General features: G+C 36.1%; 2 protein-coding genes and 1 non-coding gene across 3 annotated transcripts; 1 reads left to right on the forward strand and 2 right to left on the reverse strand.

Annotated features, from left to right (window-relative positions):
- Positions 1 to 5801: 5801 nt before the first annotated feature.
- On the forward strand, positions 5802 to 21765 carry LOC100807663 (uncharacterized). The gene is made up of 15 exons (XM_026124078.2): positions 5802 to 6390; positions 6877 to 7303; positions 7434 to 7527; positions 10608 to 10794; positions 10885 to 11144; positions 17090 to 17301; positions 17402 to 17488; positions 17580 to 17714; positions 18120 to 18233; positions 18344 to 18591; positions 18725 to 18805; positions 19077 to 19308; positions 20033 to 20131; positions 20275 to 20460; positions 21139 to 21765. The coding sequence occupies exons 2-15, from the start codon at positions 6950 to 6952 to the stop codon at positions 21235 to 21237; spliced, it is 2388 nt and encodes a 795-aa protein (XP_025979863.1). The 5' UTR covers positions 5802 to 6390; positions 6877 to 6949; the 3' UTR covers positions 21238 to 21765.
- A 9049-nt stretch (positions 21766 to 30814) lies between these two features.
- Positions 30815 to 32268, reverse strand: LOC100808719 (dehydration-responsive element-binding protein 2F). The gene has a single exon (XM_003535116.5). It carries the CDS (start codon positions 32227 to 32229, stop codon positions 31147 to 31149), a length of 1083 nt encoding a protein of 360 aa, XP_003535164.2. The 5' UTR covers positions 32230 to 32268; the 3' UTR covers positions 30815 to 31146.
- Positions 32269 to 54782: 22514 nt separating this feature from the next.
- LOC112998203 (small nucleolar RNA R71) lies at positions 54783 to 54889 on the reverse strand. Its single transcript, XR_003263243.1, has one exon. It is a non-coding gene; the product is annotated as a small nucleolar RNA R71 (small nucleolar RNA).
- Positions 54890 to 72089: the final 17200 nt, after the last annotated feature.

The following is a 72089-nucleotide window of genomic DNA, read 5'->3' on the forward strand; positions in this document are numbered from 1 at the left end:
TAATTTAAAAATTTAATATCATAATTGAAATTGACCAAAGTGTTCATATAATTATTTAGAATTTGTGCATTGAAAGCTTACTTTGTAATTTGTGATTCAATATGATGTATGCTAGCTTATATATATATATAGAGGTAGTTATTTATATTAATAATTTATGTAAATAATATTGTAGAGTGTTATAGTATGATTCCAAAAATTATTAAGTGTTGGAGTTTGAGAATATTATGGTTAAATTTGATGAACATGTGTATGTTGTACCTTATGAATATCATTAGGAATGTTATGAGATGGTTGATGTGATGTTATGAGATGTTAAAGTGTGGACATGATATTCGATTGTAAATAAGTGAATGTGTTTAACACTTGATGTTACATTAATTATATCGTGAGCTATGAATTATATAATAACCCGATCAGTGTTTATGCATAGTGTTAAAGAGAAAGTGTAGGTTCCTAGTTAGGAACCAGTGTTAAATTGTAGCGCAATTGTGTTAAACATGTTTGAAAAATGAGTGTGAGGTCGTGGTATTGTATAATTCATGAGCAGTGCTTATAAATGAAATATGTGATGAATTGTGGAATGATATGTTGCCTTAAGATTATAATATTGTTATTGAGATTGAGTAAAAGTGTAAAGTAGAACAGGTGTCGAATTGTGAGATATGTGAAAACATGTGATGGTGGATTGTGACATTATGAGATGTGAAATTGTGAATGAGTTTTGGTTGTGAATAAGTGTGTGATTAACTCTTGATGTGACATTATTTGTGTTGTAAGCTGTGAATTGTACAATAACCCGACCAGTGTTATCTTGAGAAAAGTGTAAATGCGCAGTGTTAAAGAGAAAGTGTAGGTTTCCTATTTAGGAACCAGTGTTAAAGAGAAAGTGTAGGTTCCTATTTAGGAACCAGTGTTAAATTGTAGCGCAATATGTTGTACGTGCTTAAGACACGAGTGTGAGGTCGTGGGTATTGTATAATTCACTAGCAGTGTCTGTGTTAAAATGATTTTAGGGGTTGGACCTGAATCAGGAGGGAGAGGCCCTGACGGACTCTTCGGAGTGTAGGCCTTGGGGGTCACCGGGTTTGAGTGCTCTTTAAGCCTATGCTGATCCCATATGGTTGAAGCATTCTCGCAAAACATCGTGACCCTGACTGGTCTCCCTATGATCTTACTTAGTGAGAGTGACCTGGCAAACCCATTGTGTGGTGTCTTGTTATGTACTCCTAAGCGCCCCAGGGTGGTTTTTCACTGACATGGTACCACATTGCATATAGGCTTGAGTCTTAGCATAACTGTCTCATGCGCTTGCTAATTGTTTATTATGAAATTGATATGTTATTATATCTTGATCAGAGAATGTGATTTTTGTGTAATGTGATTGATGATTGAAAAGTGTGATTGATGGATGAAAAGTGAACTTTGAATGACAAAGTGGTGGAATTACGTGAATTACGTGTAAGTAAATTTTATTTAGTTTATATGATACGTATATCTAGTTGTCTTGTTTCTCTATTAGTTAGGAATGTGATAACTCACTCCCCGTGTGTTGTTTGTGTTTGGATCCTGTGATGATCTTGAACTTTGTGTTCGGGGGAGCAGGCGACTAGGTGAATTGCTTTAAGGAACATTATGCTGAAGGACGTCGAGACACAACGCTCTGATAGAATGTGACAGTGAGACATAAGTTTTTATATTAGTTGCATGATGTTAGTCTATCTTATTTTATTTCACTGATTTAATAAAATATCTATGTAAATTTTGATGGCCTTATTTTGAGCCAAATATGTTTTAATAAGTTTTAATTGATAATAGTGAAGTGAATGTGAACCTTTTACCTGTGTGAATTTGGTTACCAATATTTTTATATATTTTGTTTATTTATATATATGTCGGGGTAGAGGGTGTCACATCTCCCATTGTTCTTCTTAACATCCCAGATATCATTAATACGCACTGCACTGCTATCTTCCATGTCCCTTTCTTCGTATGCAATTCATATATCAGATTTTCCTTTCGAGACATGACTACAATTACATGCCAATGTTGTTGTCACAAATACATTGTTACAAATAGATAACATTAATTGTTAAAACATAACAATATAGAATGCAAACAATAATACAAATAGTAGGTAAACAAAATTAATCAGAGACAAATATGTGAAACACGTTACACAATTCACATACAAATTTAAAACAGAAAGAAGCGAATATGAAAAGGACTCAGGGTATACGAATATGAGAACACCATAAATTAAAGAAACCAATCCACACACAAAAAGATTTCAGCATAAATTTTTGGTCAATGCATATAAATTCCAACAAAAATTCATGGAATGATATATATCTCAAGTGAAAAAAGGCCAAAGAAAAACGATTATGACAAATAAAAACTTGAAACATGGCGAACACATGAACAAAATGATAAACATCCTAAAGTAAACAAAGAAATCCACGACAACAAAAAATTTTCATCACAAAGGTGACACAAACGCATAAAATAAATAGAAAAATTTAGCCCATGATACAGATCTGAGGAGAATAAACAAAAAACAAAAATTGGACAATTATTACAAAAACTAACTTGACATTTTGTGAAAATTCGTAAATGATTGGAAAAAAGCCCTAATGTAAACAACGAAATCCAACACAACAAATAAGGTTACAAAAGGGCATAGAAAACGAACCTTGTTGTTCCGTCACCTTCGTTCGTATTCTGGCCACCTTCGTTCGTGTTCCGGCCAAAAAAAGAATAAGGTCTCGCAAACACATAAAAAAAATAAAAATAAATAAATAAAGAATGATGGGTATCATGCAGATGTGAGGTGAAAAAAGGGAACAAAAAATTAAACGAACGATTAACACCGTAAAGTATCCAAAACAATCGACAACAACAACAATATTTCAGCATAAACGTTTGGGACCGCATAAAATCCAACAAAAATTAAGTCAATGTTACAGATCTCAACTGAAAAAGATTTTTCAGCGCAAACGATTCGAAAATGCAACAAATAGAGAAAACATTAACGAAACCATACAAATGTCAATTGAGAAAAGGCCAGGAAAATAAAACAACATATAATAAGAGAAATTCCAGAGAATCATACTCGAATGAGGTAACAAAAGTGCATAAAATAAAAATCTCACCAAAAAAAGGGTATACAAAATGAACCTTCGAATGAGGTAACCAAAGGGCATAAAATAAAAATCGCACCCAAAAAAGGGTATAGAAAACGAACCTTCGAATGAGGTAACAAAAGGTTGTTCCAGTCACCTTCATTCTTCTTCCGGCCACCTTCCTTCGTGTTCTGGCCAAAAAAAAATAGAGGAGGGAAATGAAAATGGAATATGGAAAGGAGCGAAATGGAACTCAAACCCCACAACCCTTCAGTTACAGAAGCGCAAATGTTTTGGGAACACAAAAGCGCATTACAAAAGCAAATGTATTGGGAACAGAATAAATGCATCGGTAAGGGAAGCACATTAATTACAAAATGACAAAAATAATAATAGAGTTGACATTGACATTTTGGGGCGGGAATTGGAATGCACCATATGCCGACATGTATGCAAAAATGGTCCACGTCAGCCATGTCAAGGCCTTGTTTGTATAAGGATAGTTGATAAAACTCCTCACACGTGCATCAATTGTCTCACATATGCCTTCCGTAAGCCAAAAAGGTTTGATAGTATATGTTGGGATTGCTGCCTCAACTAGGGTAACGCAAAAACTATTTCGGTAAAAAAATCGAACTAAATTGGTTTCAAACTATTTTAATTGATTCAATTTTATATCCAAATAGTCAAACTGATTTAGAAATTGGTTTAAAATTCAAACTAGTTTTAAAAAATAGTTTTAAACTAAACTAATTTTTAATCAGTTTAAAATTGGTTCTAAAAGCCGAATTAATTTTGAACTATTTTTTTCAAATAAAAATATTTAAATGAAAACCAGTCCAACTAATCAAATTGATTTTGTAGAAATAATTCAATTAACTGAATTGGTTTTATAGAGTAGTGTACTTATTTTTTTTGAATTAATTCGGGAAAAAAACATACTAATTCAATTTAGGTTTAGTTATAATTCGATTATGTACGAATTGAATTTTTTCACACCCTTAGCCAGAGCTGACTAAGCCAAAGTTAACCTCCGTGCTTGATTAATTAACTTCGATTTCCAACCGTCCAGCTTGCTATTGATTTTGTCAACCACAAATGCAAAATCTTCTTTTTTTCCTCTCCCGGCCAACAAGGGAAAGCCTAGGTATCTTCCAATGGTAGTAGTGTGTTGGAACTCAAGAATAGAGTTGTACTTCTCAATTTTCCTTCTAGTGACATTTTTAGAAGCTAAAAATGAAGATTTTTTACTGTTAACCTACAAACCTGACACACGGCAGAATTGGTGCAGCACTTCTTTGACAATTCTTACTTGAGAGCAAGTCGCCTTCACAAACAATAAACAGTCGTTCGCGAAAACTAGATGGCAGATTGCTGGTCCATTCCTAGAGATTTTGACAGGCTCCCGAGAACCATCATTCACATTTTCTTGAATAAGAATTGCTAATTTCTCCATACACAGTATGAAAAGATAAGGAGATGAGAGAGGATCATCTTGACTTAGGCCTCTTTGAGGAGAGAAGCTTTCTAGTATTGGATTATTCCATTTCAACGAAAGATTAGTTGCCTTGGTGCAGTTCATAATCAACAAGATGACCTGGGAAGAAACCAAACTCCACTAGAGTAAGTAACCAACAATAGTATAAAATAAGAGTGTTTTGGCACACTTTTTTCTGTCCAAAAATAAGGTGATTTAATACAATTCCTTTTTAATTATTTTATTTATTTATTTAGTAAATAAATAGTGGGACATTTAATAGAAAGTATATTCTAAATGTGCATTTATTATTAGGCATTAAATGAATTTCAATGATATTTGAATTAGTACATTTAATAATTAATTGTTTTTATTTACTTCATTCGTTTTAAAATAAGTGTCGTTTTATTTTATATTAAAAATCTAATAGATAAATAAAAGATTTGAAAAATTAACATGATATTTATTTTGATAAATTTTTCTTTTAAATGCAGCACTTAATTTTTGAAAAGAGGAAAATATTATATTTATTAATTTGATATTTTTTATAGAAAAAACACCATATTTACAACAGCATAGAAATAACGGAGGTTATTAAAAAAAAAGAAAGTTAATTTGTAAAATTAACTAAAACTATTTATAACATAAAATTATTTTTCTTTGATGGAACACTACACCGTAGCTTGGTTAAAGAACCGTGCATATAATTAAACCAAAAACCAATAATTATTCCTATTAAAAAATTATGAAATTGACAATAGTGCCCAAAGGCTAGGGATGAAAATGAATAAGTCTAACCTAACTTTATTAGACTTGAGCTCGGTTTCAGTCGAATACACAAGGCTTGAGGTTGACTCATTATCTGTCATATACTCTTTTTTAATGGCTCGGCTTACATAAACTTTGACTTGTCCTACAAGCCTATTTAAAAGTCTGCTTAAAGATATTCTTAACCAATTAATTGTTTTAAAACCTAGTGAAATACCAACGTAATAACAGTTATTATTAATATCATTATTATTACTTAAACAAGTTCGGCTCAAGTTCGGCTTGTTAAGCTTAACAAGTTTTTTATAGTTTGGTTTTAGTCTTTTTATATAAAAAACTTTTTAAAAAACTTGAACTCGACCTTTGTAATAAAAAGCCAAATCGAACTAAGCCTTAAATTAGTTGAGCCAAAGACCTTAACAAACTGCTCGATTCATTCCCATATCTAGTCAAGGGGGTCTTCAACTGCAGAAATACAAAGGCATTGCACCAAAATAGCCTGTGTTAGTCTGTGCTCATTTGTTCCCGTTACGAAAATAAACTTTACTGCCAGAAGCGGAATATGCTCTTTTCACAACATTAACGTGAAAATCAGTTACATTGGGACCTGATTCATCTTCCGAGAAAGAGAACTTTGGCGGCTTCTGAGAAGAAAGTAAAAAACCCACAAGATTCCATTCCACCCCTTCAATCTTAATTATCAATTTCTTTACATGTGAAACCAAAACCGAGAATGTTACATTCGGAGGAACGAACCAACGAGTTAGTGGTCCCATGTTCATAATAGAAGTGTTGACAACGTGGGTTTAGATAGCTGCTGGAAAACAGAAAAAAAAAAGTACAAAAAATTAAAAACAAAGAATCAATTTTGGCATTCCCGTTGACCCTTTGGCGATTTGGGGTAGCTGGCCCTTTAAAGGAGCCACCTTGTCAATTCTATTGTTGAATTGGGCAACCTTGGTTCTTGCCCATGTTGAATCTCAGCATGGGGTTCTGTGTTTTGGAGATTCAGATCCGAGAAAGGTGAGTCAACGCTCTATTGATGTCAGAATACTAATGTAGGGTCATGTAATTGCTGCCTTTGTTTATTGAACTCACTTGGGATTCTTCAGATTTTGTTTTGAAAATTCAAATGGGTTTGAAGTTTTCATTAGGAATAGTAAATTGCAGCCACTGTTTTCTTCCCTTCACGTCATAAAGAAAAAAAGGCTTTCTTTGTTTTAGGCCTAATTGAGCTTTATAATGGTATGTTGTGATGGTAGCCTTTGTTTATTGATCTCACTTGTGATTCTCCAGTTTTTGTGTTGAAAATCCAAATGGGTTTGCATTAGCAGTAGTAAATTGCTGCCACTATTTTCTTCTCTTCATTTCATAAAGAGAAAAAAAAAAAAAGCTTTTTTAGTTTTAAGCCTAGTTGAGCTTTGTAATGGTATATGGCTATGTGTTTTTGATGTATGCAAATGGGATTTGTCATTGTGAGGAATAGTGATTTTATGGTTGCTATTTCAGGTTATGATGTCAAGGCAGCCTGGTGAATCGGAAGAGTTTGAGTTTGATTCGTAGTGTTGCATTGCAGTTTAGTATGGCGAGGGACTTGTTAGATTTGTTCTCCATGAACAAATGGAGGTGTTCTTGGTCTCTTGCGGCAACAATTGCTTCTGTTGTGGCATTGGTTTCTGTAGTCCATTTGTTCTTGTTCCCTTTGACACCCACTTTCAATTATTTTAAGATAGCCCAGGACTCGTGCTTCCCAACTAATGCATCGGCAGAATTTCCAAGCAACCATGACCAGGAAAGGCCTGCAGTTGATTTTAAGCATCAGTTTCCGGCTGACTTACATGGAGCATTTGTTTATCATGGTGTACCGTGGAAGGCTGAAATTGGCCAGTGGCTTGCTGGTTGTGATTCTGTTATTAAGGATGTAAACATCACTGAGGTGACAAGTGATACTCTAACTTTTATTTCTGTCTTTCTGTTTACATTATTGTCTTCTTTTTGAGTTGTTAATTAGGTTTCATCTTATGAAAAGTAACTTTTGCCCCTTAATAAATATTGTTGATTAGCAGATAATAGGTGGCATTAACTGCAAAAATGACTGCAGTGGCCAGGGGATTTGTAATCGACAATTGGGACAATGTCGATGTTTTCATGGTTATTCTGGTTAGTTTTCTTGCCTCCTTTTATTTTATTGACCTAATACATAAATACATAATGCTTAATGAGAATTGAGAAGCGACTATTGTAGGATTAACTCATTTTGACAATATTGTAGTTTTAGCTTTCTCATATAATTTATTATCTCTCTTAATATAGCTGTGATCAGACACTGATATTCACCCACATTCTTTGGTGACTGGTAAATCACACACAATCATTGCCTCAAGGACCTACTGAGTATTTTTTAACCTGAATGTTCCTGAAGTCATAATTCTCAAATGAAGAGGTGTTGTTACTAGTTAGATATAGAGGTTTATACAAAATGTTTTAGAGTTAGTTAAGCATATAAATCCAAGATATATCTCTGGGAACATTTATTTTACCAGCTAATGGCTGATGTGTTATATTTTTGTCAGGGGAATATACTAGCCTAGTATATATATGTAATTCCCTTGTACATTGTTACTCAGAAAAATAATATTCACCTTTACTAATATTTCAAGTTGTTATCAGAGCTCTTAAACTTGAGGGCTCTGCTTCCATGTCTAAACCCTAGCTGCTTTCATTGTGGCACCTTTCCCTTGCCCTCCTTCATTCTGGAGGACCTTTGGCTCCTTCATTGTTCCTCTGCTAGCTTGTTTGCTACCGTTCAGACTGACAAACCTGCCGTTGGGAGTGCCCACTTCTGGATGGCTAGATCCCAACAGCTCATTGGTGGAGGAGCATGTGTAGTTTATACACAGCCTTCCCAATGTCTTTTCGTGCTTCTGGTCACACTACTCTGCTTGTCGGCCTTACTCAGCCTCTTTTGGTGGGTGGTTTCCCTAGCTAATAGTTACCAGGTATGCAATTCTTTCTAGTATGGAGTACAAGCATGGGTGTGTGGTACGCTACCTTACTAAGTATGTGATACATGAGGGTATACTTACCACTTGTATCTACTACCCGAGAGACATTTGTATCTGCTAGTACCAATCCTACTCTAGAGGCAATTGTAATTGCTGCAATGTGTATCTAAATGACAGAAACCCGACCTAGTCCAACAATCCCAATCGTCTGAACTAGAGTATTCATTGGAGAAAAATATTGGTAGCCTTGAGTCTTCAGTAATTCTCCTTCAGAATTCAGATGATTGCCTTTATAGTTCTGATTACTTACCCATTAACTTGAGTTCCACTAAACACATTTCTTTGTAGTGCCAGAGTTTCCTATCAGCTATTGATTCTATTAGGATTTCCACATTATTACACAAAGCCTTAAAGGATGGGAGCTGGCTCAAACCATGCATGAGGATATGAGAGCATTGGAGAAAAGAAAGACCTGAAAGCTTGTTGAGAAGCTAAAGGACAATAAAACAGTGGGGTGTAGATGTGTATGGGTCGGCACTGTGAAATACCAATTATGGTACTTTGGATCAGCACAAGGAAGGACTGGTTGTAAATGAATATACTCAGACATATGGGTTTGATTATGAAGAGACTTTTGCCCTAGTAGCAAATATGAATACAGTTAGAATCATCCTTTCTTCACCTCTCGCTTTGGTTTGGAAATTATGTCAACTTGATGTAAAAAGTTCCCAAGGAGAATTGGGGAAGATGTATATGGAGATCCTGCCTGGATATGGTTTTGATAATGGAGGGAACAAAGTGTGCAAATTGAGGAAGGTTTTGGATGGACTCAAACTGTCTCCCTATGTTTGGTTTGGGAGATTCACTCAAGCCATGCTATACTTGGGGTATTGACAGAGTCAAGGTGACTATATCCTTCTCATAAAGCATTCACAGGGTAGTAAACTAACGCTAGTTTTAGTCATGTGAAAAATATGATTATTGCAGGTGATGATGATGCTTAAAAGAAAATTCTGAAGAAGTCAGCAGCACAATTTGAGATGAATGATCTTGGCAAGCTGAAATATTTCCTTGGGGTTGAGGTTGGTTACTAGAAATAGGGCATCTTCATATCAGCGGAAATAAGTTCTGGACCTCCTCAAGGAAATAGGTAAGTTGGGATGCAAAGCCGCCAGAACTCTCATAGATCAGAATCATTGGATTGGGAATGAATTAGGAAGTCCATCGGTAGATTAAGTTCAATATCAGAGGCTTGTTTGAAAGCTTATTCTTTTCGCCCACACCCGATCACACATAGTTTATGCAGTTAGTGTGGTTAGCCAATCTATGCATGATCCATGAGAGACTTTTGCAAGCTATAACTAGGATTCTTCATTATTTGAAGAGTAGTCTAGGAAAGTGATTACTATTTAAGAGAGAGGGCCAGCTAGCATTGGAGGTGTATACAGATGTGGATTATGTCAGATCAATTGTTGATAGGAGATCCACCTCAGGATAATTCATTTTCTCAGGTGATAACTTGGAGGAGCAATAAACAAAATGTGGTTGCAAGGTTAAGTCTCAAGGCCCAAGGGGTTTCTGAATTACTCTGGATGAAGGTCATTCTGGAAGATCTCAAAATAATGTATGGAGCCCCTATGAGAATTCTATGTGACAACAAATCCACCATTAATATTTCTCATAATCCAGTCCTATATGATAGAACAAAAGACATAGAGATAGACTGACACTTTATTAAGAAGAAATTGGACAGTGGCGTTATAGCAGCAATGTGTGTCCATTCTTGGAGTCAAAAAACTAACAGATATATTAGCTTAGGACTTTCCACGGAGTGCTTCCATTATTTGTATATCATGTGGACAGAATATTTCCATGTAATTTTGATTTTGTTTTATTTTTTGTAACTGTAATTATGGTAGCAAGATTATTCCCTATAAATACTAGGTTAGAAACTTAGAACTAGTATATATATGTAATTCCCCTGTATACTTTTAATCAGAAAAATAATATTCACCTTTTCTACTATGTCAATCTCTTACTAGTTACTTCTAGGTTCTAACTATTTTTTTTGCTATAGGCATTTTTAACATTCTCTGATATGCTTAAAACAAAACAAAGAAAATTACATAATGTGCTGCTACCATTTCCTGAATATGTTTCATTATTGCAAAAGGCATATTTAATTTATTAGTTGGTCTGAACTCTGAACAATCATGCTAATTTCTGAGGTGACAGGGGATGGATGCACTAAAAACTTGCAATTGGAATGCAACTTCCTAGGATCACCAGATCAACCATTTGGGAGATGGGTTGTCTCAATTTGCCCAGCCAACTGTGACAAGACAAGAGCAATGTGCTTCTGTGGAGAAGGCGCAAAATATCCAAATCGACCATTAGCAGAGACATGTGGGTTTCAATTTGAGTATGTAAAATCTGTTACCTAGCATTGAGTTTCATTGGCAAACTTTGTCAATGTGTATTATTCAAGTCTCACTCCTTTCATCTGTTTCAGTCCACCTTCCGAACCTGATGGTCCCAGAATAGTGAATTGGACAAAAATTGACCAAGATGTCTTCACAACCAATCGTAGCATACCAGGTTGGTGTAACGTGGACCCAGCTGAAGCATATGCTGGCAAGGCGAAAGTTAAAGAAGAATGTGACTGCAAATATGATGGTCTTGCGGGCCGATTTTGTGAAGTTCCTGTGGAATCTGTTTGCATTAATCAATGCTCTGGGCATGGCCACTGTCGTGGTGGATTTTGTCAGGTGATTCTTATGTTTGTTATTGTGACAACCGGATATGTTGTCTTACTTGTATACTGGAAGAAAAACTTTGCCTTTGCCAATCATCTATTATATTCATTTTCTAGTTGTAGGGGTTGATAGTGGCAAATAAATTACTACTAAGACATATATGATAAAGAAAATTATTTTAAAACATTTAGGCCCATAATAAAAAGTCTTATTCCTAGAAAAGTGATAGGCTAGGGTAGAGAGAAAAGATACCTTCGAGCAGTATCAGCTCCAGAAAATAAGAGAGAAAGGATAAGTTTATTAATTTTCTGCTGCTGTCATTATTACAACCTAGGAATATAAAGAGTTCTCTATTGTCCTAGCCTATGGGATCAATTGACGCATGTGCCCTGATCCATAAAAGATGGTAACAAACTAGCTAGAAGTCAAGGATTACAGCAGATATCAGCAGATATTTCATTACTCTAAAGTTGTTGTGATTCCCACATAATCACGTGCCCAAGATGGTGCTTTCCTCTTCCTTTGTGGTCTTGGGCTTTTGCTTCTTGTCACTTGATCAGGCCCAACATTAGTTTCTATCAGCACCTCCGTATCACTGCCTTCCCCATCAAATTCGACCTTGTCCTCAAGGTTGCAGTGAGGATAAGATTTCAGCAATTCCGTCCAGTTTTCCCAAGTGTCCTCAGCTGGTGAGAGGCCTTCCCAACGCACTAGAACCTGCCTGATCGTGCCCTTAACTGTCTGCAATTTGCGAGTGTCCAGAATTTGTGTTGGTTGTAATGGAACCAAGGTCCCTGTAACAGCGTCATCCAACAGAGGTACTTGCGACGGTGGCTGCCCAAAAAACTGCTTGAGTTTTGAAACATGGAAAACGGGGTGAATACGGGCTTCTGGAGGCAGCAAGAGTTCATAAGCAACAGTACCAATACGTTTGACAATTTGATAAGGACCAAAGAAACGTTTGGTGAACTTGGAGTAGCGGGCACCACGCACACTATTCTGCCTATAAGGTTGCAAACGCAGCCATACCCAAGTGCCTACATCGAATTCTTTGTCCATCCTGCCATTGTTGGCGTGTGATCGCATTCGGGACTGGGCCTTTTGCAGGTTAAGTTTGATCACAGCTAACATCTGATGGCGTTGGGCTAGTGTTTCATCTAGTGTGGCAACCGCAGTGGACCCTGAGACATAGGAGCGCATGTTGGGAGGTGGTCTTCCATAAAGAGCCTCAAATGGTGTCATCTTGATAGCAGATTGATAGGAGGAATTATACCAATGTTCAGCCAAAGGAAGCATGGAAACCCACAGTTTGGGAGTATCACTCACAAAACAGCGAAGGAAAGTTTGTAAAATTCTGTTGGTCACTTCTGTTTGTCCATCGGACTGTGGATGATATGCACTAGAGAAACATAGTGTAGTTCCATTGAGCTTGAACAATTCCTGCCAAAAACGGCTGACAAAAACCCGGTCTCGGTCGCTCACAATAGTCTTGGGCATTCCATGGAGTCGATAGATCTCAGACATGAACACCGGAGCTAAGGAAACTGCTGAATAGTGAGCGGGGAGAGCAATAAAGTGAGCATACTTAGTCAACCGGTCTATTACCACCCAGATAGTAGACTTCCCATGTGAAGGAGGAAGCTTAGTAATGAAGTCCATGGCAATATCCTCCCAAACTTGAGAAGGGATAGGCAGCGGATTCAACAAGCCATAAGGTCGATGGGTGGAGTACTTTTGTTGTTGGCATATGGAACACTCCTGCACCCATCTTTTCACATCTTTCGCCATGTTGGGTCATGAGAAGGCAGCGGTTAAACGAGCTAAGGTCCCCTTCACACCGGAATGACCTCCCACTGGGCTGGTGTGAAACTCCTGCAAGAGTTGCGTTCTGAATTGAGTTTCGCTTGGGATGAACAAACGCCCTTTGTAGAACCACAGACCCTGATGAAGCTTAAAAGGTGAATCTGGCTTCAGAGATGTAAACTTGCGAGTGAGCTGTTGACCAACCGGATCAGAAGCATAAAAAATCCGGAGTTGCTCTAACATCAAAGGTTGAGCTTCAGAAACTGCCTGAATGTAAGTCAAGGACGGCACATCTACACGAGATAGAGCATCTGCGACCAAGTTGGTCTTTCCCGGGGTGTATACAATCTCATAGTCAAAACCCAATAGCTTAGTTAACCACCTATGTTGTGCCGGCGTCTGAATCGTCTGCGTTATCAATTCCTTTAAACTGCGATGATCCGTATAAATGAAAAAATGCCTTCCCAAGAGATAATGTCGCCACTTTTTGACTGCAGCCGTAACAGCAAACATTTCCCTCTCATAAGCAGATGCAGCCCGCATTTTGGGACATAACTTGCGACTGAAAAAAGCAATGGGATGGGATTGCTGAGATAAAACTGCTCCAACAGCAGAATTTGACGCGTCGGTAGTAACCTCAAATGTTTGATCAAAGTTCGGAATTCCCAAAACCGGCAAGGTAGTCATAGCCGTCTTAAGAGCTTGAAAAGCTTCTAGCGCACGCTCATTCCAGCAGAAAGCATTAGTTTTGAGCAAGGAAGTTAATGGTTCAGCTATCGAGGCATAATGGCGGACGAAGCGACGATAGAACCCGGTTAAACCCAAAAATCCGAGAAGGGCAGTGAGGTTGTGAGGAGGGGGCCAAGACTGAACCACCTTCAGCTTCTCTGGGTCAGCAGCTACTCCCTCCTGAGAGATAATATGGCCTAAATATGCAACAGTAGGCACAGCAAACTCGCACTTGGAAAGCTTCGCAAACAATTGATGCTGGTCTAATAGCTCTAAAACCTGCTGTAGGTGCTGAATATGAGTGTCCCATGATGGACTGTAGATCAAGATGTCATCAAAAAATACTAGCACGAATTTTCGCAAAAATGCGCGAAAAACCTCATTCATCGTCGCCTGGAATGTTGAAGGTGCATTGGATAACCCAAATGGCATCACTAGGAACTCAAAATGCCCATCAACAGTGCGGAAAGCAGTCTTGAAACAGTCCTCCGGTGCCACTCTAATCTGGTGATATCCGGAACGTAAATCAAGCTTGGAGAAAATCTTGGCTCCATAGAGTTCATCCAAGAGCTCGTCAATGGTGGGAATAGGAAAACGATCTTTCACCGTGATGTTGTTAAGGGCGCGGTAATCAACACAAAAACGCCATGTTCCATCCTTTTTGCGTACCAACAAAACCGGTGATGAAAAAGGGCTAGTGCTAGGGCGTATAACCCCTTCTGCCAGCATATCTCGGATCATCGAAGTCATGATTTCCTTTTGGAATTGAGGGTACCGATATGGTCGAACGTTGACTGGTTTGGCTTGGGGTAGGAGGTGTATATGGTGGTTGAGTGGTCTGTTGGGGGGTAAGCCTTGAGGACTAGAGAAAACTGATGCAAATTTAGTGAGGATGGGGGCAATTTCTGGATGTGGGGAAATTTTAATGGGAGGTGAGTCAATTTGGGAAAAAGATATGGTGTGGGCGGAGGAAATGGCATCAGTAAACACAAAGCGGCAGTACTGGGAGAATGTGGCCAAGGATGGTTGAGTGGAAGTGTTACCGGTGAGGGTGATAGGGGTGTTGTTATAAGTGAACTGGATGGATGGAATGGTGTAATCGGACAGAAAGGAGCCAAGAGTTTGCAGCCACTACACCCCCAAAACCAAATCTGCGCCATGAATTGGTATGATGAAGAAAGGTATGTGAAACATTTGCTTAGCGAGGTTCACTGGCACCTCAGCACAGAATCCGCTACAAGTGATCGAATCGCCGTTACCCACCACAACTGAGAATGGCTTGATAGCTACCATAGGCAAACCGAGGAATTCCGCTACTCTGGGCTGCATAATGTTGTGCGAGCTGCCCGAATCAATCAGGACTGTAACTTCAAGTTCACCGACACGTCCTTGAACGCGAAGAGTGCGTGGTGATGGAGGTCCCACCAGTGCTGCTTGAGACAGTTGAAAATGCTCGGCGGCGGCCGGAGAGGATGAATCCGGAGAGGACGGCGGTGACATGGGTGCTGGTGACAGCAAGGGACATGATTCCACCATCTGATGCTCAGTATCACTTGTCGGAGAGCCCACCACTTCATCGATGTCGTCCATGAGCATAATCAGAAATTGTTTCTTTGTACAACGATGTCCAACATGAAACTTCTCATCACAGTTGAAACAGAGCCCTTTAGAGCGGCGCTCGTTTTGTTCCGCCGGCGTGAGGCGACGAATCGGAACGGTCGGAGGCGGTCCTAACAGAGAGGGTTGTGGGTTGTTTGGAGGGAATGGTGGTTTGGTTGGCCGTGAGGCTGGGTATTTTGTGGCTAGGTTTTTGGTTTCAATCAGTTTAGCTAAATCGATTGCTTGGGTCAGGGAGGATGGTTTGAGTATGCTGAGTTCATGGTGGATATCCTTTCGAAGGCCCGAAAGAAAACAGTTGAGAAGGGAGGTGGGTGAGAGACCGGTGACTCGGTTGGAGAGGGATTCAAATTGTTGTTGGTATTCAAGCACAGATCCGGTTTGTTGAAGCTTATACAAAGAAGCTTCATGGTTGGCAAAGGAAGAGGGACCAAAACGTACCTCAAGGGCGTGGAGAAATTCCGACCAAGTTGTGAGTAAATGGTTGGAATGGAGCCATTTGAACCAACTAAGAGCAGGACCTTGAAGGAAGAAGGGAATGAGAATGAGGCGGCGGGGGGGTGGTGTGTCCGTTAGGTCAAAATAGTGTTCAGCCTTGAAGATCCAGTCAAGAGGATCTTTCCCATCAAAGGAAGATAGGGTTATTTTGGGTAATTTGATGGTTGATTGTGGCGGGTCGGTTCGAACCGGAGAGGATGAATGGGCTGCAGATTGGGAAGAAATTTGTTCACGTATGAGAAGGGGTAATTGTGTGGTGAGAAAATTTTGGAAATCTGTTTGTTGTTTGGTGACCGCCTCAAGACACAATTGCATTTCTCGAAACTGGGCACTGACCTCATCGGCAGATTTGTCAGGTTTATCAGTGCGGGGGGCCATCATCCACAGTGAAAGCACCAATGATAGGCTAGGGTAGAGAGAAAAGATACCTTCGAGCAGTATCAGCTCCAGAAAATAAGAGAGAAAGGATAAGTTTATTAATTTTCTGCTGCTGTCATTATTACAACCTAGGAATATAAAGAGTCCTCTATTGTCCTAGCCTATGGGATCAATTGACTCATGTGCCCTGATCCATAAAAGATGGTAACAAACTAGCTAGAAGTCAAGGATTACAGCAGATATCAGCAGATATTTCATTACTCTAAAGTTGTTGTGATTCCCACATAATCACGTGCCCAAGATGGTGCTTTCCTCTTCCTTTGTGGTCTTGGGCTTTTGCTTCTTGTCACTTGATCAGGCCCAATATTAGTTTCTATCAGCACCTCCGTATCAAAAAGTTGCTCTAGCTATGTTTATTTCGAAACCAAATAACTTGAAGTTGGAGGAAGATAAACCTATAAGGAAAGAGATAAAGAATACAGAGGAATGAAAGATCAATTAAGGATTAAAAAATCATGAACAAAATAGCACAGGTTCACAACTTTGGAAACCTTTTGTACAGATGCTATTTCAATTTCTGAAAAAATTCTGTTTCTGTTTACTAGTGTTGAGAGTCTGAACTCGGTAGAACTAGGAAGCCTATAATGTGAAGCTGTTTGATGCTGAGTAACAATTAATGAATGAACTCTCTTTCAAATACTAAATGCAAGTTATTACCTGTCCAAAACAGTGTCTAGTTTCATTCCTGTAAATGACATTGATAAGTTTCTCAAGGGTAACAACAATAAGATAAAATGAACCTATGACCTTCTGTGCTGTATAAATTCTATCTGTTTCCATTCGTTGTATGTAGATAAACTAAATATTGTAAACACTTTATGTTTCATTCATGCAAAAAGAAAATCATCATTCGCATTAAACATTTGCGTAATATTTGTGCTGGCTGGTATGGAGTAGATTGCAGCATGCCATCTGTTATTTCTTCTATTAAAGAGTGGCCTAGTTGGCTTCGTCCTGCTCGGATTCATATTGCTGACGATACTCATGCCAATGAAAAAATGATTAATCTCAATGCTGTGGTTGCAAAGAAAAGGCCTCTTGTATATGTTTATGATTTGCCCCCAGAGTTCAACAGCTTGCTGCTTGAGGTCAGGATATTCTGAATGTCACTCTTGGTTAAATCCTAAGAGAAAAATTTTGATTTTTTTTCTTCTATTTTGTTATCTTATTCTATTTTGGTTATTGTAGGGACGCCATTATAAGTTAGAGTGTGTAAATAGAATTTATGATGACAATAATATAACAGTTTGGACAGATCAATTGTATGGTGCCCAGGTATTTGATGACTTTTATACAGGAGAATTTCGTTTGATCAAATTTAGCATTTATAACAATATATTTATCATGTGCTGCTGCTTGTCTGCAGATAGCACTTTATGAGAGTTTGTTAGCTAGTCCTCATCGAACACTAAATGGTGAAGAGGCAGATTTTTTCTTTGTTCCTGTTCTTGATTCATGTATCATAACTCGTGCTGATGATGCTCCTCACTTGAGTATGCAGGTATATTTTACTTACTGTTATTTTTACCAGAATATATTTGTAGAATATCTATTGCTGCATGTGACCTGCATATAAAGGCTGACTGCATTAGTGTTTCAGCCTATGCATGTTAGTAGTGCTTCCAGATCATTCTGAGTTACAATATCTGTGATTAATTGGATGACATGGCAGTCAACACTGACATCTATGTCATGATGTGCATGGATTTTCCTTCCATCAACTTTCTTGAATAGTCATAATTTCAAAATGGGAAAGACAATTGCATGTAATGCTGTTTTTTCCCTTTTCGCATGGAAGGATAGAAATATCTTCAGTTATCTATTACTTGTGTGTGTGTGTGTGTGTCATTCCATGTTTACACTGTTAGTTTTCTCTTTTCCTTACATTTTGTTTTATAACATTCAGGAGCATATGGGATTGAGGAGCTCTCTCACTTTGGAATATTATAAGAATACATATACTCACATTGTTGAGCAATATCCTTATTGGAGTCACTCATCAGGAAGGGACCACATCTGGGTAATGAGAATTGTTTATCTTACGTTGAAGACTTTTTAACGAAGTAACTTTTACTTTATTTGCTTGTGAGAAGCATGTGCTAATTATTTCACTTCTATTTCTGAAGGCAGTCTTTTTCATGGGATGAAGGTGCTTGCTATGCTCCTAAGGAGATATGGAACAGCATGATGCTAGTTCACTGGGGAAACACAAACACAAAGCATAACCATTCAACCACAGCCTATTGGGCAGACAACTGGGATAAAATCTCTTCCGACAGAAGAGGAATTCATCCATGTTTTGACCCTGACAAAGATCTCGTGCTTCCCGCTTGGAAAGTTCCTGATGCTTATGTGTTGACTTCAAAACTTTGGGCTCGGTAAATATTTGTCCAAAAATTATTTTTTTCCTTAGTCATTTGCTTTGTTTTTCCGGTCATGCTTGAATCTTTTATTCTATTAATTTAAGTTCTTGAAAGCAAACAATGCAACCATGTTATAATTTGTTTTGAGGTCTCATGAGAAGCGGAAGACACTGTTCTACTTCAATGGGAATTTAGGACCTGCGTACCCTCATGGAAGACCTGAAGATACGTAAGTTAACTAGAAAACTATTTTGGAATTTGTAAAAGGAAGCTGTAGTATGGGATATATTGTGTGTTTAAAGCATGCTCACATTTTCCCTAATTAGTTACCTTTTACATCCTGTTGCCTAATGTTATTTATTTATGAAATTAAATAATTTCTCACACTCTTGTTAGCAAACATTGTTGAATATATTGTTTGTCACTTGAAGTTACTTCAGGTTTAGGTATTATTAAATGTTATAGAAGATCTGGTTTTAAGTTTGTGGGAAGTGCTGCAGGTATAGCATGGGTATCAGACAGAAGCTGGCAGAAGAGTTTGGGTCAAGCCCTAACAAGGATGGAAAACTTGGGAAACAGCATGCCAAAGACGTCATTGTGACACCGGAGCGTTCTGAAGACTATCACATGGATCTAGCAAGCTCTGTTTTCTGTGGAGTGTTTCCTGGGGATGGATGGAGTGGTCGCATGGAGGACAGTATATTGCAAGGATGCATTCCTGTGGTCATTCAGGTAGTAATTTAAGCTCTTTTTCATTTGATATTTGCCCCCAACAGAATAAATTAAAAAATGGGTTTGTACAAATCTTATCATTAATATCAAGTTGCCAGCTAGGTTTTTGATCTAGTGCCCTGGCTTTGTCACTGCCAAGGAGGTTTAAGTCACTTGGTTAGCTGACAAATCCTATACATTTGAATTCAACAAACAAATGGATGTTAACAGAATGGTGATTCATAATGTCATTAATGTGTATTGGAATTTTTTGTGGTTCATCTTCAGAATTTTTTTTCACTTTAAATCTCACGAGTACTTTAGAAATGATTCGCAGCTATTGATTAGTGATGAAAGTAGCTTATTTATTTAAGTTTCTTCCATTTTCATGTTAATAGTCTTTTACACCCTCCGAACAGAAATATAAACAAAAAAAACTAATTCACACCCATTAAAAGGTACCCTTTACATTTAGTTACATAGGACAAAAAAAGGTTGTTGGAAATAAAACTCTAATTAAATGAAGAGGTATTTTAGAGATGGTATCATTAAATAGGAGAGTTAGTTAAAATTTGCTTATATTTTAGTACATCACAGAATTTTTTTGCTTATATTTTAGTACATCACAATTTTTTTTGCTTATATTTCAGTCTGGAGGTAGTATATGTTGTAATTGATGAAATCACTGAAATTATCAATGATGTTAACTGTATTCCTTTTGCCTCTTTGTTTCCTTGTTATTTAGGATGGGATTTTCCTGCCATATGAGAATGTGCTCAACTATGACAGCTTTGCTGTTCGAATACCTGAAGCGGAAATTCCGAACTTGATAAAGACCCTTCGGGTATTTATTTTCCCCCCTTTTTTCTATAATTTGTTTTGGGTTATTGCATAATTTATCATACAATTTAATTCAAGATACTTTACATAAAGTTGTCATCCTAGGCAACATTGGTTGAGTGGTTGCTAATCCACTTTTTCTTGCAGGGATTCAATGACACAGAAATTGAATTCAAGCTGGCAAATGTTCAGAAAATATGGCAAAGATTCTTGTATCGTGATTCTGTTTTGCTTGAAGCTGAAAGGCAGAAAACTGCTATTGGACATGTTGATGATTGGGCAGTTGAATTCTTAAAGCTGACAGAGGATGATGCCTTTGCCACTTTAATACAGGTACTTTTATTCTTTTTGCCAAACTATTTTTGAATGGATTTTAAACTTTGGCGAGTTAGCAACTAGGTGTTATGATACTTGAACCCTGACAACATATATATATATATATAGACACGCATACTGGATGCAAGAAAAAAAATTTGCATTGATTGCAAAGAATGTTGATTAAGTGCTCCACTCCACAGGCGCCCCCCCCTCAAATTTATTATTATATTGAAACAACTAATCTGAAGTCAGTTAACAGAACCTTTTTAATTATGCTTTTGAATAGCTTCACTCAAGATTAAGTTTTTTAATCTAATGCTAGTTCTCACCAAGATCATTATGCACACAATGTCTTGGCTTGAAAGGAGTTGGGGGGGGGGGGGGGGGGGGGGGGGGATTAGAAATCCTTTTTGATTTCATAAAAATGATTAATGTCCAATTTCTAATACCATTATGATTTATGATACTGTAGGACAAGATAGATAATTTCTTAATGATATAATCATGCTGTTTGATTTCATGGCAAGTAATTTCAAATTGGATAAACTATGACTTGTACATACTGTGGATCATGATGTTTTATCATCAACATTATATGCAAAGTGGAAAATAAATATTCTACATTGCAATTCATGTATGTATTTGTCTATATATATTTTACCTTTTTACTAAATAGTTTTTATGTTATACAAGATTTTGCATTACAAATTACATAATGACCGTTGGAGGAAACAAGTTCGCCACAACAAACAGTTTGGATTACCTCACCAGTGTCTGGTAAGCACCAGCTGAGGAGCATGGTTAATGTGAAGACTATAAAAGACCCAGTTACTCTCATAGGAGTAGGGGGAAAGGATAACCTTTCTGCTACATTTTAGGAGTCAAGATGAAAAACATTATGTATGAGTCATTTGTAAAAGGTCAAGTTCCTTGTAAATGTTACCATCTCCAATGCAGTAAATCATTCAACCAAGGTGGACATAAAACATTCTTTTTCCCTTCTCACATAAATGTGTGCATGAAAGATGCATTTTACAGTTTTTTTTTTTTTGCAGAGCTTTATTCTCTCAGGCTTCCAGGATGTGGAATTGTAAAATTATGTCATTCACAAGAGATTTTAATGGTGAAAAAACTAAGAAAAAAAATGATTACATATTTATTTTACTTGTTCCATTTTCGTTCCCTAGATATATTTTTTTTTTGGTATACTGTTCCCTAGATATTATTAGGTAGACATTTCAGATCTTTGAATTGGTTGACAAGGTGGTGTTAGACTGCACTTAGTAATTATTGATAAATAAGTGATGTTGATACTGATTACATATTTATAGAATGTTTTGGTTTTGACACCTTAACTAATTATAGCTATTAGTAATAAATAAGTGATATTAATACTAAATTTTGAAATAGAATTCATTTAAGATAGAACAATGGAGAAGACATAAGTACCTTTTGTCAAGTAGAAATTTGAGATGCTAGAGAAAGTTGGAGAACGGATGGCATGGGTACCAAGAAGAGCACCTCAGGAGTGAGATTAACGCAAACAACACTTGAATCAATACAATTAACTCAAACAAACTAAGCTTGATACCTCAATGTTGATATTTAGTGGCTGAATTTGTATCTAACTATTAATTTAGTTCTTGATACTAAGGAAAATTCAAATAAATTCCTGAAATTTTGTTTAGGGTTTCATTCAAATTTCTGAAATTAATTCATTTATACTAATATAAAAATCATCCCATCATAGTCACCTGTCATGCCCACATGCTATATAGGCTCGCTATGTTTTTTGGGAGTTGCTATTAGTCCTTACTATCCCTCAAAATTTTAAAATTAATCATTCTCGAAATGTACTACGGAATCATGATTATTCTATAATAAGGATATTTTTGTGTTTTTTTTTGTGATTTTTTATTAATTATAAATGTAAGTTATCTTTTTAAAGTAATCAAATTAATTGTGATATAACTTATCATTTTTAATAGTACTCAATATCATTTTTAATTGAAATTAAATTAATTGGATAGAAGTTATCATTTATAAAGATAATCAAATTAATTATTATAAGAATTATCTTTATTAATAATAAACAAATCAATTTATGATATTATTTTGATTACAATTAAAAAGGATAATTTATGTCATCATTAATTTAAATTTAAATAAAAAGATAATTTAGGTAACAATTAATTTGATTACTGTTAAAAAAGGTAATGTATGTCGTCATTAATATAATTTGTATCAAAATTAATTCAAGTAAAAAAGATAACTTAATTTTGTAATTAACTTTTTGTGAAAAAACACCCAACGGATCTCGTTGTATAAAAAGGGGATGCAAAAAAATTACACAACAAAAATGAGTTTTCGCTTTAGATTTTGTATGCGAAAACACGTTTCCATTGTGTAATTTTTTCGCACCCTTTTTTATACAACGAAAACTTGTTTCCATTGTTATATCTAGGGCAAAAAAATATACAACGGAATCATGGTTCCATTGTATATATCACGATTCCATCATAATAAGGGGTGTGAAAGTTGTATAACAACAAAATTATGATTCGATTGTGCATTTTATTCAACCGAGTCATGATTCTATGAAAAGGGAAATTCTGGAACAAAAAATAATTCAACTCCTTGGTAGGCCAAGAGCAATTTGAAGGGGGCCAATAGTAACTCCTTTTTTTCATTAGATTCTCCCTTTTTCTCTCTCATGCATTGTACATGGCACAAACCCATTGCTTGTTTTTTTTTATTTTGGTTCCTACCTCTAGAAACTTGAGTGATAATAGTAACATAAGTTTAGAACGAAAATAAGAAAAAAAGGGTTAATTTCAGAGACTTAAATCAAACTGCAAAAGTTTCAGAAATTTATTTGAATTTCTTTTTTTAATTTAAGAGACTAAAATATCGAGATCTAGCTAATTCATGAACTAAATTAGTGATTTACTAATTTCTTTATCAACTAGATGGACCTTCGAAGTAAATTTCTGCCAGAATTTTTTTTTGAAATATCCTTACTTTGATAGAGGGCGAGCCCTGGTGCAGCGGTAAAGTTGTGTCTTGGTGACTTGTTGGTGATGGGTTCGAATCCGGAAACAGCCTCTTTGCACTGCGTACAACATCCCTCCCCCATACCTTCGCATAGCGAAGAACCTCTGGGCAATGGGGTACGTAGTTTTTTTATCCTTACTTTGATAATTTGGCTAAGACCTATTATTGGGAAGAATAAATTAATTAAATATTTGAATGCATTACTAATTGATTATGTTTCTTTCAGGTCTTATCAAAACTTATTATGATTAACTAAGATAAGCTCAATGATTTTTTTGAACATATCAAAAAAGTTGATTTCAACGTATTAAAAATTATTTTAAGTTATGAGAGAAATTTATTTTATGTTTTTATAAGTAGAAAAACTTATCTAAATAGAGCCTAAATATGTTAAAATCCCAGTCTTAAATAGGCTATTGGGTCTATCCAGGTACGTATATTATTGTTTGAAACAAATATATAATCTTAAAACATATAGTAAAAATTATTATTATTATTATTAGTATTATTAATATTAAATTAGTTGACTTATCTGTACCCAAAAAAAAAATAGTTGACTTATTTAATCTTTGAAAGGTTTTTTGAGTATCTAAAATACGTCTTTCTAACTGTTAAATAGACTTTTAAAAACCTTTGACTTGTTTTTTTTTTTTTACGATGATCGGGCTGAGATTTAAATCTAGTGAATGGGAATTCGCCTGATTGTTGTTTCATGCGGTTACTTTTGAGATAACCATTACGTTTCCATTTCTTACCCTTCTAAAATAAAAATATTGGAGGAAACATACCAGACTACCAGTCATGTTAAGTGTGAGAGAGAGAACATAGCAACAGATGATGGAAACAAAACAAAGAACTGTAAAAATACGCATATGTTAATCTAAACATGCAAATCAATTTAGATGACATATTTAGATCAAACAACGGAAATTAAAAATATTACGAGTATACCTCCCGTCATTGTAAATTGAACGCGAAGCGGCGCACACACGAACCTGAAAGACAGTTTTGTTCTTCCAGACTCTTACTAACTCTGAATAGATGATGTATTTTTCTGAATAGAGAAGTGAGTTTGGTGATACAAAACTAAGAGCATCCCATCCTATTTATAGAGTCTGTCCATCACAGAGCTCAACTTGTTATCAGAACGTGATATAAAAAGTTATCAATACGTGAGATAAAGGATGGGTACGTGATTTGTTACTAAAGGTGGTTGCAAATATATTTGCAAAGATATGGGTTGAATGTTGATAGAAAATGGACCAGATTCAGAAATAACTAAATTTTCCAAAATAATAAAATATAAAAAGAACGTGCAACGTGAACGTAACGTGCGCTTCCAACATTCTCCCACTTGGTCCATTTAACCCAACATCAACTGTAACAAGAAACTTAATATATGAGTCATGGCGATAGGTCCTCTGATGATGAGTAGTATCTTCCATGTACCACAATATATCAAGTCTCTCAACACTAGCTCTCAACTTAATGAATAAACCATATGTTTATTCTGTATCTAAATCGAATGATTTTTCTCGAAATAAATAAATATGTGCACAAAATCATATGAGAAAATATCTAACTGAATAAGAGTTTCATTGAAAATAACAAATGTACGTACAATGAAATTGCATCATGGAACCAAGTCCCATTCGTACTACATGATCCTTAAAATTCTTTGGTGGCATGTCATTAGTTAAAGGATCAGCAATCATCAACTCAGTGTTGACGTGTTCAATGACCACTTTCTTTTCTTTAACACGTTCTCTTGTGGCTAAGTACTTGATGTCGATGTGCTTACTTCGACTTCCACTTTTGTTGTTTTTAGCCATAAACACTGCAACAAAGTTGTCACAATACAACTTTAATGGCCTAGAAATAGAGTCCACAACTCTAAGGCCAGACATGAAACTCTTCAACCATACACCATGCGAGGTAGCCTCAAAACAAGAAACGAACTCAGCCTCCATAGTGGAAGTAGCAGTCAAGGTTTGTTTGGCACTTCTCCAAGATACAACTCCACTGGCTAACATAAAAATATATCCAGATGTTGATCTTCATGAATCAACGCAACCAGCAAAGTCTGAGTCGGAGTAGCCAATCATTTCCAGACAATCAGTTTGTCTGTACATGAGCATGTAATCCTTTGTTCCTTGAAGATATCTCATCACTTTCTTTGCAGCTTTCCAGTGGTCAATACCTGGATTACTTTGATATCTTCCCAAGACTCCAACAGCGAACGCAATGTCAGGTCTAGTGCAAACCTGAGCATACATAAGGCTTCCAACTACTGAAGCATATGGAATATTTTTCATGTGTTCCCGCTCAAAATCATTTTTGGGACATTGACTCAAAGCAAGTTTGTCACCCTTCACAATGGGAGCTACACTTGGTGAACAATCTTTCATATTAAATCTCTCTAAAACTTTGTTGATATAGGTTTCTTGAGACAAGCCTAAAATGCCTCGAGATCTTTCTCTATGGATCTTTATGCCTATGACATAAGATGCCTCTCCCATATCCTTCATATCAAAGTTCTTTGAGATAAATTGTTTCACCTCATATAGCATACCCTTATCATTAGTCGCAAGCAGAATATCATCTACGTATAATACAAGGAAAGAAATCTTACTCCCATTGACCTTCTGGTATATACAGTGATCCATGACATTCTCTTCAAAGTTGAATGAAGAAATGACCTCATGAAATTTTAAATACCACTGGCGGGAGGCTTGTGTCAATCCATAGATGGACATATTAAGCTTGCAGACTAAGTGCTCACCAACACTAGATAAGAATCCTTCAGGTTATTTCATGTAAACCTCTTCTTCTAGATCACCATTCAAGAATGCCATTTTCACATCCATTTGATGCAGCTCAAGATCAAAATGAGCTACTAATGTCAAAATTACTCGAAGAGAGTCTTTCTTAGATACAAGAGAAAAGGTCTCTCTGTAATCGATTCCTTCTCTTTGAGTGAATCCTTTAGCAACAAGTCTTGTCTTATGTCTCTCAATGTTGCCTTCTGAGTCTTTCTTTGATTTGAAGACCCATCTACATCCGATGGCTTTTACACCAACAGGCAACTCAACGAGATCCCAAACTTGGTTAGATGTCATAGAATCCATCTCATCCCTCATAGCATTATACCACAAATTTGATTCCTTAGAACTCATTGCTTGTGAAAACGTCTCAGGATCATTTTTGGCTCCAATGTTGTAGTCTGATTCTTATAGATACACTACATAATCACTAGGAATTGTTGTCTTTTTTACTCTATTAGATCTTCTTAATGTTGTTTGGTCATCTTGCTGAGGAACTTGTTTAACTGGTTCTTCACCAGTTTTTTCAATATCATCATGTTGTTCCTCACAAACAACTTGATCTACATGATCACTTTCAACAGCTTGTGGAACTTCAATCACTGGTTGTCTAACACCCATTTTAACTTGAGGGTGGGAATGACTACCAACCTATTACTTGTCCCAGAAGGTTCAACTTCATAGTGATCCCTTTTAGAAGAAATGTTCTGAAATTGATCACTTCCACTGATCAAGTCATTTTCAAGAAACTTTGCATTCCTTGATTCCACAATCCTAGTGTTGTGGGATGGACAATAGAACCTATACCCTTTAGACTTTTCAGCATATCCAATGAAATACCCAGTAATAGTCTTAGGGTCTAGTTTCTTCTCTTGTGGATTATAAATTCTTACTTCAGACGGGCATCCCCAAACGTGTATATGTCGCAAACTTGGTTTCCAACCCTTGAATAACTCAAAAGGTGTCTTTGAGACAGCCTTGGTTGGAACTCGTTTTAATATATACGCAGCCGTCTTAAGAGCATCAATCCATAAAAATTGAGGAAGCTTTATATTACTCCTCATGCTTCTCACCATGTCTAAAAAGGTTCGATTTCTTCGTTCTGCCACACCATTCTGATCCGGAGAACCAGGCATAGTGTATTGGGCAACAATCCCATGTTCTTGAAGAAATTTCGCAAATGAACCTGGTGCTTGTCCATCCTCTGTGTAGAGATACATATATCGTGAATGAAGTAAGTAGAGATACATATATCGTGAATAATCATCTATAAAGGTTATGAAGTATTTCGGACTATTTGCATCCATGTCTGGACAACATATGTCTGTATGTATGATTTCTAATAAATTAGAACTCCTCTTTGCACCCTTTTTAGACTTGTTAGTTTGCTTACCCTTAATGCAATCTACACAAGTCTCAAAATCAGCGAAATCCAAAGTACTAAGTACTCCTTCATTTACTAATCGCTTGATTCTCTCAATAGAGATATGTCCTAATCTCCGGTGCCACAACATAGAGGATTCTTCATTCACAATACATCGTTTTAACCCAACAGAAACGTGCATAGAAGTAGCATCGTTTTTCAATTCAATCGAATAAAGACCATCAACCAATTGACCACAACCAATAATTTCAGATTTATTTAGTAAATTAAAACCAAAGTCTGTAAAATTAAAATAAAATCCCAAAGGTGCAAGTTTAGAAACAGAAATTAAGTTTTTACAAAAACTAGGAACATAAAAAACTTTCTCCAAATGTAATTTAAAGCCACTACTTAAAACTAAGATGCGCGTTCCAATGGCCTCTACATGTGAGCTCATCCTACTCCCTGAGTAGATGCACTGCTCACTTCCCACTGGCTTCCTTAGGCTTTCCATACCCTGCAAGGTATTAGAAACATGGATTGTAGAACTAGAGTCAATCCACCATGTATTATGATTCACATTAATCATATTAGATTCATAACAAACGAAAGTCAATGGTGTACCTTTCTTCTCAAACCAACTTTTAAATTTGGGGCAGTCCTTCTTCATGTGTCCTTTCTTTTTACAGAAGAAACACTTTGACTCCTTTTTAATTGTTGGTTGAGTCGGAATCTTTCCTTTATTGGTGCCTACAGACTTCTTCCTTTCCTTTCCAGAAGTAGAAGTAGTCAAATTTACCTTCTCACCCTCTTCCATTATCAATCTCTCCTCTTCTTGAACACACATGGTCATCAATTCATTAATAGATCATTTATCCTTATGTGTGTTGTAGGAGATTTTGAAGGGTGTATACTGTTGAGGTAGGGTGCACAAAATGAAATGTACCAGGAAGGATTCATACATGGTAACTTCCAGGGTTTTCAACTGAGCCACTATGTCCCTTAAGCGCATGATATGTTCACGCACACCTCTCGTTCCAGTAAGCTTAATGGAAGAGAATTGCATAATGAGTGTGCTAGCAAGCGACTTCTCCGAGGTCGTAAACTGTTCATCAATGGCTTTCAACAAATCTCTGACCTTATCATGCTGGTCAACTGAACCCCGGATACTAGCGGATATGTTAGTTTTTATGAACATAACGGAGAGGCGATTAGATCTCTCCCACTTTTCATAAAGATCAACAGCATCAGGTTCGCTAGTTTCAGTAATAGCCAGTGGCTCATCCTTCCTTATAGCATAGTCAATATCCATCCAACCCAAATGAAGGAGAACTCTTTCCTTCCAAACCTTATAATTATCACTTTTCAAAATTGGAAGGTCACAAGAAATATTCATAGATTGTGAAACTGCAAATAAACACACATGCTCATTAAGAAAATTTGAGACTAAACAAATGCCATGTTTTGCCAATGCAAATCATGTCTCAATATATGAATCTAGTGACACAAAACTTGCCTGTGGGCTAAAGTCCTATTCAATTAGATTCATCATGCAACTTTATGATAAAACTATTAAATCATGTTATTTTCCTTAATTCCTGTGGGTAAATTAAGAAATATAATTTAATATTTTATCCTAATTAATCATACAAATACAACGAAATTCCTGTGGGTAGATTTCATCACATTACATATGATTAATCACAATTAATATTTCTAATGTGATTATAAATTTAGCATATAATTTTACTTAATTAAAGATGTTGTGGCTATTCTCTAATTTAATAAAATTATATTAATCACTTAACATTCAAAAATAATTTTTTTGCATAAACATACTTAATAATGCAAATATGCTCAATATTGAATCGTAAAAAATTACATGTATACCAATTCAAAATAACATTGTACGTATATCCATTCAACATGTAATAAACTTTAAAAGATTAAATCCAATGCATATCAGTATTTAACATAATATTGCATGTTCAGCATAACTTAGATACACACAATTTTAAACAGTTTGTGCATAAATGATTTATCCTTCAGAAGTTATAAATACACATGAATTGCACTTAATAAACAATTAAATTGTAGTAGCTTAGCAGCAAAGGGAGTCCTTTCATGCTGCATGGCAAGGGTTCAAGGCAAGCCCAAGGTGTTTTTGTTTCATTTATGCGTTCATTTTAATCAATTAAAAACGAAAACAAGAAAGAAAAAGCTTCCACTAAGATTCGAACCCACAACAAAGAGGTAATATAAACCACATCTACCACTTGATTAAGTCACATTTTGTTTAATATTGTTAGTTTAAAATGTAGATTAACAATTCCAAGACAGTTAACAAAATCCGCAAAACTTCGTCTTCAACCTCTAGCGGCGGGTCATAAAAACAATGATTATTACCTCGATTTCGAAAAACCCACACCATTATATGCATTTTAGACACCCAAAAATATGTTTTAAATCATAGAAAAATTAGAAAACTTATATCATTCCTAATTTTGATGTTATTTTGAATTAAGGAGGTCTAAAACACAACACCCATGTACTCAGAAAATAAACTCCGCATAGGAACGACTCAATAAGCAAGACAGAGGTACAAATAGGCTCTGATACCAAATGTAAAAATACGCATATACTGATCTAAACATGCAAATCAATTTAAATGGCATATTCAAATCAAACAGCAGAAATTAAAAATATTACAAGCGTACCTCCAGCCATTGCAAATTGAACGCAAAGCGGCGCACACACGAACCTGAAAGACAGTTTTGTTCTTTAGACCCTTACTCACTCTGAATAGATGATGTATTTTTTTGAATAGAGAAGTGAGTTTGGTGATACAAAACTGAGAGCACCTCATCCTATTTATAGAGTCTGTCGATCACAGAGCTCAACTTGTTATCAGAACTAGGAAGTTACCAGTACGTGTGAGATAAAGGATGAGTACGTGATTTGTTACTGAAGGTGGAGGTGGTTGCAAATATATTTGCAAAGATATGGGTTGAATGTGGATGGAAAATGGATCAGATTCAAAAATAATTAAAATTTTCAAAATAATAAAATATAAAAAGAACGTGGAACTTGAACGTAACGTGCACTTCCAACAAGAACTACACCTTTCAAATTAAAGTCACCAAAATGTTGATAATATGTCAAATTTTTTTACATGGAGAATGATGTATCATGTAATATATCTCTATTCTCTATCAGTGCCACATAATGAGTAAAATAAGCTCTTTGTCTCACTTAGGTAGTTTTTTATACTAAGCTACTTTCCCTCTAATACATTGCTAGCTGCCAAAAAACAGAATGAAAACTTTAGCTGAAAACACAAACTATAATAGAGTAGTAAATCAAAGGTCCAACATGCACCCTCTGATTATATTGGTAGAATTGGTTGATCACTTGATCTACTCAGCACCTAACTAGTTTCAATTTCAACCATATATAATTTTCTTAATAGTTCCAAATGGAAGTGGAGAAAGTAAGGTCCTCGTTTATGTCATATGCTTCAAACTGGATTTCTTCTAATGCATGATAATTATCTACAACTCCACGGTCATGCTCATGCATCTCCATCAATTCCTCCCAGTTAACACTACTCATATCATCAGAAAACACTCCAGGTTGTTGTTCACTCTGATCATCTCTTGATACTGCTTCAGACACTGTTGTTGAACTTCCTGAGCTATCAGTTTTTTCTTCCTCTCTTTCCTCCTTTAGTATTCCCATCTGCTGAAGAAACTCAAGTAGGTCTATCTGGGGCTTCTCAAAATCACCACCAATAATAGTTTTCTGTGATGAAACTTGAGAATTACCCTCTTGCAGTGGAGGAACAAGAGTTTCTGCATGGTTTTGGATGTCTAAGTTTTCAAGTTCCACCACAACCTTTGGATGAGTGGATAATGAACTAGCATGCGGTGATGATTGATTTTGACTTGTTGCAACCACCCCATTTTGCTTGAGCTCTTGCAGCCTCTGGTGGATGACATGGACACTAGGTTGAGCATTGAGGTTGAGCAATCCACCACTTGAGGGAAACATTGAAATGAAGTTCTTGGAAGGGAACCAATTGAAGTACTTGTGAGATTTTGTGGTGGTGATGGTGGAATTTGTGAAGCTTGCTGTTGGTTGAATTTTTTGCATCATCATCACGTTGGGGAGGTTAAGGTAAGCATCAGGGCCGTAGAGTCTCCTTGCAGCCTCATCATAGGCCAAGGCAGCTTCTTCTGCTGTGGCAAAAGAGCCAAGCCAAAGCCTTGTTCTCTTTTTTGGCTCTCTTATCTCAGCCACCCATTTTCCCCATGTTCTCTGCCTAACACCTCTATACTCACATGAAGAGTTTTGAGGGCCACCTTTGCCCCTTGTTGGCCCTTTCTTCCATGGCTTTTGTGGAGACATTTTGCAACCTTCCATGATGGGAATTGAGCAATGCAAGGTGGTGGAATTGATGCATGATGTGGGAGGAATGGAGCGGGATTTGTAGGCGCAAGAGTGGAGTTTGGTGTTAAATGTTGTCACGTTTGGAGAAGTGGCCATGTGACCGTTACTTAGTGAAGGCAAATATTGTTTCAAATTGAAAGTAATCTTGATCGCTGGATGGGTATAACATTGTAAGCGACAAAGTTCTTTTTTCTGAATATTTAATGTAGTTAGGATCCAACCTCTGACACATTTAATTAAGTTAGAACAACCTTATTAAAAGAAAATATTACTTTAAATTCTAATTTTTTTTCTTAAATATATTTCACATTATTCATGTTTGAGAGTCTTTAGTCCCAAAACTAAAACTTACATTTTTTAGTCGTTAAATTTATGAAATATTTTATTTAGTCTCTCCTATAGTAGAAAAATTGTCACAAATTATATATTTAAACTATAAAAAATGGGATAAGAGAGATTAAAAAAGTATTTTATAAATTTGAAGACTTAAAAAATAAATTTTAATTTGAAAGACTATGAAATAATCCTAAGTTCAAGGGAAAATTTGAAGACTTAAAAATAAATTTTAATTTGAAAGAATAAGAAATAATCCTAAGTTCAAGGGAATTAAAACTTTTTTTAATTTTTTTTTAACCAAGAGTATTTTTGTCTGGGCTGAATGAATTCTTTTGTTGTTGTGAACTTTGCATATTACACGTGTTGATTATTGGAAATATGAGATTGCATGGTCTTAACATGTGGTAGATAAGTATACACTTTTGTTGTCTAAATCTAAACATAAGATAACTTGTTTCACAAAGGATATAGTCAAACTGAAAAACTGGAAAAAGATAAACTTTTGAATAACTTCTTTCACGAAAACAGGGTTCTTGAAATTAAGGTCTAGGCGCTTTTTAATTGAGCAACCTAGTTATTTTGGATATCTGTTTTGCTTCTGGAAGTCACGGGTAATGGATTGCTATGACATACCCACGATTATTCAAGCCTATTTCAGCATTCCAGGAAAAAAAAAAGAGCCTATTTCAGCATTGCTTTGGTTAAATAAAGACAAAGAAAATTTGGTCATTCTTAGTATGATTAATTAACGATTGTTTAATTACAGCTTAGTCAACCTATGATTTTGAAAATGATAGCTGACGTAGTTTTAACGGTGCTTCGTCTTAAGCGTCATCTTAAAGTTCACATGGCATACTCTACAAAACACTAATCATCTTGAATTGTAAAATACACAAGTTTATTTCGTTTCTCATGTCCAAAAATATTAATTAATAGAAATGTTAAAAGATAAGGGGTTTTTTATTTGTAGGTAAATAATTAAATTTGTCCGTTAAGGTGTGAGTTGTAATGACAAATTGATTATTGAAAAATAAAAATTTTAAATTTATTAGTACTTGTGTAAAAGTAAGATAAATTAATTTTATAGATAATTCGATGAATAATTAATCGATTTCTAAACATAATTTAATGTTAAATTAATTATTAAAAAAAATATAATTTATTATTAAAATTGATCATTAAATATTATAATTTAATATATAATAAAATAATCTCATAAATTTAATAATATAATTAATTTATTAAATTTTTTTCATATTTGTGAATTAAATTTTTATTTTTCACATTGATTAATTTATCATTGTTTTACACTTTTAACAAAGAATTTTACTGTTTAGATCCTCGATGAGGAAGATAGCAAAAGGTTATTAAATGTTAGGCAGTGACTAAAGTATAAATCGCAGTTTTTTTTCCAAGTAACTGTGAGTGCTTTGAATGAACACTGACACTCGTCCTTGGATTCTATACATTAGCTGAATTTGTCCTCGAACGGACAAATTACAAGAAAGATCCACCTCAACATTTTCCAATTTCACGAGCTACATTTCACATGTTTTCCTGCTATACACAACCTGATTCTCGAGACCCAGAGTTGTTCACCTTTATCCCATGCTTTGCCTCTCTAATCTATATGCCTCCTGGCTAATGGTTATGTCATCTGAGAATAACATTCTTATCATTTAAGCCTCGAAAAATGGTCACTTAAAACAAAAATAAAACATTGCTGACAAATTTAGATATGACAATGAATGAAGCTATTGCAACCGTACGTATGACATAATTATACTTAGGGTTATTACAAGACAAACCGGTAATAGATGATCCGAGGAGGAAAAGATTGAAATAAAATAGAGGAAATATATACACTTGTGATTACATGAATCACCTGTATAAAACATATGAAGAGATATACAATTAAGATTTCACTACAAACTTATACAAGCGACCATTTTTTTTGTGAAAATTTGCACCAATAATTGATTTTAAATGGTCAGATAAACCAACGTTATCATTGGCAGTCAGATGGTCAGAGCTAATCAACCTTATCAGAAAATGGCATGTAAGTCACAACTTCCATGATTCTCTCTTTTCTTGGCACATCTTGCAACTTTCTTGTTATCTAATTAAGATAAATCTCTTATGTAATGTATAATGCAGATCCCATTATCAAATCTGGAATTGGCTGGACCATAGCTTTTGAAATGGGATGTTTATCTTTTCATAAAGCCCAAAAGATCTGGCACTCTCAAATGTCACTCAGAGAGTCCGTTGATGACATTTATACATTTTAGTTGAACGTTTTTGAGATAAAAAGCTTGAGTGTGTGTTCACTTAGCCGAATATTTCATTAATAAAAAGCTTTTGAGATTTATATTAATAAAATATTCAACTAAGTGAACAATTTTTTTTTTTATCTCAAAAGCTATCCACCAAAATATATAAATTTCATAAAAGGAGACTCATTTGGAAGTGTGAGATCTTTTGGATATATATATATATATATATATATAAAGAAGGATTTAAATTATATCGATATAATCTAAATAATTATTATATCATTTTATAATTTTTGGCATAAAATGTGATTTTTAGCGATCCTACTATTAAATTATATTTATATATTTTTAAGATTATTTATGTGAAATTTTATTAAAATTAAACGGTAACAAGAAGTTAATTAAATGATCCATACTTTAGTATATTTTGTAAGATATATATTACGTTAATTTTTATCTGTATCAATGAGATAAGAAATAATTTTTAATTAATATGAAATTTTATATGCATGATCTATATGAAAAAAACTTTTAATCTGACGGTGAATTTTAAAAAAACATTACTCAAATGAAAATTATTAACTAATTATATACCGGGAAACACTAGGCTTGCTTGGGGTTTGCTGTAAGTCAAAATAACCAATCAAATTAGAATGGCCAAAATAGTATTAGTCCTTACCACAAGGTAATTATCACACATTTGCATCATAAATCAGTAATTGATTTCCTTCATTATACTTCAAACAAAGATCTTGTTCTGCCTGCTTTTTCATTTCAAGGTTAATCTTTTCACCTTGATACACAAAATCACAATCACCTGATACCTCTACCCCACAACCATTCCCAGTATGATCTGGAGCTTTAACACTACCATTTTGCTGCTGTGAGCATTCAATCTTCAAGTTATAGATCTGTTTCGTGTTTAGACCGGAGTATACTTCCAGAAATCTTATGTTGGATTCCATCCGCAAGTGCAATATGTGGAATTGACTCAACCTGTAGTTGCTGAGAATTTTCACCTCCAAATGTATGTTGAGCTATGAAGCACTGTGACATCGACATCAAACATGACACGACTAATATTTAAAATATAGGACACTAGAACACCGCTTACACAAACAAAGATTTTAATTAAATAAAATACGAGTAACATATAATAAAATATCTAAATTAATGATTTATTCATCTTTTGAAACCAACCTTATATGTTTTTTCAAGTGTATTAGTTATATAAAGGTGACAACTTAAGTGTTCAAGCTAACAAAAATATTTTTTGAATCATACACATAATAAGAAGTGTTGACAAGTGTCAAACAAGTGTTTGAGTGTGTTGGTGTCAAAAACATGTCCAATACGATAACATTTTGAACAAAAGAGGTGTCCCTGCTTCATAGATGTTGAGGCATCAAAGTATCGTTAAAAGGAATACTTGATTCATCAAGAAAGACTTCAATATGGCTGCTGAATTGTGTTTCCGCATGATGTTCTCCTTGCTCAAAAACTAGAAGAATGCTTCACGTTAAATGTGCTGACACTTTATGCTTGAGTTGAGAAACTGAATTTTCTTTCTTAGACTCAAAACGTGTACATGTATAATATAACATCCCGTTTTTCGTAAAATAAATATAAAAATTTTTATTTAAAAATTAATAGAGTTTTAAGAAATTAAATAAATGAGAGAAAAGATTTTTTGTTAATTAAAATAAGGGTTTCATAGTATTAGAAAATAAATAGAGTAAAATGATGTTTTAAAAAATAAAGGATGTTTTAATTGGTTATTTATTCAATGAAAGAGTAAAATATAGTTCTTTTTTTATAAAATACTAAAATAAAGAAAAATAGAGTAAATAATAAGTTGAGAGTATCCTAGCTATAAATAGAGACATATTAGGTTAGTTTTTACATTTAAGTTACGTCCATACGCTCTCTCTTCCTCTTAAATTCGTTTTTCCTTCTTTCTCTTCCAAAACCCTATATTTTCCCTCCATACACCCAAACATGTCCCAGTAAAACTACCAAACTCGTTAACCATTGAATCATCGTGAAATTTGGACACCACCTTCAGAACTCATTTTTCCATATTTCCACCGTTGAAATTTGCAAAATAATGTCTGTAGAGAGAGAAATGTCCCTCACATGGAGACAATGAAATTGAGGCTTCAATCCCCTCTCCTTCTCTCTAATGCTTGGAAATCCTAGCAGAGCAACAAGAAGAAAAGCTTGAGGAATTTTAGGGAACCACAAGAGACGCCGCTATTGCTGGCAAACTACACATGTGAGCCCGCTTAGAGGTAAGGGATGAGTTTATCGCAATTTGGGTTAGAATGAACATGTGTAGACATCCTTAGAGGATAAAATTAGGGTTTATATTGGGATGTTTATGATTATAATCACGAGATTGTTATGTTTGACTGACCAATTAATGTCCTAATGCAAATTGGTTGATAAAATTGGGTGCTCTTAGTATTTTTTTTTTGTGTTTTTGATTCCTTTGATTTTGATATGATTATGTGAAATTGTTTGAGGGATTTCACTCCCCATGTTGTGAGAAACATTTTTGTATAATTTGTTTGTGTTTTGGATAAGATTTACTAGATTATCGTGATAAATTGTTATATTGGGATCATGAAATTGTGATTAAGATTGTGCGTAAGTGATAAATTGAATATGTGATGAATTGTGAGATACATGTGTATTGATATATTGTATGTATTGAGTTGTGAGCTATGAATTGTATAATCACACAACTGTAAGATCCTTTAAGGGAGACAAGTTAATGTGCGATGAGTATTGTGATAGGATCCACTGTGGGAACCCGACAAGTTGAATCACTTCAAGGTGTGACGAGTTAAAATGAGTTTGAAAATAATTAAGTAGTTGGGTGTATTACATAGTTCATAGGTAATGTCTTTGTTTGTGTCATGTATATATTAATAGTGTGTGATGTGTATATGATTCATGAGGTGTGATAACATGTTGCTTTGGGATTATAACATTGTGATTGAGATTGGGTGTGTGTGATAAGTTGAGTATGTGTTAAATTGAGATATCACATGTGTATTGAGATGTTGTGAGCATTGAGTTGTGAGTTATGAACGGTACAATCACACAACTATAAGACCCTTTAAGGGCGACGAGTTAATACACAATGAGTATTATGATGGGATCCACTATAGGAACCCAACGAGTTGAATCACTTTGAGGCGTGACGAGTTAAAATTATTTTGAGAATAATTGAGGAGTCGTGTGATTTGTATAGTTCATAGATAAAGTCTGGGTGCTAAAATGTTTTATGGGTTGGACCTGAATCAGGAGGGAGAGACCCCGACAAACTCTTTGGAGTCTAGGCCTTGGGGGTAAATACACTCGGTTTGAGTACTCCTTTAAGCATGTGTCGATCCCACATGATTGGAGCATTCTCGTAAAACAGTGTGACTCTGACCGGTCTCCCTATGATTTTACCTAGTGAGAGTGACCTAACTTATCAATGTGTGGTTTGTCTTGTCATGTACTCCTAAGCGCTCGATGATATTTTTCACTGACATGGTACCACATTGCATATAGGATTGGGTCTTAGTGTATTTGTTGCGTAACGTCTATGTAATGATCATTGTAAGTTGTTACGTGATGGTGGGTAATGAATTGTGTGAGTGCGAGATGTTGAGTTGTACTTGAGATGTGTTGTTCTGAACACGTGATTAATGTGAAGGTGTGGAATGTGATTTTGTGATTAAATCATTGGGACAAAGTGATGTTACGCAATGAGTGGTAACATGAAGTGAATTGTGCTAAATTGAGTTTGTTATACTTATATTACATATATGTGCTTTCGTTTATCTCTACCTGTTTAGGAATGTGATAACTCACTCCGTATGTGTTTTTTATGTTTGAATTCTATGATGATCTCGAACCTTGTGTTTGTGGGAGCAGATGGTTAGGTGGACGACTTTAAAGAACCTCATGCTAGAGGACGTTGGGACATAACGCTCTGATAGGATGTGGTATTGAGACATGAGTTTTTATATTATTTGCATAATGTTCTGAACATGTTACTTTATGTTATTCTTGTGCTTAACTTATTTCCTTTTTGTAAAAATTGGATGGCCTCAAGGCCATATCTAGGAATTTCAGGGCCTTAGGAGAAAATTAAGACAGGGGCCTATGTTATAATGTTAATATAGACTAATAATTTTTATGTTATTTTTCTAACTTTTTAAGCTACAAAATTATTTATTAAAGTTTTATAATCAAGTAACTCTAGCATCTCACTCTCAATAGATAACATGGCTAATTCATTCAATCTATCTTATAGCATGGTTGATCTCAAATATGATTTAATCAATTTTAATTTTGAAAAGCTTCTTTCAGTGGTCGCAACAATTACAAGTAATGTTAATAGTATCCTATAAGCAATGTATGTATTTGGAAAAGAACCTAACCTTTTTATATAGTTCATTATTTTTAATGGTGTGTTAATTTCATTTGTTAGAACTTCTTTCAATAACTTTAATTCTAAAAACAAATCAAAACCATCAATGCTAGAATGGTCCTCAAAACTCAATCTTTTCAAGATTGATGTAATATATTTTCAATTCATCTACACTCAAAGTTTTAAATTTATTTGAATCAAATAAAAATCCAAACATGTTTTCATATTCTAAAAATTGTTCAAATCGACTCTCAATAGAAGAAATAGATTGATCTAATATATACAAAAAATAATCAACACGAAAAGAATCTTCAGCAGAATGAGCTATCTCATTACTAATAATGTCATCAAAATATTTTTTCCTATGAATCTTATGTTTTTCATTGAACTTGGGCTCTATATCCATTTCAATAGTCATTTCTTTGGTGGATTCTAATGCAGATGCAAAACCATTTTCCCTATAATTTTTCAAATAAGTTATAAGGCCTCTTAAGTGATCTATAACAACATCTATATGCATATCTTTAGATTGCATAATCTTACTTACAGAATTCACAACAAAAAAGTATAGCATACCAAATATTCATTCCCAATAAAAATTCAAAATTCTCCATCTCATAAGTTGCTAAACATATGGCTTCACTCTTTATCTTAGGATCTTCACTAAATGATCATAAGATAAAGAATGATTTAACTGAACAAATGTGTCCCTTATTTTTGGTGCTTGAAACTTTATGGCTTTGACACTTTCAATTCTACATTCCTATCTAGTTTGAAATAGTGATTTAACTGAAAACTTAGATACATTTTCTTGTAAGATTTTCCACTGTTTGGTTGAAGAAACAAACAAAGAATAAATGCGTTGCAAAACTCCAAAAAAAACAACTCTTGTACGTGAATTGGCCATATCACCTAGAACTAAATTCAAATTATGACAACGCATGGAGTATAATATGATCTAGGGTTTATGTCTAACAATTTCTTTTGTACTCCTTGATTTTTACCTTTCATATTAGACCCGTTATCATACCCTTCCCCTTTATATCATTAATATCAAGATCATATTTTTTTAATAACTGAGTAAGTTCCTCAAAAAGACCTTTTCCTATTGTGTCATTAAATTGTAAAAACTCTAAAAAGTATTCTTCTATTTTGATGGGACCACTGAAAGTATCAACGCACCTCAAAATAAGAGTTATTTGCTCCTAATGGCTTACATCTGGAGTACAATCAAGAATGATAGAAAAATATTTTGCATATTTAACTTTTTTTTATTTGAGAAGCTAACAGTTCTATACGTTCATTGTGTATAATCTTACAAGTAATGATTATGAAGGTTACCATTTTTTATACGCTTAACATGCTCTTGCATAACTGGATCAAATTTCGCTAACAACTCAATCAAGCTCAAAAAGTTTCCATTGCCTTTTTGGTATATTTTTTCATTTGTCCCATGAAAAGCTAAGTTGTTTTTGGAAATATATTTAATTATAGTTATAATCCTTACCAAAACCTTCTCCCAATGTTCCTTCTCCTTGTTAATTTGTTCTTGGATCTCCTTATCAATTATGTTTTTCTTTCTCAATCTTGTTTATAATTCGATCCATTTATCCATATTAGTTACATGTTCATAACTTGTTTTGTGACTCTTAAGCTTGGAACCAATATTTTTCCAATCTCTAGTACCTTCATTAACTAATTGATTAGCAATACAAACACTACTTTTTGAGCAAAACAACTTATAGCAAAAACAATACACTTTATCTAAATCCTTTGAATACACTAGTCATCTTCGATCATATTTTTCTCCATTTGGCATTACTTTTTGGTAGTAAAATGAAGAAAAATGTCTATTATTTTCATCTTTTGGATACTGCATATCATTATATCTAATTGGACCATTGTCAACAATTAAATCTCTAAAGTTTTCATCAATATTTGTCCATTGTCTTGGATCATAAATATTTTCAGAAACTTCTTTTGATGTACTATTGAGCTCCTTATTTGTTTCTAAACTATCTTCTTATAATTTTTCATTATCCTCTTGTTCTTGACTAGGATTAGGACTATTCATATTGTTAAGATTTTCTACCTCTTGAATGTTTTTATTATCAGTATTTTGCTTTACCGTATTAATATTATTTGAAATTTCTAGATGAGAATTTTCTGCCATATTTGTATGTGTTGAACTAGTTGTAACATCCTTTTTATGAATAGTAACAAATTTATGAAGATCAATTTTTAAATTCTTCTATTTTTTTATTTCTTAAAACCTGATGCATACTTTCTATTTGACATATTCTACTAATAGACTAAAATAAAAATAACAAGCAAAATTATTTTAAAATTAAAAGAAGATAATAATGAAACAATAAAACCTGAAAAGTGAAAAATTAAATATGTGAATGAAAATTTCTTTAAGCTATGACTATGCACCGTCATATCTACGAGTATCCAAAATCCAAATCGTAGTGACAATGACTTTGCTTGCACCTACAATGATAAACAACAACAAAAAAATGAGATGTAACAATTGTAATTTGTAAATGTTCATTCAATTTAATTTATATTCAATCAATTGCTTTATAAATTAAAATGCAAAGCAAATGAGTGAAATGATCAAACCTATTCAGAATTTGAGATGCTAGCAACGTTTGTGAGTATCCTCTTCGGCTCTTCCTGTCACTTGGAGATGGAGTATTGGAGTTGGTCACTTGGTGTGGGGTATACCAATTCACAAATTAGAATATGATTATATGAAAGTTGAAAAGTTAAATAATTGCTTCAATGTAGTAGTAGAGAACTGAGAATAGAGAGAATGAGAAAGACTAGAGAGGAAACAAAGAGGTTGATTAAAAAATGACATTTTTTTGTCAAAAGAAAATTAAATTGCATTAATGTTGGAACCGTACAAGTAACCAATAGGGATTATATGCTCAGCTGCTGAGAAATTTACTGAGTCACTCTTGAGTGACTTTTCATTTGCAAAAACTAAAAAATGGACTGTGGGCTTTTAAAAAATAATTTATATTAATAATACTAATATTAAAAAAAATGGGGGCCTTATAAATTTGGGGGCTCTAGGCCATGACCTTAGTTGCCTTGTTGAATGTCCAGCCTTGGATGGTCTTGTTTTGGACCAGAGATGTTTTCATACCCTTATTTGATAAGTTTTTAATTTGATTATTAACGTGGATGTAAATCTTTTACTCACGTGAAATCTTTATGTTCATTGAATATAATCAATTTAATTAATTCCACATTTTCATGTCGGGGTAAAGGCTGTCACATGTAACATTTAAACCTCTTTGAATCTTTAAAGAAATCATCACATTCATTTTCACAAACATGCTTTTCATGAAGGTATTTTGTAAGACGATCACCCGCTTAGTAATCCCTACTCCTCTTAGAGGGTGAAAAATTACTATAAGCAAGCATTCTTTTGATGATTTATTCTCATTCTCTAACATTCTCATTTTCTAAAATTAAGGTCATTGAGTTCTCTTTATCTACCATTTTTTCTGTAGTAGTGGAGTTCTCGACATCCTTATCTGAATGATCATCATGTTAGCCATCATTTGCAAGCACTATATAGTTGTTGTTTCGAGCAAATATGACAAATGAAATACTGAGCCCAAAAACAACAAAAGTAACCTTTTCATTGTTTTGGGTACAAATCTTTGAAAACAAAATATAAACTAAAAATAATGTGACACTTTTGTAATTGTTTATGAACACAATAAATAAAACAGGAAATGTTTCTAAAAACAAATAGTAGCTCAATAATGACTAATGAGTAACCAAATTAGTTCAAATAGCTTCTAAGATTATTACAAAGTAAACTTTGACACTTACATTTTGAAGGTGAATTAGTGAGTTTGGGTGAATGTTTGCAAACTTGATTTGGGTTATGTCAGACCCTAATTTCATCAAGGTATAATGTTTTTATCATTCGAATATCATGTTTTGATCATTGTTAATCAAATTACGGTGTTTGGCACCAGTTGCAGCGCAAGGCCGAGGGGTCGCTCAGGGTTGATGTTTGATTGTCAGATCTGGAAATAAAAGCCATAAGGAAAGGGACAAAATGATCATTTTCTGGAACTTTCTAGACCTAAACTCACCCAGGCTGGCATCTGGCTCACCCGGACCATGGGAAAGCTTCAGCCTTAAGCAACTAGCTCGCCTGGGCGAGTTGATACCTTGAAGCCTAAGCAACTGGCTCGCCCGGGCGAGCTTCCCTTGCACCAAATGGATTTTTCTATAAATAACCATGTAGTGGGAGAGGTTAAGGGGGTTTTGGAACTGAAGAAAATAGAGGAAAAACAAAAAAGGAAAAGGATTAAAAGAAAAGTAAAGCCGAGGCGCTACAGAATCGCGACTTGGATCATTTCCTTCGCCATTTCTCTTGTGCCCTGCGCATCAATCGGTTAGTTTTTCTTAAGGATCGAGTGTAATCTTTGTACCCTTAGGTATCCCTCTTGATGTTATATATGTAGTCTTTTCTACCCAAATATCACTTGAGATCATTTCAAGGTCCAACGCCTTAACCACTCTTTGTTTGCAATTAAAATAAATCTTTAAACAAAAAACATAAAATCAATTCAACACCTAAACATTCTTACTTAAAGAACTACGTAGGTTTGAATTCCTCATTGCACCTTGGGATACGTAGGAGCAAGGGCAACCCCTTGTTAATTCAAAATAATTCAAAATAATAATAATAATAATAATAATAAAAGGGAAAATATATAATTTTGAAGTCACGTTTTGCACATTCGATTAAAGGCTGTCGTCCCTTGTGACGAGCGCGTGGGTGCTAATACCTTCCTTATGCGTAAAAAACTCTCAAACCCTTCTTTTCAAAATTCGCAGACCTCTTTTTGGTTTTTCTAACGTTTTCCTCAAATAAATGTTGGTGGTGACTCACACTCGTTTTCTCCCTAGGAGACGAACGTGTTTTCTTTTATTTGCTTTCGCCATCTCGTCGCAAGTTAGGTTCGATAGATTGCGACTCCACTAGGGACACGTTAGAGAGTTAAGTCATTTGATCGAGTGTGTAATTTTATCGTGACCTTTTATTTATTTATTTTTCCTTTCTCTTTAATCCCTGCATTATGCTTATGTTTGTTAAAGTTTCATTCCATTACCGTTCATTTTGCAGTTTAGCTTTAAACTCATTTCCTTTATTTGTTGTTTCGCTCATGTTTGTATATAACCTTTGCTATGTTGTTACTTGTATCTTTGTATCTATTACCTTTGTAGTTAGAAATAAGTTGTGCCATTAAATCCTAGGATAGACAACATGTGCTATACTTCTTGTATCTGTCTGGGAATTTTCTAGTTGTTTTGCAGGTGGGGTTGGGTAATTCTTAGGTTGCTTCATTCACACACGACACTCACTTTTTGCACACACTTTGAGATATTGGGCCCTATACCCGGGTCTATGTTAGCCATAGGGAATGGAGGTTGATTTATGGTCATGCAGGGTCTCCAACTCGCTTGCTAACAGTGAAGCCTCATCTAGTGTTTTCCTCTTTTGGTGATGCATTGTTGCTGGTAGTCCCTACCGCCACAGTGTTGTTACCTAAGAGGATGATATCTCTAGAGGCCGGTCAGGTTACATGAAACTACCCTTGGGAGTTGTCACTAGATAGTGAACTTTTGGATCCTATCCGTTAGGTTCCTGAATTAGGGACACAAAGCAAACTCATCATGTCTTGTTTTCTTGATCGCATCATGCATCTCTTCATGGCATCATAATGGACATATCATTCCCGCATTTATCATTTATCATATTCATGCATTGCATTTGCGTAAGTCATTGCTTTGTCATACATATTCATTTAGCATGTTTTTGTTCAGCCAATTACATACATTCCGTTATCATCGTTCGAATGTTATGCATATTCTTGCCGTATAGTTGCTCATGCCTTGCATTCCCTTCTTCATCGGCTAAAGTCACAATGAAGTAAGAAAAGGATTTTATCAAGTCAAGGCCAAAGTATGGAAGTAACCAACTTGCAAAAGTTGGGGCAGAAGATGGGTCGAGTTTACATAGCTTCTTTGACTACTGCCAACACATGATTGAGTTAATAACTTACAAAATTTGGAACCGTTGATGTGTCCATGTTTTATTTTCAGTTGCATTTTGACTCTGACGAGATTTAATGAAAATTATAGTTGATTCGACCCTATGTTCTACTGAATATCCTGTTTAAAATTCACAATACTTCAGCAACATATCATTCACATGCATTCATACTTGTTTGTCTTTCCACATTGGTTGCATTGCTCATTGCATTTTTTCTTTGAAATTGGAATCGTAATCATTGTAACCAAAGAGAAAGATCACACTTTATGACACCCTTACCAAACGCGTGCCAAGGCCAGAATAATAAGTGAAATCGAAGAAGTACATGAACAAATGAAGGCTGATATGGAGGCCATGAAGGAACAGATGACGACAATGATGGAAGCAATGATGAACATGAGGAAGATGATGGAGGATAACACTGCTATAGTTGTTGATGCGAGTACTTCTATTGAGATGGACCTGATTCACCCGACTGGTTTTAATCAAGTGAATCATCCAGTCTCAGATGTAGTAGGTCAAGGAGATGAGGTAACAAAAAATGCATACGGGCCTCATCATGTTCAGGTTCAGAGCAAGCATTCCTTCCCACCATATAGGTTGCCTCCTAATTATACATCGCCCACTGTGGTATATGTTTCTGGTGAGAATATCAGCAATTCTTTACCCATAATCATTAAGAATTAAGAACCCCAATCTGATCATGCATATGTCTCTCAACCCATGGGGGAAACATGTGAAGTTCCCCAAGACCGATCACACCCTGGCTGGGTTCGGGGTTTATCCAGGATATACCACTGAAGGGCAGGCATTTTCTGGCATTCCTGTGCTGAACGCTCCCGGAATATCTCAATATCGCCCTTATCACAACCCTTGCATTTTGTAAGGGGAGAGAGGCCTTCCACAGTACTTGAGAAGGAAAGGATTGAGCATATGGAGGAGAGGCTACGCGCCATTGAAGGAGGAGGAAATTATGCCTTTGTTGACATGGCAGAGTTGTGCTTGGTACCCGACGTGGTTATTCCTCCAAAGTTCAAGGTGCTAAATTTTGATAAGTACAAGGGAACCACTTGCCCAAAGAATCACCTGAAAATGTATTGTAGGAAGATGGGGGCGTATGCGAAAGATGAAAAGTTGTTGATGTGTTTCTTCCAGGAGAGTCTTGTTGGGGCAGCTATTACCTGGTACACTAACCTGGAACCTTCCCGAGTCCATTCTTGGAAGGACCTAATGGATGTTTTCATTAGGCAGTATCAGTATAACTCTGACATGGCTCTAGATAGAATGCAACTATAGAATATGTGCAAGAAAGACAATGAATCTTTCAAAGAATACGCTCAAAGGTGGAGAGATTTGGAAACTCAAGTAGTGCCCCGATGATGGAGAAGGAGATGATAACAATGATAGTGGACACGTTGCCAGTGTTTTACTATGAGAAGATGGTAGGTTCCATGCCTTTAAGTTTTGCAGATTTAGTTTTTGCTGGCGAGAGGATTGAAGTGGGTCTGAGAAGAAGGAAATTTGATTATGATGCTACTGCGAGTTCTAGTAATAGAAGACCTGAGATGAGTGGAGGGAATAAAAATGAGGGAGAAACCCATGTTGTGACTGTCGTTCCTACATAGCCAAATTCCCACTAGCCCCTTTAAATCCCATGTACCAATATCCTCCCCAACAATATCAATACTCAGCCAATATCAGTCCTTCCCATTACTCACCACCCTACCAACCAAGAACACCCAATCATCCACAAAGGCCACCCCTAAATCGGCCACAAAATCCACCTGTTGCACATCTAAGACCAAACACCACCCCTAATTCCAATCAAAACACAAACCAGGGAAAGAACCTTCTAGAAAAGAAGCCTGTAGAATTTACCCTAATTCCAGTGTCGTATGCTAACTTACTCTCGTATCTGCTCGATAATGCAATGGTAGTCGTGAGCCCATCAAAGATTCCTCAACCTCCATTTCCCAGAGGATACAACTCCAATGTGACAAGTGCTTATCATGGGGGAGTTCTGGGGCATTCCATTGAGCATTGTATGACCCTGAAACATAAGGTGCAAAGTCTGATCGATGCAGGCTGGCTGAGATTTGAGGAGGAGAATTTCTTGTGAATTCTGATGTCGTCAATCGATATTATGCATGATGCTTAGGGCAATTTGAAAGTGTTGGACAAGTGGCCTCAATAACTTAAGAGGGGGGTGAATTAAGTTTCAAAATTTTCCCACTAACAAATTTTAACCCCCTTTTAAATGATATATGATAGGCTCAGAATACAAAAGAAGAAGAAGAAGCAATCAATTTAATAATGTTCTTTTAAATGCGCAAGACAAAGTAAACTGCAATAAAATAACTGAGATAAGGGAAGAGAGAATTACAAACTTTCTTTATCCTGGTTCGACCACTTCCCATGCCTACGTCTAGTCCTCAAGCAACCCACTTGAGATTTTCCACTATCTCTGTAAATCCTTTACAAACTTTGAACACACCTTGGAATCCCTCACCCTTGTGTTCAATTGATTTGAAAGTGATTGAGCAATAGCTGTTTAGAGAGCATTTGACAATTAAGTTCTCTTTTTAAATCTCTCTCTTACTTTTCAAAGTCAGACACACATATATATAGGCCCATTGTGCCTTTTCAAAATGGTTTGAAGAGATGTGTCTTTTCAAAAAAGCTTTTCTGAAATTTTCTCACTAGTAATCGATTACAGAATTTTGGTAATCAATTACACAGTTATATTTCTGAAGAGTCATGACTTTGCAAAGGTTTTTTTTAATCTCTTCACTGGTAATCGATTACAAGATTCTAGTAATCGATTACACATATCAAAATTCAGATAGTTTTGTATCGTTAGTAAAAAAATATGTTCACAAGCTCTCTGGTAATCGATTACACAGTCTGATAATGGATTACCAGTTCAAAAATATCTTTTTGAACTGATTTAGCCTTTGATAAAAGAGTTTTTGATACTAAATATGTTGAGGTCAAACTAAAGCAATCAAATTGAGATTCTTTAAACAAACTTACTAAGTTCTTATCTTAGATTTACTTGATCTTGTTTGCTTGACCTTGAATTCATCTTGAAGCAATCTCTGTTTGCTTAACCTTGAATGTTTCTTGAAGCAATCTTGTTTGATTATACTTTGGCATCATCAAAAACCTGTATTCATACATTTATAGGAGGTTGTTGTTAGATGTTTCCAATGACTCATTAGGATTTTCAGGTTTATGCTATTACTGTAAACAACAGTCTCAATGTTAATAATATGGATTAATTTGATGTTGCTATCTCTCATTCTCTCACAATTACATCTTTGCTTATTTAACCTTCACTGGAATGTGAATGTACGTCGTTGGTTTGTTTGCTCAAGTGACTTGCGCTCCTGAGTCGATCTCTAAGTCCGCCCAAACAAAAATTGCACGTTCTACACATTTGGTGGGGGTGCCGTAAGCGATGAGTAAAGTTAAATAAACATTTGATTGATTGTGTTTGCAAATAAAAAATAAGAGGTATAGACATTCATGTGACCTCATCTTATCATTCTTAAATGTTGTCTTTCTTGAGAAAAAAATTAGTTGTGAAGAACAAGAGCCATTTGACTTAATTTGTCAATTGAAAATCCTTTAAATATTCTTGTCCTTGAAAATTCTTTTTCGAGAACCTGTACACTTTCTTTCATTTCTTCTTGCTACAAGGTCATGACAAATGACAACAACATATACCTCTGAACCCTACACTGGGGCAATGACAGCCACCATGCATGAGCTTCAAGCGAACCTAGGGGCAGACAAGAAGTCCTCACCCGAAAGGTTGAAAACCCAAAAGGATGGCCTGGGCAAAAGTTAGGGAAATGAAAAAAGAAAAAAATTCAGGGGCATGTTATCATAGGTTTCGTCCCAAAATCTAAATTGTAAAAGTCTTTAGTCAAGATTTGAAATGACACATGGTCGTGTTTCATCATCCCAAACACTAATTTATCCCTTGTTACCCCTTCTGAGCCAAAGCATATTTGTTTTCTTTAAAAAAAAAACAAAAAACCCTAAGTAGGAACCACCGCTAAACTGGTGGAAAGAGCAATGCAAACAACACATGCATGAGGTTTACCAAGTTCTAGGTTGGGCAACAATGATGTTAAGAAAAAAAGCAGAAAGCAAATCCGCCAAAGGCGAGCAAAGCAAAAGGAGACAAAAAAATCTCTAAATTTTACAAGGAAGGCACAAAAGTGCAATAAGGATTAATGTATAAGACAAATGGAGTAGAACCCAACCCAAAAAGTTGAAATGAATAAAAGTACAAGCAAGGCTATCAAGGTTCTTACTCAATATAACCCTTAAACACTCTTTGAGCCTTTCTGATCCTTTCTTTCATAGTTCTCTTACTCCCCGACCACGTTAGAAGCCCAATAAAGTCCATATGGATCATGTAATGACTAGTTTTGCTTTTAAGTTTGGATTCTAAAATGAAACCCGCACACGCTTGTGATTGCTAAAAAAAAGAATCCTCAAGGTTTTGCACTTTCACATTTGAGAAGAAAACGCATTCGACCAGGAGCTCGTGGAAAATGCCCAAAGACAATTGTGATAGTAGGATACATCTGATGTTAGTCGCTCATGCAAATCCCATAGGATTCCTTTCAAATCCAAGGGTAGCCTTCGTTATATAAATTCTCTTGGTCATCAAGTTTCAACGGGAATTACAGACCCTTGGCATCACTCTATGACCTTAAATCAGGAAAGTCTCACTTGGTCATATACGAAAGTGTAACAATGCATTGCCATCCTTCAATGGTGCATGTGATCGATCCCAAAGCCTTATATTTTCTTGTTGTGCAGAATGATCAAAGTTTTTAAACAAAAAGGGACGAACCCTAGGATCAATATTTCAGTTGATTAATTAAATGTCAAACGACTCCACTGCCGTCACCCTAAAATTGTCAAGTAATTAAATCAAAACACACTCTGAGGGAGTCCCCAAAGAGATTTGCAAAAGATAGGATGAGGTTGCATGAGTTATCACATCTTTCAAAAAGAGATAGTCAATCTGTGTTTTTCACAAAAAAAAAGGAAAGAATGTCATGAGCATTGCACAATTTGCATGATTCCAAACCTTTTGCATTGCTAGATAAAAAGCCTACATTTTACTGCATTCCAAAACCTCTGTATTCCAAAACTCATGTTCATATCAGGCTATAAGTGCATTGATTTCTCTTTATATACCAATTTCCAAAATCCAATGTCCTACCTTTTGAGTTTAGGATGAGAGGCCCTCTCAAAGAGTCAACATCTTGCTTTCTTATAAGGTTAAGCCCTTGGGTACTAGTACCTATTGGCATGTTTCATAGGACTCAACGTCTTTTGCTTTATGTTTTCATATGACTCAACATCCTTTATTTTTGTTTCATAGGACTCAAAGTCCTGACCTTTATCTTTCATAGGACTCAATGTCCTCGCCTTTATGTTTCTATAGGACTCAAAGTCCTTGCCTTTATGCTTTCATAGGACTCAAAGTCCTCGCCTTTATGCTTTCATAGGAGTCGACGTCCTCGCCTTTATGTTTCCATAGGACTCAAACTCCTCGCCTTTATCTTTCATAGGGCTCAATGCCCTTTATCTTTATGCCCTATAGGACTCAACGTCCTCATCTTTATGTTTCCATAGGACTCAACATCCTCGCCTTTATGTTTCCAAAGGACTCAATGTCCTTGCCTTTATGTTTTTCATAGGACTCAATATTCTTTGTCTTTATATTTTCATAGGACTCAACGTCCCCTGCCTTTATGTTTCCTTGGACTCAACGTCCTTTGTCTTTATGTTTTCATAGGACTCAATGTCTTCTATTTTTATGCTTTACAAGACTTCAATGTCTTCTGTTTTTACGCTTTACAAGACTTCAATGTCTTCTGCTTTTATGCTTTTCAAAGACTTCAATGTCTTCTATTTTTACGCTTTACAAGACTTCAATGTCAATGTCCCCTGCTTTTATGATTTATAGGACTCCAATGTCCTTCATTTTGTGTTTTATAGGACTTCAAGGTCCTTTGTTTGGTGTTACAAGACTTCAATGTTCTTTTGTTTTTTCGGTTTCATTTTTTTTCTCTGGCATCCAGTTTTGAATAGCCAGACCGCTCGAATGAATAAGTGTCATTATCTTTACTTATCTTTTATTTTCAATAAAAGATAAGTAAAGAAGGGCAACTATCATACCCTAATTTCATCCGGTATGATGTTTTTATCATTTGGATATGATGTTTTGATCATTGCTAATCAAATTACGATGTTTGGCACCGGTTGTAGCGCAAGGCCGAGGGGTCGCTCAGGGTTGATGTTTGATTGTCAGATCTGGAAACAAAAGCCACAAGGAAAGGGGCAAAATTGTCATTTTTCTGGAACTTTTTAGACCTAAACTCGCTCAGGCCAGCATCTGGCTCACCTGGGCCATGGGAAAGCTTCATTCTTAAGCAACCAGCTCGCCTGAGCGAGCTGATACCTTCAAGCCTAAGCAACTGGCTTACCTGGGCGAGCTTCCCCTGCACCAAATGGATTTTTCTATAAATAGTCATGCAAGGGGAGAGGTTAGGGGGGGGTTCTAGAACTGAAGAAAATAGAGGAAAAACATAGAAGGAAAAGGAGGAGACGAAAGGTAAAGCCGAGGCACTGGAGAATTACGACCGTGGATCATTTCCTTCGCCATTTCTCTTGTGCCTTGCACAATGATCGGTTAGTTTTTCTTAAGCATCGATGATGTGCCATTATTTTCTCCTATTTCTTAACCCTTTTTGGACCATTTTAAGTACTGATTAGTCTTAATTGTCAAATTAATTAGACAGTTTTATTATTTGGGCCCATTTAGCTAATTTGATATTTTCAATCTAATTTCAGGAATTAATGAAGCATTGGGCTTGAATCCAGAATTGGGCTTGGACATGGACTTGAAGAGGGCAGACTATTTTATTCTACAAAATTAGATCTTATCTTATCTTATCTAGATATTATTTAGATTTGATCTCATCTAGATATTATTTCATCTAGATCTTATCTTATCTTATTTTATCTAGATTTGATTTTATTTTATTTATGGGCTTGGATTTAAAACAGATTTGTAAGCTTTGGGGCTGGAAAACTATATAACAGCACCAAGGTTCTAGTTTAGGCCTCTCTCTTTTCTCCTCTCTTCTCTTTCTCCTTTATTTTTCGTTTTTACAATTCCAGTTCTGACTTTTAGTTTTATCAATAAAATTTGGTTCTTCAATCTATAATTTTGTTCTCTATTGATTAATGGAAGGCTAAGTCCCCAATGTTGTTTTCTCTTGAGGATCAAGCACAGTTGTCTTTGAGGTTCTATTATTATTGTTAAATTATGTTCAGTTTTTTTTTTCCTCTTCACTAATTACACTGAATTTGTTGCTATTAATTCATGCATGCTTAGTGCTTGATTAATTGTCTCTATGCTTAATTTACGTTCATGCTTAATGATCGTTTATGAGTAATTGGTGTATGTGATGCTTAATCACATAATGAATGCCTTATGTTGAATTTCGCTTAGTAATTTAATCTAGGGTTGGATTAAGTGGTTGAATTGAATAAGGATAAACTCTCGTAACCTAGGATAAGAGACTTGCTTGTGAATCAAGGGGAAGCAACGTATTTTAATTCTGATATTTTCTAATTCCATTTTACTCGCTATTTAATTTACAAAAGCAAACAACCCCTGCCCCCAATTCGTTACTATTTTCCTACTATCTGTTATTAACATTTGGTGTATCATTGCTCATTGGGAAACGATCTAGGATCACTTCCTAGTTACTACATTTTAATGTTTATTTGATTCGAGTACTGACTCGATCAATCAGGTATAATCTTTGTACCCTTTTGTATCCCTCTTGATATTATATATGTATTTTTTTCTACCCAAATATCACTTGAGATCGTTTCAAGGTCCAACGCCTTAATGACTATCTGTTTGCAATTAAAATAAATCTTTCAAAAAAAAAACAAAATCAATTCAACACCCAAACATTCTTACTTAAAGAACTACGTAGGTCTAATTTTCTCATTGCACCTGGAGATACGTAAGAGTAAGGACAACCCCTTATCGAACTACATTTTAATGTTTATTTGATTCAGGTACGGCCTCGATCAAATTTGGCGCCGTTGCCGGAGAGCAGTGTCCAAAGGTTCATAATAGCTAGTGTCGTGTTAGTGTTTAATTCTTTCGTGTTGTGTTAGTATTGTGTTAGTATTGTTTAGTGCCTTGTTATTTTGTTTATTGTGTGTTCTGTTTTACTTTTTTTTCTGTTCAGCACTTCCCCTGTTTCTGTTTTGGTGTTTTGCTGTAAATAGTGTTTTGCGACGGATTTAGCGACCACTTTTGTGAACTGGAAAACAGGGTAATAGTGGAAAACCCTTAGCGACATATTTTAGAGACCACCCTTGCTGAATTAATTAGGATATTTTGTTTTGGTAGCTATAGTTGTTATTTTTGGCTGAATTTTTTTGTGGTCACTTCTTTTGATCCATATTTTGTGGGAAAAATAGTTGGAGCCCTTAGTTTGGTCAGATTTGAAAGTTCCAAAAAAGTAGCAAATTTGATTTTTGTCAAAACTTCAAACGACCATAACTTTTGCTCTGGTTATCAGAATCGCAATTATTATATATGTATTTGGGGTAGAAAAAAGTTTCCCATAACTTCAAACGGCTGGCTGAGGTTTCCTTCTTCCAAAAATTGCAATTCTGTCAAAAGTTTTTTTATTTTCCAAGTATTATTCTCTTGTTTTTCTTAACTTGTCATTTTTAGCTTCAATAGTTAGACTTTGAATTTTTGTTTGAAATTTTTTGTGCTATCTTCTCATCATTTTATAAGGTTGCTCACAAAATTTCAAGTCATTTGGATATCAGTTAATGGTAGTTGTAGTTCAAACCTACATTGTTACTTGCATAAGAAGGCAACTAGTTTTGCATGCTGAATATAGGCAATCCATCTGACTTACAACCCTTTGATCCTGAGATAGATAAGACATTTCATAGACCAGTTAGACATCATTTAGTACCTTTTGAGCATCCTGAGCATTTTGTTATTGGTGATTTTGAGCATTATTGTTTTGAACATTCTGATTTTGAACATTTTGAGAACATGGCACAACCTCCACCCCGTGAGAGGACTCTAAGGGAAATGGCTGCACCTGATTTCACCTACGAAAGCTTGTGCATCCAATACCCTGATGAGGATGTCCCATATGTTCTTAAAACTGGACTAATCTATTTGCTTCCAAAGTTTCATGGCCTTGCAGGTGAAGACCCACACAAACATCTGAAAGAATTCCATATTGTCTGCTCCACCATGAAACCCCCAGATGCCCAGGAGGATCACATATTTCAGAAGGCCTTTCCTCATTCTTTAGAGGGAGTGGCAAATGACTGGCTTTATTACCTTGCTCCATAGTCCATCACGAGCTGGGATGACCTCAAGAGAGTGTTCTTAGAAAAAAATTTCCCTAATTCCAGGACCACGACCATCAGAAAGGATATTTCAGGCATTAGACAACTCAGTGGAGAGAGCCTATATGAATACTAGGAGAGATTTAAAATATTATGTGCCAGTTGCCCTCACCACCAGATTTCAGAGCAGCTTCTTCTCCAATATTTTTATGAAGGACTCAGTAACATGGAGAGAAGTATGATAGATGCTGCCAGTGGTGGAGCCCTTGGAGACATGACTCCTACTGAAGCCAGAAATTTAATTAATAAGATGGCTTCCAACTCCCAGCAATTCAGTACTAGAAATGATGCTATTGTCATTAGAGGAGTGCATGAAGTAGCCACAAATTCATCTTCATCAGGTGAGACTAAGAAGCTTGAAGGTAAACTAGATTCCTTGGTTAACCTGGTAACCCAACTGGCCATGAATAAAAAATATGCACCTGTCGCCAGACTCTGTGGTTTATGCTCCTCTGCCAACCACCACACAGACCTTTTCCTTCTATGCAACAATCTGAAGCAATTGAACAGCCTGAAGCTTATGCTGCAAACATCTACAACAGACCTCCTCAACCTCAACAGGAAAATCAGCCATAATAGAACAATTATGACCTCTCCAGCAATAGGTACAATCCCGGGTGGAGGAATCATCCCAACCTTAGATGGTCGAATCCTTCACAACAGCAGCAACAACAACAACAGCCTTATTTTCAAAATGCTACTAGCCCAAGCAGACCATACGTTCCTCCACCAATCCGGAAGCAACAACAGCAACAGCCCCAGAAATAACAAACAGTTGAGGCCCCTCCGCAACCTTCCCTTGAAGAACTTGTGAGGCAAATGACTATGCAAAACATGCAGTTTCAATAAGAGACCAGAGCCTCCATTCAGATGGGACAATTGGCTACACAATTAAATCAACAACAGTCCCAGAATTCTGACAGATTACCTTCTCAATCTGTCCAGAATCCCAAAAATGTGAGTGCCATTGCATTGAGGTCGGGAAAGGAGTGTCAAGAACCTCAACCAGCAACATCTTCCTCATCTGCAAATGAACCTGCCCAACTTCACTCTACTCCAGAAAAAGATGATGACAAAAATCTAAATAGTAAGTTACCTAACAATTTCTATGCAGGTGAATCTAAAGAGAAGCAGCATATCCCTCTTCCATTCCCTCCAAGAGCAATTTCCAACAAAAAAATGGAAGAGGTAGAGAAGGAGATCTTGGAAACATTTAGAAAAGTAGAGGTAAACATACCTTTGTTGGATGCAATAAAGCAAATTCCAAGATATGCTAAATTCTTGAAGGAGTTGTGCACTAATAAGCGGAAGCTTAAAGGAAGTGAAAGAATTAGTATGGGCAGAAATGTTTCTGCATTGATTGGTAAATTTGTTCCCCAAATCCCTGAAAAATGTAAAGATCCAGGTATATTAGGCATACCTTGTATCATAGGGAACAGTAAGTTTGACAATGCCATGCAAGATTTAGGAGCTTCTGTTAGTGTTATGCCTATGTCTATTTTTAATTCTCTATCTCTTGGTCCCTTGCAGTCAACTAATGTGGTAATTCATTTAGCTAATGTAGAAGCAAAGCTTCATGGTGAATCAAGGGTGATTCAAAGGTGTTTTGATGATAACAATAATGATAACAAAAGATAATGACAAAGGTGATGACAAAAAGCTCAAAGATCAATCAAAGAACAACTCAAGTGAATCAAGAACAATTTAAGAGTTCAAGATAGAATCAAGAAGAATTCAAGACTCAAGAGGAAAGTTAAGAGTCAAGAATCAAGATTCAAGGTTCAAGATCTCAAGACTCAAGACTCAAGATTTAAGAATCAAGAGAAGGCTTAATCAAGATAAGTATGAAAAGTTTTTCTCAAAAATTGAGTAGCACATGATTTTTCACAAAACATGTTTACCAAAGAGTTTTTACTCTCTGGTAATCGATTACCAGATTTCTGTAATCTATTACCAGTAGCAAAATGTTTTTGAAAATGTTTTCAAATTGAATTTACAACGTTCCAATTAATTTCAAAAAGCTGTAATCGATTACAATGTTTTGGTAATCGATTACCAGTGCCTTTGAACGTTGAAATTCAAATTCAAATGTGAAGAGTCATATCCTTTCACATAAAAGCTTTGTGTAATCGATTACACTTATTTGGTAATCGATTACCAGTGACTGTTTCTGAATAAATCAAAAGATGTAACTCTTCAAAAAGGTTTTGACTTTTTCAAATTGGTTTTAAGTTTTTCTAAAAGTTATAACTCTTCTAAATGGTCTTCTAGACCAGACATGAAGAGTCTATAAAAGCAAAGGCTTTGTTTTGCATTTTGAATCATTCATTCATTCAATTCTTCTTTGTACCAAAAGCTTTCCAAAGTTTTCTGGTTTTCTAAACCTTGAAAACTTGTGCTATTCATCTTTTCATTATCTTCTCCCTTTGCCAAAAAGAATTCGTCAAGGACTAACCGCCTGAATTCTTTTTGTGTCTCTCTTCTCCCTTTTCCAAAAGAACAAAGGACAAACCGCCTGAATTCTTTTGTGTCTCCCTTCTCCCTTGTCAAAGAATTCAAAACGACACAGTCTGAGAATTCTTTTGATTCTTCCCATTCCCTAATACAAAAGTATTCAAAGGACTAACCGCCTGAGAATTCTTTTGTATCCCCATTCACAAAGTATCAAAGGTTTAACAGCCTGAGATCTTTGTCTTAACACATTGGAGGGTACATCCTTTGTGGTACAAGTAGAGGGTACATCTACTTGGGTTTGACTGAGAACAAGAGAGGGTACAACTCTTGTGGATCAGTTCTAGTGGAGGGTACATCCACTAGGTTCAAAGAGAACAAGGGAGGGTACATCCCTTGTGGATCTTTGCTTGTAAAAGGATTTTTACAAGGTTGAAAGAAATCTCAAGGACCACAGGTCGCTTGGGGACTAGATGTAGGCACGGGTTGTTGCCGAACCAGTATAAAAACTCTTGTGTGTTTGTTTCCTTCTTCCCTACTCTTTTACTTTCCGCTGTGCATTTAATTTCCGTTGTGCATTTAATTTCCGCTTTTACTTTCTGTTAAGTTTCTCTTGTACTCCATATTCTCTTAACAATATAAGTAAAAGCCTTAGAAGAGTAATTTTTTAATTAGTAAAGGTTTAGGAATAATTAATTCAACCCCCCCTTCTTAATTATTCAGAGGCCACTCGATCCAACAGCTAATAGAAGTGTTGCCTATCTTGCTGGTTTCATAGAGGATATCTTAGTTAGAGTTGGTGAACTGATTTTCCCTATTGATTTTTATATTTTGAATATGGAGGAGGGATTTTCTAAAGGATCAGTTCCCATCACTCTAGGCAGACCTTTTATGAAAACTGCTAGAACTAAGATAGATGTATATGCAGGCACACTATCTATGGATTTTGGTGATATAACTGTTCATTTTAATATTCTTGATGCTATGAAACACCCATATGAAGATCTTTCTATATTTCGTGTTGAAATAATTGACCATATTGTTAATGAATACATGACTGATCTTCATTCTAATCTGCATGCCTGTCACTCTTCATGCATTGAATCTGAATTTGTACCTGATCATATGTCTGAATTTGATGCTAAGAGTGAATCTGAAATTGATATTGATTACATGTCTAGTGATATTTTACCTCTTGAGATTGATTTCATAAAGTCAGATAGAACTAAGCATGTTTCAAGAAGTACACATACTTCTGACTTTCTTTATGAGGTACAGGCTGAGAAACCATCTCTTTCTACCACTATCCAGCCGGCCACACCAGAATTGAAGCTTCTACCATCAAATTTAAAATATGCTTACTTGGATGATGGCAAAAGTTTTCCAGTAATTATATCTGCCTCCCTTGCTGATGAGCAAGAGGAGAGGCTGTTAACAGTTCTCAAGAAGCATAAAAAGGCTATAGGCTGGACCCTGATGGACATTCCTGGTATTAGCCCATCCACATGAAAGCATCGAATAAATTTAGAGGATGAGGCTAAACCAGTAAGACAGCCATAGAGAAGACTCAACCCGGTGATTCTTGATGTAGTGAAGAAGGAGGTAACCAAGCTTTTGCAAGCTGGAATCATTTATCCTATTTTCGACAGCCAATGGGTGAGCCCCATTCAGGTAGTCCCAAAGAAAACCGGCCTCACCGTGATAAAAAATGAGAAGGAGGAGTTGATTCCTACTCGGGTGCAGAAAAGTTGGAGAGTTTGCATCGACTATAGTAGGCTAAACCAGGTTACCAAAAAGGACCATTTTCCACTGCATTCATTGACCAGATGCTTGAACACCTGGCAGGTAAATCTCATTACTGTTTCCTTGATGGTTTTTCTGGTTATATGCAAATCACTATTGCTTTTGAGGATCAGGAAAAGACTACATTCACCTGCCCCTTCGGCACTTCTGCCTATAGGAGGATGCCTTTCGGCTTGTGCAATGCCCCTGGTACCTTCCAGCGGTGCATGATTAGTATTTTTAGTGATTTTTTAGAAAATTGCATAGAGGTATTTATGGATGATTTCACTGTATATGGATCCTCTTTTAATGATTGTTTGGATAGTCTGGAAAAGGTTTTGAATAGATGCACTGAAACTAACATTGTTCTAAATTTTGAAAAATGTCATTTTATGGTTGAGCAAGGTATATTTTTAGGCCACATTATTTCCAATAAGGGCATTGAAGTAGATCCTACAAAAATTTCTGTTATTTCACAATTGTCTTACCCCTCTTGCATGCGAGAGGTTCGATCTTTTCTTGGTCATGCAGGATTCTACAGGCGCTTTATAAAAGATTTTAGAAGGGTAGCCCTTCCACAATCCAACTTGTTGCAAAAGGAGGTGGAGTTTGACTTTAATGATAAATGCAAAGAGGCCTTTCATTGCCTCAAAAGAGCACTGACTACCACCCCTATCATTTAGGCACCTGATTGGATAACCCCATATGAGCTAATGTGCGATGCATCCAATTACACATTGGGGGTTGTCCTTGCTCAAAAGATCTCCTTACTTCAGCTTACTTATTTTCCACCATGACTTAGGGAGTTTTTCTTTTCCTATCTCCTCCTTTGCTTTTATTACATTTGCTCGATTCTATTTGATGGTTTAATTGCTTTTAATCTTTTAATTGTGCTACATTGAGGACAATGTGTTGTTTAAGTATGGGGGGGGAGTGTTCTTTGGTTTTGGTTTTGCTAGTTTTGTTTGTGTTAAATTTGTTAGTTTTGTTAGTTTTGTTGGGTTTCTAGTTTAATATTTTAGGTCAATTATGTTTGCATGTACAACTTTGCATATTTTTATTTGAATTATAGGATATGTTCAAGAAATGGGTAATTGTTCTGAAAATAAAAGTCTCTTGAAATTTTGTGATTTGAAATCCTTGTTTTTCCTCTACATGTCATGATAATTTTGAAAGCTCAATTTGAAAGTGATAAGTTTACCTTTGTGAGAATTTGAGCCATCCATCATCATAATATTTTGGTGTGTTTTGCCCCATTGATTGCTTGCACAATAGCCTTGGCTTGATTCTTGTTGATGCTTCCTAATTCACATGCATATTTGGAAATGATTTAGGCAATTTTGTTCTTATAAGCTTCTAGCCAAATGGACTTACCTTGAATTAATTCCTTTGATAGCCCCTTTGAGCCTATGTTCCCCTTTCTTTGTTTTGAAGCTCATTACAAGCCTTAAGTGAAAAACCATGATATCACCTTACCCTTAAGGAATTTTGGAGCTTTGGAATTGTTTTGGGAATAAGTTGGGAATAAGTGTGGGGGGTATGTTTCATTGAAAGATATAATTTTTGGCCATGGTTAATGTTTTATTTTGGCCATGCTTGATGTATCTGTATATTGCTTAGTTCTTGCTCTAATCTTCAAATTCGTACTATTCAGAAAAAAAAAAGAGAAAAAAAATTGAAAAAAAAAAATTATTGCCACAAATTTTGCAAATTCTTACTGTTCAAAAAAAAAAAGAAGAAGAATAGAAGTGAAATTGAATAAATGAGGTCTTGTTATGAGGACTTGATTTAGGAGCCTTGGTTGATTTTGTTGATATTAGAGGGTTTGGGTTTACTACTTGTGCTTAATTTCCACTTATTTCCCATAGCTCCTCTATTCCTTTGGGATTTAGCAACTTATTCCATATTTTTTTCCCTACCTTGTCCTTGGCCCCATTACAACCTTTAAAGTCCTTTTGATCCTCATGTGCATGTGTTTGTCAAGTTATTTGTCAATTTTAGAATTTTGCTAAGTCTATGTGATGTTTGTTTTCATGGGTGCTTCGAGAGTAAACAGTAGCCTAGACACTTGAGAGATAGAGTGTATATCTTGTAAGGCTTAATCATTTTTTATTATTGAGCTGATTAACTATTTTTCCATGATTGGGTTGCTTGGATGATTTTTCTCTTCATGTTAGATGTTACCCATTTCATTCATTCCTTGATGTTCATTGAGAAATATGTAAATGTTTTTGTTTTTCTCTCTTTGATATCCTTGGATTTTGTTCTTTATTTCATTTGGCCCAGGAGTGCAAAAGGCTAAGTATGGGGGTTTTGATGTGTCATTATTTTCTCCTATTTCTTAACCCTTTTTGCACCATTTTAAGTACTAATTAGTCTTAATTGTCAAATTAATTAGGCAGTTTTATTATTTGGGCCCATTCAGCTAATTTGATGTTTTTAATCTAATTTTAGGAATTAATGAAGCATTGAGCTTGAATCCAGAATTGGACTTGGACTTGGACTTGAAGATGGGCAGACTATTTTATTCTACAAAATTAGATCTTATCTTATCTTATCTAGATATTATTTAGATTTGATCTCATCTAGATATTATTTCATCTAGATCTTATCTTATCTTATTTTATCTAGATTTGATTTTATTTTATTTATGGGCTTGGATTTAAAACAGATTTGTAAGTTTTGGGGCTGGAAAACTATATAGCAGCACCAAGGTTCTAGTTATGGCCCCTCTCTTCTCTTTCTCCTTTATTTTTCGTTTTTACAATTCCAGTTCTGACTTTTAGTTTTATCAATAAAATTTCTTTCTTCAATCTATAATTTCGTTCTCTATTGATTAATGGAAGGCTAAGTCCCCAGCGTTGTTTTCTCTTGAGGATCAAGCACAGTTCTCTTTGAGGTTCTATTATTATTGTTAAATTTTGTTCAGTTTTTTTTTCCTCTTCACTAATTACTCTGAATTTGTTGCTATTAATTCATGCATGCTTAGTGCTTGATTAATTGTCTCTGCGCTTAATTTACGTTCATGCTTAATGATCGTTTATGAATAATTGGTGTATGTGATGCTTAATCACATAATGAATGCCTTATGTTGAATTTCGCTTAGTAATTTAATCTAGGGTTGGATTAAGTGGTTGAACTGAATAAGGATAAACTCTCGTAACCTAGGACAAGAGACTTGCTTGTAAATCAAGGGGAAGCAACGTATTTTAATTCTGATATTTTCTAATTCCATTTTACTCGATGTTTAATTTGCAAAAGCAAACAACCCCCCCCCCCCCCCCCTCAATTTGTTACCATTTTCCTACTATTTGTTATGAACATTTGGTGTATCATTGCTCGTTGGGAAATGACCTAGGATCACTTCCTAGTTACTACATTTTAATGTTTATTTGATTCAGGTACGGCCTCGATCAATCGGGTATAATCTTTGTACCCTTATGTATCCCTCTTGATATTATATATGTAATCTTTTCTACCCAAATATCACTTGAGATCGTTTCAAGGTCCAACGCCTTAATGACTCTTTGTTTGCAATTAAAAAAAATCTTTCAAAAAAAAAAAACAAAATCAATTCAACACCCAAACATTCTTACTTAAAGAACTACGTAGGTCTAATTTTCTCATTGCACCTGAAGATACGTAAGAGTAAGGACAGCCCCTTGTCGATTAAAAAAAATAATAAAAAAAGGGAAAATAAATAATTTTGAAATCACGTTTTGCACACTTGATTAAAGGTTGTTGTCCCTTGTGATAGGCATGTGGGGTGCTAATACCTTCCCTATGCATAAACAATTCCCGAGCCCTTCTTTCCAAAATTCGCATACCACTTTTTAGTTTTTCTAACGTTTTCCTCGAATAAACGTTGGTGGCGACTCCCACTCATTTTCTCCCTAGGAGACGAACGTGCTTTCTTTTATTTGCTTTCGTCGTCCCTCGCAAGGTAGGTTGCGACAGGTTAAAATTAATTTTGAAGTACAATAATTTATGTTGGACGTTTTTATCCTGAAAGAAAGTTTGATGTAAAACTTAATACAAACTTTTCAACTTAACTCAATTGTTGTTTTTCATCACTTCTAGTCAAAATATGATTTAGAGGGGGAAAATCAATTTTAAATTTACCTCACAATAATAAAACATCCTAATCTTCACTAGTCACGTTCAAGACAAGGGAAAAATCAATTCTAATACTTCCCACCGAGATATCAAACAAAATTTGAAATTGTTTTACCTTACCCAATAGCAACAATAATGAGAGGGAAAAACTATGAAAGGGAATGCAGCTGTCATGCTTGAAGTATTAGGGATACTTTTGGGAAATATGGTGGTAAATATGCAAGAGTTTCCCTCCTAGTTGGATCTGCTAGATTGGCTATTAGGGATACTTTTGGAATATAAACAAGAATGATGTCTCAAACAAAAAATAGGAAGATTCATTGAAGTAGTTCACAATATTGCCCGGAAAGGTCAAGTTAACCAAATACCTGTTTAATAGATTCCTATGAATAACATTCCTAGAGTACTATTCTAATTTCTAAGGAATGAAAAACTAACTCTTAAGCCAAATGCACCCTAAAAGTAACTTACACAAGCCAAAAAAATAAAAAATATTTTAAAAAATTAAATCAATAATTCTCACTTTCAACAACCCAAGAAGTATTCATGGCATTGTAGGGATTCAATTTAATCAACCTAATTTGATTCTAACAAATAATCATCAATCCTAACCACATGCTTTATATCCATGTAGAGAGAAATCACTGCATAAAGATGAATAAAACCCCATTGTGTTCTCATACTCAAAATCATGATGAAAACTAAATGCAGAAGCGTACCTGGATTAGCCATAATGGAATGATGAAAGGTTGATGAGGATCAAGATTGGTTTTATGACCTTCCAAATGTAGAGAGTCATTTTTCTTCTTTGAATTTTTCTCTTCTAATAGGGATAAAGAGAACAGAAAAGCAAAAACGTTTGTCGCTCCTCTCTACAAATGGGGACTATAACCTCTCATCAGTTACCCCAAATTTGATAATTATACTTTGGTCCCTCATCACACAATTAGCCTTTCATGACATATATGCCCTTAGCCATAATTTTATATTGATTAGACCACTTTAATATTTTGCCTAATAAAATAATGGTCCTAATTCATTCAATTATGTGATATATATATATATATATATGACCCAAAATTGCTAACAATCTCCCACTGGTCACAAATATATATATCCCTATAATCCTTATAAATGTGTTATATATATACATTACCTGCCTTGAGCATATTCCAAAAATATTATCCATTGATTACATCAGCACGTAGAACCAAAGCAATTTTCATTGTATCAATCACAACTAAACCCACCAATGATCACTAGTGTTGACAGAATCATATGACATAGACTCATCATGAAATGTGTAGCATGAAAATTACGTGAAGGTGGCCTGTACACGTCTATTTTCAACTGGTCCTACTTTACCTCAATGAGATCATTTAATAACCTTAATGTACAAAGTGTAATAACTGAATAATAAAACACACACACACACACACACACACACACACACACACACACACACATATATATATATATAACCAAATATATCCAAAAGTCAATGTATGCATACATAAAATCTAACATAGAGCATAAAATACATAAAAGTGACTAACTCCCACTAAACCAAAGATTCCTCGAACTGTAAAACACCCATGTGAGCAACATGCTCATGAAAGACCTTGGGTGGAAGTCCCTTAGTAAGAGGATCTACTATCATAGAGTTTGTCCCAAAGTGTTCTATGGAAATTTGTCCACTCTGTACCTTTTCCTTAACAACTAGGAACTTGATGTCAATATGCTTCAACTTGGTCGAGCTCCTATTTTTGTTAGAATACAATACATCTAATTTATTGTCACAATATAACTTATGTGGTCTTTCAATTCCTTCCACAATTTGCAGCCCCATGACAAAATTTCTCAACCATATTCCATGATTTGATGCCTCACAGCATATCACAGATTTTTCCGCCATAATGGATGAAGTAGTAAGGGTTTTCTTGGCACTACGCCAAGAAACCGCACCACCGGCTAACATGAAAATGTAACCTGAAGTGGATCTCAAACTATCTAGGCATCCTGCAAAATCCGAGTCAAAATATCCAGTGATCTCCAACTGATCTGACCTCTTGTATGTGAGCATATAATAATTTGTTCTCTTCAAATACCTAATAACTCTTTTGGTTTTGTTAGTGCTTAGCTCTACTGAGCTTTAAAAGATTGGCTAAAATTTTGTTAAAACATAAGCACTTAGACATTGAAGGAAAGCTGGAGTTGCTGCACATGATGTCTAACATTATGTCAAGGAATCAGATCGGGCTGCACAATGCACAAGGCAAGATAAAATGTCAAATGAAGAATTGAAGCTGCAGGATCCACGATGTCGGATACAATGTCCAGGACATCCTGCCCGAAAATACTGGACACATAAATCTGTTATATCTTTAACAGATTGTGCAGGATCCACGATGTCGGATACAATGTCCAGGACATCCTGCCCGAAAATACTGGACACATAAATCTGTTATATCTTTAACAGATTATTGTGCAGTTAGCAACAGATTAGACGATCTATCTTTAGGAACGAATTAAAAGATAATTAAAGTTCGAATTACAAACTTGAATAGTTCGTTCAGGGATTAGAGATAAAAACTAAAAGATCAAACATTATCTTTAGTGCAGATTTTTCAGAAGAATGATAGATCTTATCCAGCGCAAGTTGTTGCAGCCCAGATACGTACACTGCTATATAAACATGAAGGCTGCACGAGTTTTGTACCAAGTCCGGGATTGAAGAGTTATTTTGTGAGTTTTGGGACTTGAGTGTTTTGTGAGCCACCTTGATGTCACCCTAACATCAAGTGTTGGACCTGAGTGTGTAGAGTTGATCTCTATTGTTCAGAGAGCAATCTCTGGTGTGTATTTGATTTAATTGTAAACACGGGAGAGTGTTTGAGAGGGAGTGAGAGGGGTTCTCATATCTAAGAGTGGCTCTTAGGTAGAGGTTGCACGGGTAGTGGTTAGGTGAGAAGGGTGTAAACAGTGGCTGTTTGATCTTCGAACTAACACTATTTTAGTGGATTTCCTCCCTGGCTTGGTAGCCCCCAGATGTAGGTGACGTTGCACCGAACTGGGTTAACAATTCTCGTGTGTTATTTACTTGTTTAATCTGTTCATACTGTCAAATATAATCTGCATGTTCTGAAGCATGATGTCGTGACATCTGGTACGACATCTGTCATCGATATCAGAATTTCAATTGGTATCAGAGCAGGCACTCAAAATCACTGAGTGAGATCTAGGGAGATAAATTCTGATGAACATGGAGAAAGAAGGAGGACCAGTGAACAGACCACCAATTCTGGATGGAACCAACTATGAATACTGGAAAGCAAGGGTGGTGGCCTTCCTCAAATCACTGGATAGCAGAACCTGGAAAGCTGTCATCAAAGGCTGGGAACATCCCAAGATGCTGGACACAGAAGGAAAGCCCACTGATGGATTGAAGCCAGAAGAAGACTGGACAAAAGAAGAAGACGAATTGGCACTTGGAAACTCCAAAGCCTTGAATGCCCTATTCAATGGAGTTGACAAGAATATCTTCAGACTGATCAACACATGCACTGTGGCCAAGGATGCATGGGAGATCCTGAAAACCACTCATGAAGGAACCTCCAAAGTGAAGATGTCCAGATTGCAACTATTGGCTACAAAATTCGAAAATCTGAAGATGAAGGAGGAAGAGTGTATTCATGACTTCCACATGAACATTCTTGAAATTGCCAATGCTTTCACTGCCTTGGGAGAAAGAATGACAGATGAAAAGATGGTGAGAAAGATCCTCAGATCTTTGCCTAAGAGATTTGACATGAAAGTCACTGCAATAGAGGAGGCCCAAGACATTTGCAACATGAGAGTAGATGAACTCATTGGTTCCCTTCAAACCTTTGAGCTAGGACTCTCGGATAGGGCTGAAAAGAAGAGCAAGAACTTGGCGTTCGTGTCCAATGATGAAGGAGAAGAAGATGAGTATGACCTGGATACTGATGAAGGTCTGACTAATGCAGTTGTGCTCCTTGGAAAACAGTTCAACAAAGTGCTGAACAGAATGGACAGGAGGCAGAAACCACATGTCAGGAACATCCCTTTCGACATCAGGAAAGGTAGTGAATACCAGAAAAGGTCAGATGAAAAACCCAGCCACAGCAAAGGAGTTCAATGCCATGGGTGTGAAGGCTATGGACACATCAAAGCTGAATGTCCCACTCATCTCAAGAAGCAGAGGAAAGGACTTTCTGTATGTCGGTCTGATGATACAGAGAGTGAACAAGAAAGTGATTCTGACAGAGATGTGAATGCACTCACTGGGAGATTTGAATCTGCTGAAGATTCAAGTGATACAGATAGTGAAATCACTTTTGATGAGCTTGCTATATCATATAGAGAACTATGCATCAAAAGTGAGAAGATTCTTCAGCAAGAAGCACAACTAAAGAAGGTCATTGCAAATCTGGAGGCTGAGAAGGAGGCACATGAAGAGGAGATCTCTGAGCTTAAAGGAGAAGTTGGTTTTCTGAACTCTAAACTGGAAAACATGACAAAATCAATAAAGATGCTGAATAAAGGCTCAGATATGCTTGATGAGGTGCTACAGCTTGGGAAGAATGTTGGAAACCAGAGAGGACTTGGGTTTAATCATAAATCTGCTGGCAGAATAACCATGACAGAATTTGTTCCTGCCAAAAACAGCACTGGAGCCACGATGTCACAACATCGGTCTCGACATCATGGAACGCAGCAGAAAAAGAGCAAAAGAAAGAAGTGGAGGTGTCACTACTGTGGCAAGTATGGTCACATAAAGCCCTTTTGCTATCATTTACATGGCCATCCACATCATGGAACTCAAGGTCGCAGCAGCGGAAGGAAGATGATGTGGGTTCCAAAACACAAGACTGTTAGTCTTGTTGTTCATACTTCACTTAGAGCATCAGCTAAGGAAGATTGGTACCTAGATAGCGGCTGTTCCAGACACATGACAGGAGTTAAAGAATTCCTGGTGAACATTGAACCTTGCTCCACTAGCTATGTGACATTTGGAGATGGCTCTAAAGGAAAGATCATTGGAATGGGAAAGCTATTCCATGATGGACTTCCTAGTCTGAACAGAGTACTGCTGGTGAAGGGACTGACTGCAAACCTGATCAGCATCAGTCAGTTGTGTGATGAAGGATTCAATGTAAACTTCACAAAGTCAGAATGCTTGGTGACAAATGAGAAGAGTGAAGTTCTAATGAAGGGCAGCAGATCAAAGGACAACTGTTACCTATGGACACCTCAAGAAACCAGTTACTCCTCCACATGTCTATTCTCCAAAGAAGATGAAGTCAGAATATGGCATCAAAGATTTGGACATCTGCACTTAAGAGGCATGAAGAAAATCATTGACAAAGGTGCTGTTAGAGGCATTCCCAATCTGAAAATAGAAGAAGGCAGAATCTGTGGTGAATGTCAGATTGGAAAGCAAGTCAAGATGTCCCACCAGAAGCTTCAACATCAGACCACTTCCAGGGTGCTGGAACTACTTCACATGGACTTGATGGGGCCTATGCAAGTTGAAAGCCTTGGAGGAAAGAGGTATGCCTATGTTGTTGTGGATGATCTCTCCAGATTTACCTGGGTCAACTTTATCAGAGAGAAATCAGACACCTTTGAAGTATTCAAGGAGTTGAGCCTAAGACTTCAAAGAGAAAAAGACTGTGTCATCAAGAGAATCAGGAGTGACCATGGCAGAGAGTTTGAAAACAGCAAGTTTACTGAATTCTGCACGTCCGAAGGCATCACTCATGAGTTCTCTGCAGCCATTACACCACAACAAAATGGCATAGTTGAAAGGAAAAACAGGACTTTGCAAGAAGCTGCTAGGGTCATGCTTCATGCCAAAGAACTTCCCTATAATCTCTGGGCTGAAGCCATGAACACAGCATGCTACATCCACAACAGAGTCACACTTAGAAGAGGGACTCCAACCACACTGTATGAAATCTGGAAAGGGAGGAAGCCAACTGTCAAGCACTTCCACATCTTTGGAAGTCCATGTTACATTTTGGCAGATAGAGAGCAAAGGAGAAAGATGGATCCCAAGAGTGATGCAGGGATATTCTTGGGATACTCTACAAACAGCAGAGCATATAGAGTATTCAATTCCAGAACCAGAACTGTGATGGAATCCATCAATGTGGTTGTTGATGATCTAACTCCAGCAAGAAAGAAGGATGTCGAAGAAGATGTCAGAACATCGGGAGACAATGTAGCAGATACAGCTAAAAGTGCAGAAAATGCAGAAAACTCTGATTCTGCTACAGATGAACCAAACATCAATCAACCTGACAAGAGACCCTCCATTAGAATCCAGAAGATGCACCCCAAGGAGCTGATTATAGGAGATCCAAACAGAGGGGTCACTACAAGATCAAGGGAGATTGAGATTGTCTCCAATTCATGCTTTGTCTCCAAAATTGAGCCCAAGAATGTGAAAGAGGCACTGACTGATGAGTTCTGGATCAATGCTATGCAAGAAGAATTGGGGCAATTCAAAAGGAATGAAGTTTGGGAGCTAGTTCCTAGACCCGAGGGAACTAATGTGATTGGCACCAAGTGGATCTTCAAGAACAAAACCAATGAAGAAGGTGTTATAACCAGAAACAAGGCCAGACTTGTTGCTCAAGGCTACACTCAGATTGAAGGTGTAGACTTTGATGAAACTTTCGCTCCGGTTGCTAGACTTGAGTCCATCAGATTGTTACTTGGTGTAGCTTGCATCCTCAAATTCAAGCTGTACCAGATGGATGTGAAGAGCGCGTTTCTGAATGGATACCTGAATGAAGAAGCCTATGTGGAGCAACCAAAGGGATTTGTAGATCCAACTCATCCAGATCATGTATACAGGCTCAAGAAGGCTCTCTATGGATTGAAGCAAGCTCCAAGAGCGTGGTATGAAAGGCTAACAGAATTCCTTACTCAACAAGGGTATAGGAAGGGAGGAATTGACAAGACTCTCTTTGTCAAACAAGATGCTGAAAACTTGATGATAGCACATATATATGTTGATGACATTGTGTTTGGAGGGATGTCGAATGAGATGCTTCGACATTTTTTCCAACAAATGCAATCTGAATTTGAGATGAGTCTTGTTGGAGAGCTGACTTATTTTCTGGGACTCCAAGTGAAGCAGATGGAAGACTCCATATTCCTCTCACAAAGCAAGTATGCAAAGAACATTGTCAAGAAGTTTGGGATGGAAAATGCCAGCCATAAAAGAACACCTGCACCTACTCACTTGAAGCTGTCAAAAGATGAAGCTGGCACCAGTGTTGATCAAAGCCTGTACAGAAGCATGATTGGGAGCTTACTATATTTAACAGCTAGCAGACCTGACATCACCTATGCAGTAGGTGTTTGTGCAAGATATCAAGCCAATCCTAAGATAAGTCACTTGACTCAAGTAAAGAGAATCCTGAAATATGTAAATGGCACCAGTGACTATGGGATTATGTACTGTCATTGTTCAGATTCAATGCTGGTTGGGTATTGTGATGCTGATTGGGCTGGAAGTGCAGATGACAGAAAAAGCACTTCTGGTGGATGCTTCTATTTGGGAACCAATCTTATTTCATGGTTCAGCAAGAAGCAGAACTGTGTGTCCCTATCTACTGCAGAAGCAGAGTATATTGCAGCAGGAAGCAGCTGTTCACAACTAGTTTGGATGAAGCAGATGCTTAAGGAGTACAATGTCGAACAAGATGTCATGACATTGTACTGTGACAACTTGAGTGCTATTAATATTTCAAAAAATCCAGTTCAACACAGCAGAACCAAGCACATTGACATTCGACATCACTATATTAGAGATCTTGTTGATGAGAAAGTTATCACACTAGAGCATGTTGACACTGAGGAACAAATAGCAGATATTTTCACAAAGGCATTGGATGCAAATCAGTTTGAAAAACTGAGGGGCAAGCTGGGCATTTGTCTGCTAGAGGATTTATAGCAATTACTGTTATTTGAATGTGCTCAAACGTTAATAGCACATTCACTACTGGGCCAAAACAGATTTGACCGTTGCTTCACACGTCCCTCTACATTCCGCATTCAAATTTACATTTTCGTGGCATTCTCGTTTTCATCAGCATTCCCCAACACCTCTCAGATTTTCACGAAACCATTTCAAAAGCTCTGCTTCTCCATGGCTACCTCACCAAAAGAGACTTCATCTCCTGGTTCACCTTCTGTACCATCATCTCCATCATCCACCAAAGCACCATCAAACCAGGAACAACCTGAATTCCATATCCAACCCATACAAATGATTCCTGGTCAAGCCCCTGTTCCTGAAAAACTGATTCCCAAAAGACAACAGGGAGTGAAGATTTCTGAAAACCCTAGCCTTGCAACAAGTCCTAGGGAAGTAGACACGGAGATGGATAAGAAGATCCGCAGTATTGTGAGTAACATTCTGAAAAATGCTTCTGTTCCTGATGCTGATGAAGATGTTCCAACATCTTCCACCCCGAATGTTTCTGTCCCTGATGCTGACAAAGATGTTCCAACATCTTCCACCCCAAATGCTGAAGTCCCCTCTTCATCCAGTAAAGAGGAATCAACAGAGGAAGAGGATCAAGCCACAGAGGAGACCCCTGCACCAAGGGCACCAGAACCTGCTCCAGGTGACCTCATTGATCTAGAAGAGGTAGAATCTGATGAGGAACCCATTGCCAACAAGTTGGCACCTGGCATTGCAGAAAGGCTACAAAGCAGAAAAGGGAAAACCCCCATTACTAGGTCTGGACGAATCAAAACTATGGCACAGAAGAAGAGCACACCAATCACTCCCACCATATCCAGATGGAGCAAAGTTGCAATCCCGTCCAAGAAGAGGAAAGAAATCTCCTCATCTGATTCTGATGATGATGTCGAACTAGATGTTCTCGACATCAAGCGGGCCAAGAAATCAGGGAAAAAGGTGCCTGGA

Source organism: Glycine max, chromosome 10 (assembly GCF_000004515.6).
Source record: "Glycine max cultivar Williams 82 chromosome 10, Glycine_max_v4.0, whole genome shotgun sequence".
NCBI lineage: Eukaryota > Viridiplantae > Streptophyta > Magnoliopsida > Fabales > Fabaceae > Glycine > Glycine max.

Coding starts and splice junctions, on each gene's coding strand:
- LOC100807663 (XM_026124078.2), top strand. CDS start 6,950: ATGGCGAGGGACTTGTTAGATTTGTTCTCCATGAACAAATGGAGGTGT. Junction 7,528..10,607: donor ATGTTTTCATGGTTATTCTG/GTTAGTTTTCTT, acceptor CTGAGGTGACAG/GGGATGGATGCACTAAAAAC. Junction 18,592..18,724: donor ACTTCAAAACTTTGGGCTCG/GTAAATATTTGT, acceptor ATTTGTTTTGAG/GTCTCATGAGAAGCGGAAGA.
- LOC100808719 (XM_003535116.5), bottom strand. CDS start 32,229: ATGGCCACTTCTCCAAACGTGACAACATTTAACACCAAACTCCACTCT.